Genomic DNA, 72,089 nt, shown 5'->3' with positions numbered 1-72,089 from the left:
ACTTGAACAACAGTGTGAATAGGTGGCTAATATGTTGTATGTAAGATTCAATACTACCACTGAAGATATTATAGGCTGGAATGAAAATTGAACAGAGATCATTTTAATAATGCTAAATATTAAAATCTGAGCTTGGGAATAAAATAGCATCCCTAATCTTCGAGATTATTGATCTAGCTTTGCACAAGACTCTGTCTATACCACATTGCATATTATTTGTAATTTCCTGCCCACATATAAGTTGGGGGAGGATATTCAAAAGGTAGCAGAAAATAACAATAGTATAAAAATTACCCTGAGCTGTGAACCTCTATAAAACCAGAATAATTACTGAGATACAGTTCCAAAAGGCCTTCAAGCATGACCTCGTGTCACCAGTGATGTGTTTTTATGTTGAAAAAGCTGATTCCTCAAGCAGTGCTGATCTCATGGTGAAGCCTGGCTTAGTCTCTCCATCAGCATTTTAATTCCTTCATCAGCATCTCAGTATTGAACTGTGTTCACAGTTTCCTGTAGTTTCCCAGCTCTACTTTGGGATTTCCTGACCAACTTAGGGCAAAATCCCTTCAGGCTGGATCAGGCATTTTTAGTGGTACCCCCAGTGGTGGTGAGCACACCAACTCTTCTCCCACTTTTTTACTAGTGCTCATGTACAGTGTACCCCTATCACTCAAGATAACTATCACTGAATTATATGTAATTCATGTGTAGTATGGTTATATTTCAACTAAATTTTTTTAAATGCAATTCTGTAACAGGGAAGAACAAACTGACTCCATGTTGGATCTGTTTCTTTTACTTTGACCTTTGCCTTCCATTGCTTTTGTTCTGTCTATAGATATAGGCATACATAATTGCCTGCCTTGGTGAACCCTACCCCTCTGCCTGAATGTTAAACCAAAGTGCCTTTGTTCAGCCCACAGGGACACACCCTGACCCTGCCCACTTGTGAATGGCTGCAGGAAAGAAGAAGTTAACACATCCGCTCCCTGAGGATGGCCAAAACCAGGAGATATTTTGCAAGACTTATGACCTTTTTACTTTACTTCCTCACCTCCTCCCCCTCTCTGTTCTCTAAAAGAAACTAGCATCCAGACCCCATAAGATGGTACTCTAGGATGCTAGTCCACCATCTTCTTGGATGCCTGGCTTTCTGAATAAAGTCATTAATCCTTGCCTCAGCACCTCATCTCCAATTTGTTGGCCTGTTGTGTGGTGAGCAGAACGATCTTGGACTTGGTAACAATTCCTATTTTAAAAAAATCTTGTGAGGTAAGTTTACATAATGGGGTTGACCTAAAAAACACACCCGCCACTATATTGTTGCCCTTCTTGAGTAGACAAGGCCACGAGCCAACCTGGAACAGTGTCAGCTGCTAAAGTTTTGGAGTCTGACCCACCTGAGTTTGCCCCCGGCTCTTCCATTTATGGCTCTATGACGTCAGGCAAGTTACCTAGCCTTTCTGAGTCTGTTTCCTTATCTTTAAGGTGAGGGTAAAATGCCTGTTTTAAAGGGCCTTTGAGAGTATTAAATAAGTTAATTCTGTCAGTTATCTGGCACATTGCCTCAAAGTTTAGTTATATGAAAACTCATAGATAGTAATTTATCATAAAATTATCAGAGTTTAGTTGTCAGCCTAATATTGACTGTCTTAATTGGGTGAACTTATGTACTTATATGTGTTTCCAGCAAGAGAAGATCTAAGAATGTAAATGTCTTTTTGAAGACTTTTCATTTTAGGGGATACTTCCCTGGAGACCTCATGAAGCATAATGCAGTGGGTGCAGTGTGATCTGGGTGCTGCCCAATCCCCTTCCTAAACTTTGGAAAATCATGGTAGGTTTTCACGTCACTTGGAGTACAGCCTTAGGGAAGCTGTGACTTGTGAGTAGAGTTCCTCCAAATAGTGCTTTTTTGCTTTTTGCTTTCCTCTGTATTTTCAGACCCTATGAATGAAGACCTTACTGGAAAAACATAACACAAGAGCCAGGAACATGGTAAGAAGAAAATAGTGTTAGGGGAATGGGGTGAAGGTGGGGAATGACTATGTTTCCAAATGGTTAAAAACCAAAACATTGCATTTTTCCTTTCCTCTTTTTGTCCTTGACTGACTTTAGGTGTCCTGTGTTATGTGCTCTATCTCCTCCAAATGAAAAGTGATCTGCTGTCTAAAGTCACATTCCCCATTGGCATGGGGAAGCTGTAGGTGGGCTAATTAGAAATGGAACATCCTGTATGATTGGATGGGGGTGCATATTTGGCTTTATCTGTTTGGTCTTAAGTGGGAGTCAGGGATAAAACTCAGGGAAGCTGTCAGTTATTAGCTGAGTCCTGGCCATTTGGATTGCTTGTTACGAAAGTAATTGTTTAGCTTCCTGGATTATTATTAGAGATAACAGTCTTAACTACAAATCTGACTTATAGCAGGCTGGCTTCCTGGGTGGTTTATTGTAGGTAAGGAGTTGGTTTCCTGGGCAGGTTTCTGCAGGTTGTGGATCAGAATACTGTTTTTATATATGATCTGGCCATTGTTTGTTTGTATGTTCAGTCCCTTAGGGCCAATCTACCAGTTTTCTTAAAGACTAGCCCTGGACATGGCACAGGTTTAACTCCACTTTGTTGGCCCAAGCAGTCACGGGACAGCCAGATTCAAGGGGAGTGGACATAGACTCCACCTCTTGATGCCAGGAGTGTCAACGAATTTGTAGCCGTTTAAAATCTGCCACAGGGAGTATGCAGTTTCCCTCTGCAAAGAGAGTTTATTTTCTTACTGTATTTGCCTTTCTCTTGAGAATTCTTCACAATGAATTTAATGTGAAAATTCGTTCACTTCCCATAGCTGACAGCTTATGAACTCTGTTCCAGCAAGATAGCTACCCAAGGGTACATGCAAGAGAAATGCACACTTCCCAAGGTTCAGCCCAAACCTCTATCTGCTCTATCACCCAGATCAACTTTGTGACCAAGGAGAACTTCATGAATTTCTTGTAGTCCTTTAATTTAAGACCTGGAAGAGTGGCTAGTAATAGTAGCTTCTTTTAGGTCCTTTCCTCCTAATCCCACTCTGATTCCCTCTTTGTACTAATACAACCAAGTATCTCAGAACAAAGGAACACATAAGAGATCTGGTAAGAGGAAGAGAATTTTAAGCCTCTTTACACCATCATTAAAAGGTCCACCCCTCCTTCCAATGACCCCCACGGTGTAATTGTTGTACCAGTTCACCCTTGACTGACTTCAAGTTCCCCTTGTGACTGTGGGATGAAATGGGGGTTGCTAGTGGTGAGGAGAGCTTCAGTGTGCTTTAGGCTTGGAGATGGGGTCACATATCTATATCCCTAATGGGATCAGGCAGGTAGATGACCTAGATAAATGAGGCAGCTTTCAGTGGAGGGGAGACAGTGGATATAATGGATCTGAATGAACAGGCTGGTATATGTCCAGCCAATAGGTGGCAGTCTTACTTCTTAAGTATTGCTGATTGTCTTCAGAAAAAGATGCTAATGAACCCATGCCTTGTCTTACAATTTTGAAAGAAGGCAGCTATGCATGCTTTTATGTGGAATCATCCAACTATATCAGATTCAGAATACTTGAGCTAAAATGGTGCAGGCCGAATAAAACACATCTGTAGGCTGGATTTGGCCTTTAGGTTACTAGTTTATAACCACTGGTTGGGATGTGATTCAACTTTAAAACTGTTAGAAAGTTCCCAGTAAAGTACATTCATCTATTAAGGTATTGTTTTTCACCTCTGATGTGCTCTATTTACTTAGAAATCCAAGCCAGAAATCTGGTAGATTATCTAAGACTTTCCTCTTGCACAATCACCACATTCAATCTATCCCCAAATCATATTCACTTTATCTCAGTCATGTCTGTGACATTCAGTTCTGCTTTGCTCTTACTGACTCCTAACATAATTTTGCCAAGATATTGCAATGGTCTCCTAGCTAGTCTTCTTGCCACTGACGTCATCCCTTCCATGTCTTCACACCAAATGATCATTTAAAATGCAAACGTAATCATGTTCTCTGTTTAAAACCTTTTGTTGGCTCCCATGTAGACCAAATCCTTTAGGATGGCTTACTAGGAGCTTTTCAATCTGGTTCCAAGGATTCCAGAATCACCTTATGCCATGTCCCAACATTCATCTTATATCTTAGCTATGCTGAGCTACTATCACTTCCTTTAGAGCACCTTTATTTGTTTATTTTTTCATCTTTGGGATTTTGCACAGGATGGTTAACCCCCCTGGAACACTCTCCTTCCCAAGTCAACCTGGCACATTTCCAGCCATTTTTAGAGATTTAGTGCACGTTTCTCCTAAATTCAAAAGGTTTATCTGAACCAGGTCTTTCTTTTTTTTTTAATATTTATTTTATTTTTGGCTGCATTGGGTCTTCATTGCTGCGCACGGGCTTTCTCTACTTGCGGTGAGCGGGGGCTACTCTTCGTTGTGGCGTACAGGCTTCTCATTGCGGTGGCTTCGCTTGTTGTGGAACACGGGCTCTAGGCGTGCGGGCTTCAGTTGTTGTGGCACACTGGCTTCAGTAGTTGTGGCTTGCGGGCTCTAGAGCCCAGGCTCAGTAGTTGTGGTGCATGGGCTTAGTTGCTCTGCGGCATGTGGGATCTTCCCAGACCCATGTCCCCTGCATTGACAGGCAGATTCGTAACCGCTGCACCACCAGGGAAGCCCTGAACCAGGTCTTTCTTACCACTAAATACAGTTAGGTAGCACGTTATAGTTTTCAACCACTGCTGCACATTAATAATATCTTTTTTTTCTTCTTTTTTTTTTTTTTTTTTTTTTGCGGTACACGGGCCTCTCACTGTTTGTGGCCTCTCCCGTTGTGGAGCACAGGCTCCGGACATGCAGGCTCAGCGATCATGGCCCACGGGCCCAGCCGCTCCACGGCACGTGGGATCTTCCCGGACTGGGGCACAAACCCGTGTCCCCTGCATCGACAGGTGAACTCTCAACCACTGCGCCACCAGGGAGGCCCTAATAATATCTTTTTAAATCTACTTATGCTATTATGTCTTTCCTCCATTGTTAGTGATCTCTTGAAGGAACAGATCTGTCTCATCTTTGTAACTCCAACATCTAGTATAGAGACTGACAACTAAATGATTAATATTTAACTTCCTTGAATCCTCCTGATGAAAGAATGAAGTAATATTCATCAAAAGCCAACCAACAACTGTATTATCTGGATTCTGATCAGTCCAATCCTTATTCTCAGCTTTCTATTTGAAGATGTGTGGAAATGTGTTTGTCTAGATCCCAGACATCCATTGATATGTATTGCCAATCCTTTCCTCACGTGACAGGTTGGGAGAGGTGCTGAGAAGAGTGGAACAAGTCCTTGGAAGGGAAGAGCAATGAAAACTGATGGCTGTACAGCCCCACAAAGAGCTAGGGACTATTTTGTTCATTTTCATATGAAGCTATATAGATAAATCATTTGTTAAATTAAAACCACAATCTTATTGCCAAAAGCTCAGTCACTTTGGTAATAGCATAGGACATGATTGTAATTTACTCATTTTCTTCTCATGTCCTCTACTTCCCTAAATGTTAACATCTTAGCAGTAAGTGGTCACCTTGGTGGTGTGATTTCTGAACAACACCACTTGTTTAGAACCTGAAATGACACCATAGGCAATGATTAATGTTTTTGTACATTTTAATAGTATATTTTTATAGAACCAAGAAGAGTCTCTGCTTGGATTATGATAAAGTTTCATTTTGAGAATTTTAGGTTCAACTTATCTTCTATTAAAGCCTACTGCCAAGGAAGGAAAGAGACCTTGCTGAGTTAATATGAAGATATGCCTTCTCTTTTTAGGCTTTAAAAATGGAACCCTAAGCTGCTTTTTAGAGGAAGTCAAGAAAGGAAACTGGTGTCTAATCTGGATCCATTGTGTGCCAGAAACTGTGCTAGTCAGTATGTCGTAGTAGAAGGGACTGGGCTTTGAGGCTTTGTCACTCAGTTCATGCCTTTAGATAAGTTATTGTTGATGTCTTTGTCATCAGTTTTATAATTTGTAAAGGGTAAATTATAATTTTTTTACCTTGCTGTATTGTGAGGAAGGTGATGTGCAGTGAGAAATCAATAAATTTCCATTCTCTTTTTTTTATGGTAGAAAAAATAACATAGTTATTAAGTGTTTTGAATAAGGTCAACTTATAGCAAGTTACTACCAGTAAAGTAGAACATTGCTAGCTGTGGATGAATTTTTTTTTTTAATTTAGGTATAATTGACATATAACATAATGTTAGTTTTGTAACCAAAAGTGGGATCTGGCTGCTTGCCGCTCAAAAGCCAATAAGGAGGCAAGTTTGGTGGAAAGGAAAGTTTGCTTTATTTTGGTTGCCGGCAACTGGCAGGGAGGGCAGACCCCTGTCCAAAGGCCGACTCCCTGCCTCCTGCAACCATTGGGCAAGAGCTTTTATAGGTTGAGGGAGGGGCTACATGCAGAAACAGTGCAGTCAGCTCTGACAGTCATCTTGAAATTGGTCATCAGTGGTCTGACCAGCATCATCTTGATTGTGTTAGGCACGGTTAATCTTCAGCTCCAGGGTGGGTTTGTTTCCGTTTCTTTGGGGCCAGTTCTCAGAATTGTGGCAGCTTATGTCATGGCTACAGCTTGGTCATCATGTAGTTAACTTCTTCCACCTGGTGAGGGTTTCAGTATCTATAAGAAAGCTCACAGGATATGGCTCAGAATATTATCTATAGCCCTTAAGGAGGAACTAAAGGTCCTTGACTATGCTTAATGACTAAACTATTATTATTTGGTTTCCTTTGACTGTTTTCCTCTGTTTCTGTATTTTCTCACTTCTCTGATTAAACTTATTCTTTGGCTAAAGTTTTTCCACAGACAAAAGGCAGGCTGAGGACATGGTGGGGGGCAAGGACCATAAGGTTCTGCTCTGTTTCAGTTTCAGGTGTACAACATAATGATTCAATATTTGTATACACTGCAAAATGATTACCATGATAAGTTCATCCATCCATCACCATATATATTTACACAATTTTTTTTCTTGTGATGAGAACTTTTAAGATATACTCTCCTAGCACTTTCAAATATGCAACACAGTATTATTAACTGTAGTTAACGTACTGTGCATTATATCCCCATGACTTACTTATTTTATAACTGAAAGTTTATAAGTTTTGTCACCCTATACCCATTTTGACCACCCTGCAACCTCCACCAACCACCAATCTGTTCTCTGTATCTATGAGCTTGTTTTCTCTTTTTATTGTTTGTTTCTTTTACGTTCCACATGTAAGTGAGATGATATGGTATTTTTCTTCCTCTGTCTGACTCATTAACCTTAGCATAATGCCCTCAAGGCCCATCCATGTTGACACAAATGGCAAGATTTCATTCCTTTTTATGGCTGAATAATATTCCATTGTATGTATACGTGTGTGTGCATATGTATGTGTGTGTATGTATGTATGTATGTATATATATATGCCACGTTTTCTTTATCCATTTATCTACTTATGGACACTTAAGGTTGTTTCCAGATCATGGTTATTGTAAGTAATGTTGCAATGAACATGGGGGTTCATATATCTTTTTGAGTTAGTGTTTTTGTTTTCTTTGGATAAATACCCAGAAGTTGAATTGATGGATTATATGGTAGTTCTAATTTTAATTTTTTGAGGAATCTCCATACCATTTTACATAGTGGCTGCACTGATTTACTTTCCCACCAGTAGTGCACAAGGGTTCTCTTTTCTCCACATTCTCACCAACACTTGTTATCTCTTATCTTTTTGATAATAGCCATTCTAACAGGTCTGAGGTGATAGCTCACTGTGATTTTGATTTGCATTTTCCTCATAACTAGTTGTGTTGAGGGTCTTTTCATATATCTGTTGGCCATCTGTATGTCTTCTTTGGAAAAATTCCTATTCAGATCTGCCTATTTTTTACAAATTGTTTTTTTTGTTTTTTTTTTTTTTGCTGTTGAGTTGTATGAGTTCTTCATATATTTTAGATATTAACCCCTTATCAGATATATGACTTGCAAATGTTTTCTCCCATTCGGTGTGTTGTCTTGGATGAATCTTAACTTTAAGCTGATGGTATTCAAGCTTGACTTCTGTCCTTGAGTCCCTTAGATTTCATGTTTGACCCCACACAGATTATCCAATTGTATTCCAAGTTTACACATATTCCATTACCTCCAGGAAGCTGGCCTCTCTTCTGTCTCTCATACTTATGTTCTAATTGAGGGATTCACTTACATTCACCTTTAAAATTTTTATCCTAGAAAAACTTGACATTGTAAGTGTAGTGGTTTTGAAACACATCCTCAAATTGTTTGGCATTTCTCTCTTTGAAAGGTGGCGGTCCTTCTGTTTGAATTTGGGTCAAACTTTGTGACTTGCTTGTAACCAGTAGAATAAAGAGGAAGTGATTCTGTGTCATTTCTGAGGCTAGTTCAGAAAAGACCACTCAGCTTCCACTTGGTTTTCTTGGCATGCCCTCTCTGGGGAAGGCTGGGTGTCTTGTAAGACATCAGACTTCTTTGGGATTGCCAGGCTGGAGAGGCCACATAGAGGTGCCCACAGTCAGTGGCCAAGCTCAGCTCCCAGCTGACAGCCAGTATCAGCTGCCAGTCATGTGGATGAACCATCTTGTACGTTTGATCTAGTTGAGCCTTCAGATGATTGAAACTCCAGATGACATCTGACTATTACTTAAAACTGCATGAGAGACCCGAAGTGAGAACTGTGCAGCCAAGCTCTTCCAAGCCCAAAGATCTGGGAGTCACCCTTGAATCTACACTCTCTCTTATACTCCAAAACCAATCCATCAGCAAGTTCTATTGATTCTGCTTTTAAAATATATACCAGGGCTTCCCTGGTGGCGCAGTGGTTGAGGGTCCGCCTGCCGATGCAGGGGACATGGGTTCGTGCCCCGGTCCGGGAGGATCCCACATGCCGCGGAGCGGCTGGGCCTGTGAGCCATGGCCGCTGAGCCTGCGCGTCCGGAGCCTGTGCTCTGCAACAGGAGAGGCCACAGCAGTGAGAGGCCCGCGTAACGCCAAAAAAAAAAAAAAATATATATATATATATATATATATATATATATATATATATATAGCAATTATAACCACTTCTTACTCCCTCTATTATCTCTGCCCTCATCCCAACTACTATAATATTTTGTATTGACTCCTGTTATTCTTTTTCCAGTCTTGCCTTTAATCCCAATGGAGATAGATCCTCCATCAGACAGTTAAAATGTTTTTAAAATTAAAAATCAGATTATTATCACTCCACTGCTCAAAATTCTTCAAAGACTTTCTATCAGATCAGAATAAAATCCAGCCTTCTGCACAGGCACCAAAACCAAAAATAGATAAATGGGACTACATCAAACTTAAAAAGTTTGTGCATCAAAAGGTAGAACAGAATGAAAAGGCAACCTATGTTATAGGAGAAAATATTTACAAATTACATACCTCATAAGGTGCTAGTATCCAAAATATATGAAGAAGTCCTATTACATATCAACAACAACAACAAAAACTAATAAAAAAAAAGGGCAAAGGACTTGAATTGATATTTACCCAAAGATGATGTAAAAGATCAGAGGTGCAATACCACAATTATTAGAGAAATGCAAATTAAAACCATAATGAGATACCACCTCATACTCATTCGGATAGCCACTATCAAAAAAACAAAAAATAACAGGTGTTGGTGAGGACCTGGAGAAATTGGAACACTTGTGCACTGTTGGTGGGAATGTAAAATGCTACAGCTCCTACGGAAAAAAAGTATGATAGTGCCTCAAAAAATTAAATATGAAATTATCATATGATCCAGCAATCCCATTTCAATCCAAAAGAATTGAAAGCAGGGTCTGAAAGATATATTTGCACAACCAGGTTCATAGAAGCATTATTCAAAATAGCCAAAAAGTGGAAGAAACCTAAATGTCCATCCAACAGACAAGTGGATAAACAAAATGTGGTATACATACAGTGGAATATTATTCAGCCTTAAAAAGGGGGAAATCTGACATGCTACAACATGGATGAGCCTTGAGAACATTATGCTAAGCGAAATAAGCCAGTCACAAAAAGACAACTACTTCATGATTCCACTTATATGAGGTATCTTTAGTAGTCAAATTAAGATAAACAGAAGGTAGAATGGTGGTTACCAGGGGCTGCAGGGAGGGGGGAAATAGGGAATTGTTTTTTAATGGGTACAGAGTTTCAGTTTTGCAGATGAAAAAGTTCTGGAGGTTGGTTGCAAAACGATGTGAATATACTTAATACTACTAAAATGTGTACTTAAAAATTGATAAAATTTTATGTTATGTTTTTTTTAAACTACAAATTAAAAAAGAAATCTAATCTCTTTCCTGTGGCTTCCAAGATATTACATGATATGATCCCTACTTAATTCTCAAAAATTATCTCCTGCAGACTGTTTTCCCAGCCTTCACCCCCAGAATCTCTCTATCCCAGGACACTTAGTGATGGGTAAAACCTAAGGGATTTGGTTGGAAATTAATTTTTGGCTTTTTCACAGGAGAAGTGTGGTTAGATATTTACTCTGAACTTCCTTTATTGTTTCCAGTTCTTTAAAAACCAACTCACTTGTAAGCTTTCCAACAGAGTTTACATCATCACCTCTCCACAGAAATAACTGTTTCCACGTTGCAAATGTCAAGTTACCAAAATCAATGAACGTATTTCATTCTTCATTTTACCTGAAATTTGAACTATTGAAACTTTGATAATGCTCTCTCCTTTTCAGTGAGAAGAACATATACTTGGAAGATAGAATTGGGTTTCAAATTTTGTTTCCACTGCCTACTTGTTATGTGACTTGGGCAGAACTTTTAATGGTGGGTTTTCTCAATATTCTTTCTTTGGTTCTCACTCTCCATCCCCTCATTCAATCATGCCTATAATTCCATCCTTAATGGCAAACATTTACTGGATGCTTATTGTGTTCTTGGCACTGTCTTGACTTTGCAGCTTTGTAGGGGTATTTGGGGATAGTACTTCAAGCAGGGAAGCAGGATTCCCATTGGGGGTGGTGCTCCCTTCATTTGGCTAATGGAGCACAAACATAGACATAATATTATTTGAGACTAATTAGAAAAATGAGCTTGCTTGTTGCTTTTCACTCAGTCCCTGTGTACATTGCAGATCTTTTTTTTTTTTTTCGGTACGCGGGCCTCTCACTGTTGTGGCCTCTCCCGTTGCGGAGCACAGGCTCCGGACACGCAGGCTCAGCGACCATGGTTCACAGGCCCAGCTGCTCCGTGACATGTGGGATCTTCCCGGGCCAGGGCATGAACCCGTGTCCCCTGCATTGGCAGGCGGACTCTCAACCACTGCGCCACCAGGGAAGCCCCATTGCAGATCATTTTAACTTTGACAGGTAATTTAGGTTTAGCTTAATTTATTTAACTAAAAGTCAAAGCAAAGCACCTTTTATAAGTGGTTTTATAAAACCACTAAACTCAGAGTTGGGGACTTGCGGTATTTGGTATGGATTATTTCTGTGATAGAATCATCTGCAAAATGCAAACATAGACTAGATATTGTCTAATATTCCTACTATTGTCTAATATCTCCTACTATTCCTAATATTCCAAACATAGACTAGATATTGTCTAATATTCCTACTGGTCTGCTATCATGGAGAAGGAAGACTTGGGGTATGATTCTCACAGAGAGATATTCCTTTTAATGGTAGAAGCTTGTTCACAGTTCTACTAAAATTATTAAATCTCCTGCCTAGTCATAAAATATATGAATATATGTTTTCTTTCCAGGACAGGAGACGATTTTCTTTATCGCTTTTCCTTTGTCAAGAAATTTCAGCACAGTTTTTCTGCTCTCATTAGTTTCCATTGGAAAATATCTCTTTGTATCTTTGTAAGAAGGACCTATGATCAGTATTTTGTTCCCTGATCTTGGTTTGACTTTGCTAATAGCCACTGGGTTGATGTTTTTTGTTTTTTTTTTTCTTTTTTTTTGCGGTACGCAGGCCTCTCACTGTTGTAGCCTCTCCCGTTGCGGAGCACAGGCTCCGGACGCACAGGCTCAGCGGCCATGGCTCACAGGCCCAGCTGCTCCGTGGCACCTGGGATCCTCCCGGACCGGGGCACGAACCCGTATCCCCTGCACCGGCAGGCGGACTCCCAACCACTGCACCACCAGGGAAGCCCCGAGTTGATGTTTTGTAATAATTATGATGCTATCTATGATTGAGCTAAGCCTTTTTTCATCCTGATGGTGACTACATGGAACAATGACTGTGTTGGAGAATGATATAGGATTTGATTAAATGTTTTCTTCTTTGGACTCCTTATTTCTTTTGCATGGTGAACATCTGCCATTTGGACATATAGTTTTCAGTGACAGAGGAAAATATGTCATTCTTACTATGGGGAGATAAGTCTTTTTGGGTCTATGAGAAGCATGGAAGAGACACAGTATGATATATGATCAATTTTTTATTTTCAATTTTCATGCAGTTCACTTTTTTTGGATTCTATGTGCCCAAGGTGATTAATGAATGAAGAATAATACAGAGTTCCAATAGAAGGATAATAGAGGCAGGTGTGATGACCCTTAATATTAATATAGCAGCTTTGGCTGACAGAACAGTGATTTTATACTATTGGTTCCTTTGATTTTTTTTTTTTTTTTTTACAAATATTAATGTACCTATCAGGAGAGGTTCTGAAACTTAACCTCTCAAAAGAAAAATCCTTACTTAACCCCAACCTCCCCAAATACTTATGGTTTTCCAAATTTAGCACTCCATGATATTGCTTTCTCCCATTAACCAGTTCCTAACTATAAAGTTCAAAGCTTCCTATAGAATGAAAAGAAACTATCACCAATGTAAAGAAATAGTGTAACTAATTTTTTAAAAAATGACAAGAAAAGATAACCTCACTGAAAGTATAATGAACATTTTCTTGACTCAAAGTTGTCTTGGTCATTCTCCAATTATTTGGGTTAATACTTTATTTAATAATTTCTCACTCATAATAATAGTGTCTATGTGACTGTCCAAACCCCAACCGTTTTGAAATATAATTTGAATGGCCATATGTTGCAGGGTGTCTGTTACTGCCTGTTATATTGGATCCCATAAATGCTCCTATATTCAAATCTGTCCCTGGCTCCCATATGGCTGGAATCATGACTGACACTTCCATCCTGAGAATGACCAAACCCTGACTGTCCATAGTCATAATCTGCACTGCCATAGCTGCCATGTCTCCAACCTTGATCTGAACCATGACTTTGGTTCCTTGAATAGAATGCAGACCATCCTTGGGTGGTCAAAGGCTGTCTACCTGAATCTCCTGAATGTCCTTCTGTGTTGCTAGCCTGACTGATATTTGATTCCTTGTGTCTGCCGCTACCAGAAATAGTTGAGGTATGTCCATGTCTAGTTCCAGAGTGTCTGGAGCTGTCTCTTTCCTGCTCGTGGTGGTGCCCCTGTCTCTGAGTAGTGCTGGACCCTGACTTGCTGTGGCCAGATTCACTCTTCTTGTGTGTGTCTGTCCTCCCTTGATGTGACTCTGAGTGCCTAGAGCTGTCTCCTGACCGGCCATGGGAAGACCCATGTTGGTTTCTTGAGCTGGACCCAGACCCTCCATGAGTAGTCACAGAATGTCTACCTGAATCACCTGACTGCCCTTCACTGTCGCTGGACCAACCAACACTGGATTCCCTGTGTCTATTGCTTCCAGATCCAGTTGAGGTGTGTCCATGTCCAGTTCCAGAGTATCTGGAGCTGTCTCTTTTCTGCTCATGGTGGTGCCCCTGTCTTTGAGTAGTGCTGGACCCTGACTTGCTGTGGCCAGATTCACTCTTCCTGTATGCTGATCTCCCTTGATGTGACTCTGAGTGCCTAGAGCTGTCTCCTGACCAGCCATGGGAAGACCCATGTTGGTTTCTTGACCTGGACCCAGACCTTCCATGAGTGGTCACAGAATGTCTACCTGAATCTTCTGACTGTCCTTCACTGTCGCTGGACCAACCAACACTGGATTCCCTCTGCTTACTTTTTCTGGATCCAGTTGAGGCGTGTCCATGTCCAATTCCAGAGTGTCTTGAGTTGTCTTTTTCCTGCTTATGGTGGTGCCCCTGTCTTTGCTTAGTGCTAGATCCTGACTCTCCATGGACAGATTCACTCTTCCTGTGTGTGTCTGTCCTCCCTTGATGCGACTCTGAGTGCCTAGAGCTGTCCCCTGACTGGCCATGGGAAGACCCATGTTGGTTTCTTGAGCTGGACCCAGACCTTCCATGAGTGGTCACAGAATGTCTATGTGAATCTTCTGACTGTCCTTCGCTGTCACTGGACTGACCAACACTGGATTCCCTGTGCCTACTGCTTCCGGATCCAGTTGAGGCGTGTCCATGTCCAGTTCCAGAGGGTCTGGAGCTGTCTTTTTCCTGCTCATGGTGGCGCCCCTGTCTTTGCGTAGTGCTGGATCCTGACTTTCCATGGACAGATTCACTCTTCCTGTGTGTGTCTGTCCTCCCTTGATGCGACTCTGAGTGCTTAGGGCTGTCTCCTGACTGGTCGTGGGAAGACCCATGTTGGTTCCTTGAGCTGGATGGCGACCTTCCATGAGTGATCACTGGTTGTCTACCTGAATCTTGTGAATGTTCTTTGCTGTCGCTGCCCTTACTGATACTGGAAACCTGCTGTGTACTGCAACCGGACTGAAAATCCATAGTCACAGTTTCTTCACAAACTTGATATGAGCCCTTAGGCTCTGATCCTATCCATTTTTCACATCCTCTATCTTTATTTTCGTAACCACGTTCTTCTTCTTTTCCTTCATATTCCCTGATGGGGCTAACACTTGACATGTGACTTCTTTCTTTTAGTTCAGTAGAACTCACTCTCCTTTTCTTTTCCCTACTTGATTCATGACGTTTCTTCCCAGATCTATTTCTGTGTCTTCCTTCCCTTCCAGAACTAGACCCATGTCTGCTTCTTCCTTCTTCCTCTTCCTCTGTTCTATCTTCTTTCTTTCCATCACTTCTTGAATGACTGGACTTTCTTTCTCTTTCTTCTTTACCCTCTTCTTCTGTATCATCTTCATAATGGTATCTATTCTTTTTCTGCTTTTTCCCTAATGTCTTGAAATTCGGTCTCTGGGTATAATAATATGCTTGAGCCAACTTGAATACCATCAGGAAAAACTCTGTAAAGTCTATTTTATGGTTGTGATCTACATCGAGGATATGCATGAAAACATCAGCAGTATCTGGGTCATCTGGATTCTGTATACAAGGAAGACAGAGAGGGAAAATCCATGAGACTGACTCAAATGGGTAATTAAATAATTAAAGTTAACTTAGGGAATGTGAATTCTTGGTACAGGAAAGTAGAACCTAATTTTTTCTTTAATAATATTTATCTTATCCTGACTCAGCAGGGAGCTGTTGGTACTGTCCTAAAAAAAATAAATCTTGGGCTTCCCTGGTGGCGCAGTGGTTGAGAGTCTACCTGCCGATGCAGGGGACGCGGGTTCGTGTCCCGGTCCGGGAAGATCCCACATGCCGCGGAGCGGCTCGGCCCGTGAGCCATGGCCGCTGAGCCTGCGTGTCCGGAGCCTGTGCTCCGCAATGGGAGAGGCCACAACAGTGAGAGGACTGCGTACCGCAAAAAAAATAAATAAATAAAAAATGAAAAATAAATCTTAAACACTAGTATGGTGACACAAAAAATTTGATGGGGCAAGTTCTTTTTACTTCTTCAAATGTCAGTATTTTATAAATTCCTTAACTGAATTGTCTTTTAGTTGTACCCTCTTTACATTCTTGAAATTAGGGGGAATATTACAATGAATTAACTAACTGTTTTTCACTTATTTGTCACTAAATATTTATATATATTTTTTCACAGTGTGTGTGTGTGTGTGTGTGTGTGTAGTATATATAGAGATATAAAGAATTTGAACAAATTATATCTGTTTTGAAATAAGATTACATTTGTTCCTCTTCCAAAAGAAACAACTCATAAAGATTTCACAGTAATATTTTGACAGATTGTTTGATGCAGAACAAAAATGATACACCCTTTAATGCTGGCAAATATCTTTTACCTTCAGGATTGGCTGAAACTCTGCTTCCAGAAGTTCCTTCAGCTCTTTTGCACTCAATGTGTCAGTCTCCTTATCCGTTTTTGAATATTCGTGAAATAGTTTGATGATGGCAGTGATGTTTTCCAGGAGAGTAGACATCTTTTGGAAGTATAGGTGAACCTAGAAAAAAATTAAAATGTACTTTTCTTATATTTATTTTATTTTGTAGGTCATATCAGTTATTGTGATGAATTTCCACATTTATAAACCTACATCTTTCCCTATGTAGTCCAGCTTTAAAAATGGAAGATGGCCACGAAAAACTTCTATCTATTATCTACATGGTGAATATTAACACAGAGTTTGACTGAACTACTTACTAAAAAATGCCAACATTTTGGCCTTGAACTCATTCACAGCAGGATTTAGACACTCTCACAGACCTTAGTGTGCTGTACATAAGACACCCTTTTCTGATCTGGCCATTGTCCATAACAGGATTTTAGAAAGGCTACTCGTCAGAAGCAGGAAAATTTACTCATACCAATTTGCTAAAAATCCGTTCTCCAAAAGCTAATTTGCTAAATGTATGTTGAGAGACTATTTTCTGCAAGCCAGTTTGTCAAATGGCTGAGACAGTCAATGAACAAACATCCTTTCAGTTTACTTTTTTTTTTTTTTTTGGTTTTGATTGGATAGAATGGCTTAATACCTTTTCAATATTATAAAAAAGGTTTGATTGGATCAAATGGCTTTAATAAATTTTCAGTATTATAAGAAATATTTTCATTGCAGAACTGTTTACAGTAGCCAGGACATGGAAGCAACCTAAATGTCCACCAACAGAGGCATAGATAAAGAAGATGTGGTGTATATACACAATGGAATATTACTCAGCAATAAAAAAGAACAAAATAATGGCATTTTCAGCAACATGGGTGGACCTAGAGATTGTCATACTGAGTCAAGTAAGTCAGACACAGAAAGACAAATATCATATGATATTGCTTATATGTGGAATATAAAAAAAAGGGTATAACTGAACTTATTTACAAAACAGAAGTAGAGGCATGGATGTAGAAAGCAAACTTGTGGCTACCAGGGGATAAGAGGGGGGAGGGGATAAATTGGGAGATCGGGACTGACATGTACACACTACTATATATAAAATAGATAACTAGTCAGAACCTGCTGTATAGCACACGGAACTCCACTCAATTCTCTGTAATGGCCTATATGGGAAAAAAAATCTAAAAAAAAAAAAAAAGAGTGGCTATACTTATATGTATAACTGATTGACTTTGATGTACACCTCAAACTAACACAACATTGTAATAAATCAACTATACTCCAATAAAAATAAAAAATAAAAAACAAAACAAAAAAAATATTTTGTTGACTAGCTTTCATTTTGCCATTTAAGGAATAGCATTTAAGGAATGTTCAGTTTATCTCATTGAACAAAGGAATTACTAAACATGTCAACAAATCTAAACAAGCATTTATTATATAAAAGCATTATAATGACTACTTTAGGACTTATAAAACCAGGCAGAAGATGTCCTTGATTTTATTTCACTGAGAATTTGGAAGCCATAGAAAATAACAGTATGAAAGGCATTACTGTAGTAGATCTATAGCATTTATGGACCTTAGATTGTTTGGTAAGAGGAAATAGGTACTGATTAATTTTTGACATGGTTAAATATGTATTTTGATAAGTTTATGGATAAGAACTAGAAGGATAGAATTTATAACTTCTAAACCATTAAGAGAAGAAAAAACGGGAATAAAAAAACCTTGATCAATTCAATAGAAGCCAGGGGAAAAGAAAATAAAAAGCATAGAAAAGGCAGGATAAACAGAAAATATAAAAGAGTAGAATTAAATATAATTTTATCATTAGTTACAGTAGATGTAAAATAGGTCAGACTTTCTGGTTAAAGGGCAGATTATAAAGGTTGAATTAAAAATATGGTTATAGGCTTTTTACAAAAACACACCTAAGATTTTAAGATTTTTTTCAGCTACTGTTATTTGTGGTGATATTCAGACCTGGACTTAATTGTAATGGCACTGTCTCCAAAATCTCACTCTCAAGGATTTACTCTCTGACTTCCTCTTGTACCCATACTTCAATAATTCTTTAACCTCATTTTTTACTGTTTTATGTACTCACTTCTCTTTTTACCTTGGTTAGACATTATAGTTAATCTCCATCATTACTCCTTGCATACACCCTCTGTTTCTTGTCCCACTCTTTCTTGTACTCATTGGCAAAGCCCCAACAGCTTCTTCCTTTCCTTTATCTCAGAAGAGGGCCTTGCTTTTTATTTCACTGAAAACTTGGGAGCCATTAGAAGATAATTTCATTTTCCCAATATCTATTCACCCAACCTATTGCATTTGTATCCACATACCTTAACCTTCACTACTGTTTTGGTGGATAAACTATGTGTCTCTCCTCTGTTTCAGCAACGGACCTCACTCTCTTGCCTATTCAAACAATTTGCTTTTGCAGTTGTCCACTTTTTCTCCTACATCATCAATTTCTTTTTCTCTGCTGGATCACTCCCTTCAGCATATATTTATGCTGAAGTGTCTCTTATTAACATCCTCTCTTCCCATCCTACATCTTCCTTTAGAAACCACCTGATTTATCTTTTCACTTTTATAGCAAAATCCCTCAAAAGATATGCCTATAGTTCTTCTTTACTTCCTATTTTCTTTCACTCAAATTATCTTTCTCTCTGAAAAAATCCACTAAATCTCTCATGAAGTTAAAAAAAAAGTCCTTTATCTTACTACATCCAACTATCCATTTTCATTTCACATATGCTTGACATATCAGCAGCATTTGATGCAGGTGGCTACATCCTCTTTCAGAGACCCTGTGCTCTCTTGTTTCTCTTCTAACCTCACTGCCTATTTGCTCTTAGTCTCCTCTTTCAGCCCCTAATGTCGATGTGCCTGAGACTGACTCCTTAGTTTCTTTTCTCTATTTATGTTCCCTTGAACGGGGTGGAGGGGGTCTCATCTAGCCCTATAATTTTAAATCCTATGTATAGGTTGACAACTCCCAAGTTTATATGTCCAGCTATAAAGTCTCCTCTAAGCTTGACACGTGTATATCTAAATACCTATCAAATATTTCTATTTGGGCCTAAGAGAGGTCTTAAACCTACCATGTTCAAGATAGAAGTCTTCATTTCCAACTACTTTACCCCACACCCTCTCCTCCCCAGTTATCCCTATCTCGCTGATTGCTCAAGCCACAAACCTGGGAATTAGTCTTGGTTCTCCTTTTTCTCACATCCTGTATTTAATTCATCAATGTTTTATTCAGTGTACTTTAAAAATATCCCTGAAACTGGTCACTTTTCCTACCTCCATACTATTGCCTTATCTAGTAATTAATTTTGACCCATAACAAAAACATGCTGGAGTTTGTATCATCTTGAAGACAAGTTTGTTCCCTTGAACAGTATTTCTCCCTCAACCAGGATGTTCCACCCCATCCAGCTCTCCTAATGAATTGTTTACTTTCTCACCAAAGAGTCTTCAAAGAGTTTTCTGTGCTTTCCCTCATTTTATGTTTACCATTCATTTTAACCCAGTTCTCTCAATTTTCTGTCTCCAAAACACTTGAAACTGATTTGTGTCAAATAACCTATGATCTCCAGATTTCTAAATACAGTGTTTGGTTCCATCTCATCATCATCTTACTCAACCTCTTGGTGGTGTAAAGTAGAGTTAACCTTTCCCTAACCATTCATGGAATTTTGTTTGTTTCTTGGATCTCAAGACTACATTCTCCTGATATACCTCTTATCTATTGGCTGCTCTTTCTCAGTATTCTTTGCTAACCTCTCATCTGCTTACTCTCCACATGTTGGAAATCCCCATGGCCCATGTCCATGTATCTATGCACTTCGAAATCTCATTGGATCCCTTGACTTCAGATACTATCTATCTGATGACTTCCAGATTGATACCTCCAAGCATGATGTTACCTTGATTTCTACACTCTTTCATTCACACCTTAATTTATTTAACAAATATTGAACACCTACCACAGGATTAAGTACTATTTTATGCTTTGGGGATATACTAATAAGATAAATGAGGTGCCCATTCTTATGAAGACAGTAAACAAACGAATGAAGTGATTAGATATTGAGGAGTGATATACATTACCATTAAAATAACAATGGTGCTATATAGAGTTATTATGGGGAATGTACTTTAGATTAATCAGAGAAGATTTTGCAGTAAAGAGGATATTTGAGCTTAAAATGGAAAAATAAGCAACTAACCTTGTTGACTAGTTGAAGAATTTTAAGTAAAAGGAACAGTGCAGTAATCCCAGCATGGGAATCAACTTGGAATGTTAGTGATACAGAAAAAATACAACTCCAGAACAAATCAGGAGTGATACAACTTAAATTCACATTTACAGAAAGGGATCAGAAAACGATGATCTTCCAAAGAGGGTAATATTTGTGCATTTTATTCTAAGTGATGGGAAGCCACTAAATGATTTTTTTTTTTTTGGTAACAGAGTAATCTAGTATAATTCAGTTTTTAAGGGATCACTTTGTGGAATGGCTTAGTAGGTTGTTTCAGAGTAAGATTACTTTAAGAATTGAAGGAGAAAAACCATATGATCATCTCAATAGATGCAGAGAAAGCTTTTGACAAAATTAAACACCCATTTATGAGAAAAACCTTGCAGAAAGTAGGCATAGAGGGAACTTTCCTCAACATAATAAAGGCCATATATGACAAACCCACAGACAACATCGTCCTCAGTGGTGAAAAACTGAAAGAATTTCCACTAAGATCAGGAACAAGACAAGGTTGCACACTCTCACCACTCTTATTCAACATAGTTTTGGAAGTTTCAGCCACAGCAATCAGAGAAGAGAAGGAAATAAAAGGAATCCAAATCGGAAAAGAAGAAGTAAAGCTGTCACTGTTTGCAGATGACATGATACTATACATAGAGAATCCTAAAGATGCTACCAGAAAACTACTAGAGCTAATCAATGAATTTGGTAAAGTAGCAGGATACAAAATTAATGCACAGAAATCTCTGGCATTCCTATACACTAATGATGAAAAATCTGAAAGTGAAATCAAGAAAACACTCCCACTTACCATTGCAACAAAAAGAATAAAATAGGAATAAACCTACCTAAGGAGACAAAAGACCTGTATGCAGAAAATTATAAGACACTGATGAAAGAAATTAAAGATGATACAAATAGATGGAGAGATATACCATGTTCTTGGATTGGAAGAATCAACATTGTGAAAATGACTCTACTACCCAAAGCAATCTACAGATTCAATGCAATCCCTATCAAACTACCACTGGCATTTTTCACAGAACTAGAACAAAAAATTTCACAATTTGTATGGAAACACAAAAGACCCCGAATAGCCAAAGCAATCTTGAGAACGAAAAACGGAGCTGGAGGAATCAGGCTCCCTGACTTCAGACTATACTACAAAGCTACAGTAATCAAGACAGTATGGTACTGGCACAAAAACAGAAAGATAGATCAATGGAACAGGATAGAAAGCCCAGAGGTAAACCCATGCACATATGAACACCTTATCTTTGATAAAGGAGGCAGGAATGTACAGTGGAGAAAGGAGAGCCTCTTCAATAAGTGGTGCTGGGAAAAATGGACAGGTACCTGTAAAAGTATGAGATTAGATCACTCCCTAACACCATACACAAAAATAAGCTCAAAATGGATTAAAGACCTAAATGCAAGGCCAGAAACTATCAAACTCTTAGAGGAAAACATAGGCAGCACACGCTATTACATAAGTCACAGCAAGATCCTTTTTGACCCACCTCCTAGAGAAATGGAAATAAAAACAAAAATAAATGGGACTTAATGAAACTTAAAAGCTTTTGCACAGCAAAGGAAACCATAAACAAGACCAAAAGACAACCCTCAGAATGGGAGAAAATATTTGCAAATGAAGCAACTGACAAAGGATTAATCTCCAAAATTTATAAGCAGTTCATACAGCTCAATAACAAAAAAACAAACAACCCAATCCAAAAATGGGCAGAAGACCTAAATAGACATTTCTCCAAAGAAGGTATACAGACTGCCAACAAACACATGAAAGACTGCTCAACATCATTAATCATTATAGAAATGCAAATCAAAACTACAATGAGATATCATCTCACACCAGTCAGAATGGCCATCATCAAAAAATCTAGAAAGAATAAATGCTGGAGAGGGTGTGGAGAAAAGGGAACACTCTTGCACTGCTGGTGGGAATGTGAATTGGTACAGCCACTATGGAGAACAGTATGGAGGTTCCTTAGAAAACTACAAATAGAACTTCCATATGACCCAGCAATCCCACTACTGGGCATATACCCTGAGAAAACCATAATTCAAAAAGAGTCATGTACCAAAATGTTCATTGCAGCTCTATTTACAATAGCCCGGAGATGGAAGCAATGTAAGTGTCCATCATCGGATGAATGGATAAAGAAGATGTGGCATATATACAATGGAATATTACTCAGCCATAAAAAGAAACGAAATTGAGCTATTTGTAATGAGGTGGATAGACCTAGAGTCTGTCATATAGACTGAAGTAAGTCAGAAAGAGAAAGACAAATACCATATGCTAACACATATATATGGAATTTAAGAAAAAAAAATGTCATGAAGAACCTTGGGGTAAGACAGGAATAAAGACACAGACCTACTAGAGAATGGACTTGAGGATATGGGGAGGGGGAAGGGTAAGCTGTGACAAAGCGCGAGAGAGGCATGGACATATATACAGTACCAAACGTAAGGTAGATAGCTAGTGGGAAGCAGCTGCATAGCACAGGCAGATTAGCTCGGTGCTTTGTGACAGCCTGGAGGGGTGGGATAGGGAGGGTGGGAGGGAGGGAGACGCAAGAGGGAAGAGATGGGAACATATGTATATGTATAACTGGTTCACTTCGTTATAAAGTAGAAACCAACACACCATTGTAAAGCAATTATACTCCAATAAAGATGTAAAAAAACAAAAAAACAGAAACAAAAAAGAACAACTAGAAAGCTGGTGTGTGTGTGTGTGTGTGTGTGTGTGTGAAGGTGTCATAATGCTACCAAAATTGTGACAATTTATTGAAGCCTACATTCAGACTGGAAGGGAAGTACAGTAATTTGGGGGGTTAAGTAACTGCAGTTTTAAAAAAACTGATGAAAGATATCAAGCCACAGAATCAAAAACTATTATCAACTCCAAGCAGGGTATATAAAAGAAAACCATGCCTAGACACATAGTAAAAACCTTCTGAACACTTAAGACAATGAGGAAATCTTAAAAGCAGCCAGAGAAAAAACACATTATCTTCAAAGGAGCAACTGTAAGACCGACAGCTGACTTTTCAAAAGAAATAATGGAAGCCAGGAGACAAATGTTTTCCTCATCTTTCTGTAGGAAAGTAAGTTCTGTACTAGAATTCTATACTCAGTGAAAGTATAAAAGAAGAAGAAAGCTTAACTAAGGATATTTTCAGGCAAACAAAAACAAAACCAATCACCAGCAGATCCGTAAAGGAAATAGTAAGGAATGATCCTAGTTGGAAGCACAGAGAGGCAGGAAAGAATGAAGAAATGTCAACAGAGTAAGTGTGTGGGGAAATCTAAATGGGTATTGATTGAAAACAACAACAATAATATATTTTTTAGGATTTATGGTCATGCATAACAATATCACATAAGGCTGGAGGGGGTAAATTGAGTTCAAGTACTATAGGATACTTGAATTGTTTGAGTAGTGTTAAAGTTTTTATAATATATTCTAATAAGTCAAGGATAGGTGTTGTAATCCCTAGGGTAAGCAGGAAAAGAATAGTAAAAGAATGTATAATTAATAAGCCAATATGACAAAAATTAACTGACAAATATGTAATTCATTCAAAAAAGTCAAGAAGAGAAAAAGAAATATAGAACCGGTGGGATAATAGAAACCAAGTAGTAATATGGTAGATTTAAACAGTAATAATAGTATGAGTGGACTAAATACTGTAATTTAAAAACAAAGATTGTCAGACTAGATTGAAAGAAAACAAGTACATGATGCCTACAAGAGACACACTTAAATATGATATATGATGGGAAAAGGATACATTATTCAAATACTGAAGGAAAGCTGTTGTTGCTATATTAATATCTGTAGAGTAGACTTTAAGACAAAAAGTATAACTAGAAGAATACTTCATAACAATAAATGATTAGTTCATGAGGAAGATATAAAAATCTAAATTGATATGTACTTAATAACATAGCTTCATAATACATACAAAAAATGACAGAATTATAAGGACAAATTGACAAATCTATAATTATAATGGGTAAAACACTTCTCTCAGCAACTGATAGAACAAGTAAATAAAAATATTGTAAGGATGTAGGAGAGCTCCACAAAATTATTCATAAAACTTTAACTAATATGTATTGAACATTGCATCTAACAAATCTAGCATACACATCCTACTGAAATGAATATGAGACTTTAAAAAATTTACTATATGCTGGTCATAATGCAAGTTTCAACAAATTTTAAAGGATTGAAATCATGCAGAATTTGTTTTGTACCACAGCGGAATGAAGCTAGATTTCAATGATAGAAAGAAACCTACAAAAATGTCCAATGTTTGGAAATTAAGCACTAACTTCTAAATAACAAATAGGTTATAGAATAAATTACAATGGAAATTAGAAAATATTTTGAACTAAATGAAAATGAGAAAAATATGAAATAGCAAAACTTGTGGGATACATTCATTCCATGCCTAAAGAAAAATTTATAGCTTAAATACATATATTAAAAAAGAAGAAAGGCTGAAAAATCAATAACCTAACCATACACCTCAAGAAGTTTGAAAAACAACAAATTCTGCCCAAAGAAAGTATACTAAAGGAAATAATAAAGGTAAGAACTGTTATTAATGAAATAGAAAACAAATTTAGGGAACCAAAAAGCCAAGATTTTTTTTTTTTTTTTTTTTAACGGTACGCGGGCCTCTCACTGTTGTGGTCTCTCCCGTTGCAGAGCACAGGCTCCGGACGCGCAGGCTCAGCGGCCACGGCTCGCGGGCCCAGCCGCTCCGCGGCATGTGGTATCTTCCCGGACCGGGGCACGAACCCACGTCCCCTGCATCAGCAGAAGGACTCTCAACAACTGCGCCACCAGGGAAGCCCAAAAGCCAAGATTTTTGAAAAATTAATAAAACTGAGAAACCCTGAAAAATTAAGAAAAGAGGAGAAAGGCATAAGTAACCAATATCAGGAAAATAAAAGGGGACATTGCTTTAGATTTTACAGATATTAGAAAGGTAAGTGCATATTATAAAAAACATTAACCAAAATTTTTGAAAATTTAAATGAAATAGACACATTTCTAGAAAAATGCTTATGCAAATGAAAACAAGAAATAGAAAACCTAAATATTCCTATATCTATTAAAGAAATTAAATCTTTTTAAAAAAAGAAATTAAATCTTAAATGAATACATATTCCATGTTGGGGGGAGGGGTGACTACAAATCAGATGGCTTTACTAGTGAATTTTATTTAATGTGTAAGAAATAAATAACCCTAACATCACACAGATTGAGGGAAATGGAAAAGAGGGAACACTCATTTTATGAATCCAGCATAACCTCAGTACCCATAACCTGACAAGAATATTACAAGAAACAATTTTCAAGACAATTTCCTTCATAAATATAGATGCAAAAATCTGAAAGAAGATAATAAACTGAATCCAGTGTTGTACAAAAAGAATATACATCATACTTAAGAAAATTTTAATCCAAAAATTCAAGTTTGGTTTAACATTTGAGAACTGATTAACTACTCTGATAGAATACTGAGGAAAAATTCTATGAACCTCTCAACAGATGCAAAAACACATTTGATAAAATCCAATATTAATTTTTCTTTATAAATAAAAGATATCAATTATATCTATGAAGATGCTATAGCAAACATCATACATAATGGTTAAATGCTGAAAACTTTTCTCTCTGAGTTTGGGGATGAGATCAGTACACCTGCTAATATCCTATTCAACATTGTATTGAAGGTCCTAGCCAGAGCAACAGTTAAGACAAAGGATGAAAAACAGAATAATTGGAAAGGAAGTAACAAAACTGTCATTACTGAGAATGATGTGTCTTCTGTATATAGAAAAATTTTCTACAGTGTCTAAAATTTATATTAAAATATGGGGGTCCAGGATTAGCCAGGACAACATTGAAGAAAACCAAGTTTGTGGACATACCGGATGTCAAAGTACATTATAAAAGAAGACAGCGTGACATCAGTGCAATGCCAAGCAAATGGATAAATGAAAGGTAAGAGTCCAAAATCAGACCTATATCATTATGCACATTTAATTTATGAAAAAGATTGTGGTGAGAGTTGTCAGGGAAAGGATGGTCTTTTGAATACATGATGCTGTGTTAATTGAATTCCCATATGGAAAAATGAATTTGTTCCCAGGTGGATTTTACGTATAAAAAGATAAAGGAGACAACATAGGAGACTATCTTCAAGAACTTGGGGTAGAGTAATACTTCTTAAATAGAACTCAAAAAATATTAATGATAAAAAGATGGATTAATTGGACTGCATTAAAAATAGGAATGTCTGTTTATTCAAAGACTCTATTAAAGGAGAGAAGGAAAGCCATTGAGTGGGAGGATATGTGCAACACATTTAACCAATAAAGGACTCTATCCTGAATATAAAAAATAAAGGACTCTATCCTGAACTCTATCCTGAATATAAAAATAACTCCTATAAATCAGTACAAAAAATACAGACAACCCAATAAAAAAATGGGTAGAGAGCAGAGGATATCGAAATGGCTAATAAACAAAAAAGTTAACCTTGTTAATCATCAGGGTAATACAAATTAAAATTACAGTGTGAGACAGTAGTACCCCCACCAAAATGACAAAATAGACAAAAGGGAAAAAGAATCCTAATTCCAAATATTGGTGAGAATATGGAGAAACCGGATCTTTCATACACAGCTAGACGGAACATAAACTGGCAGAAGTACTTTCAAAAATTGTTTGGTAATACCTAAAACCAGTAATTTACTCCTAGGAATGTTCCCAGTAGAAATATATACACATTTGTAACCAAAAATCATGTACAAAAATGTTCATAGCTCCATTATTTATAATACCTCCCCAAATGGAAACAACCCAAATATCTATCAATAAAAACAATAAATAAATTGTGGTATTTTCATATAATAGAGGTGGGAGTGAAGGATAGCCTCGACTAGGATGGTAGTGGTGGACAGGGAGAAAGATGGATTGGCACGTCTTATAGTCAGAGTTGGTTGGTCAGGGTGATGAATCAGTGTGGTGTAAAGGAAAGATTGGAATCCTGCATAACTTCTAGATTTTGGTTTGAGCAAAGAATTATTTCTCTAGGTCGGCACAAATCATCGAGCTGATCTCCGTGTGCTATGCAACAACTTCCCACTAGCCATCCATTTTACATTTGGTAGTGTATATATGTCAATGCCACTCTCTCACTTCGTCCCACCTTACCCTTACCCTCCATGTCCTCAAGTCCATTCTTTACGTCTGTGTCTTTATTCCTGCCCTGCCACTAGGTTCATCAGTACCGCTTTTTTAGATTCTGTATATATGCGTCAGCAGATGGTATTTGTTTTTCTCTTTCTGACTTACTGCATTCTTTTTTTTTTTTTTTTTTTTCGGTACGCGGGCCTCTCACTGTTGTGGCCTCTCCCGTTGCGGAGCACAGGCTCCGGATGCGCAGGCTCAGCGGCCATGGCTCACGGGCCCAGCTGCTCCGCGGCATGTGGGATCTTCCCGGACTGGGGCACGAACCCATGTCGCCTGCATCGGCAGGCAGACTCTCAACCACTGCGCCACCAGGGAAGCCCCCTAACTTACTGCATTCTTTATGACAGATTCTAGGTCCATCCACCTCACTACAAATAACTTAGGTTTGTTACTTTTTATGGCTGAGTAATATTCCATTAGGGAGGCACAAGAGGGAGGGGATATGGGGATATATGGATACATATAGCTGATTCACTTTGTTGTACAGCAGAAACTAACACAACATTGTAAAGCAATTATACTCCAGTAAAGACGTGGGGAAAAAAATTCTCACTATTTCTATTACGCTGTCATCTCTCATCTAAACTGCAGTCCATCTCCCTGCTCCCACCATTGCCTATTATCCTATTTTCCACATAGCAGCTCAGAATGATCTTTTTACTCCTCCTGCTTAATACTCTCCAGTGGCTTCTCATATACTTAAAATGATGTACAAACTCTACTGTGCCCCTGTTTACATGGTCTACCCCTGTCTAGCTCTGTGACATCACCATATACCACTGTTCCTCCTGTTAAACATGCTCTAGGCACACTAGCTTCTTTTTGTCCTTTAAAGCAAATTTACTCCTGCTTTAGAATCCTCTCATTTGCCTTGACTGGTTTCGTCTGTCATTAAGATCCCTGCTCAAAAGATAATTCCCCGAGGGGCATTTTCTAGCCCTTCAATCTAAAGTACTCTCCTCCTATTACTTTACTATATCACTCTCTTATTTTCTTCATTGTTCTTATCACTATTTGAAATTTTTATTCATTTATTGTTACTGAAAGTCTCCCCCTACTAAATGTAAGCTCCCAGGAGTAGGGAGTTTACGTTGTCCACTGCCACATAATCAGCCAAGAGCAGCACTGGGCAAATAGAAGGTAGTTAATATATATTTGTTCAGTGAATGGATAAATAGATAATCCAGCGGTATTAAGAGAGTAGCCTTGCAGAAAGCAAAGTTATGCCCTCATTTTCCTTCTATGTCAAAATAAACTTTTAGTAACGTTGCCACTAAAAATAAAGAACCCCAAACATCCAGAACTTGTGGCCTCAGACCACACATACATCCAGATCTCCACCTTGCTTAAGAGCAAGTAGACAAGGTTAGATGTATTTCCTCTTACTTACTTCCTTCCTTCACCAGAAGAGCAAGTAGAATGTAGCCTGAAGGAGCTTGCTGTGTGCTGAAGTCTGGGATAATGGCCTTTTTATAGCAGGTCCATCCAGGGAGGAGCCATCTTCTGTAGGTTGGTCTGATTCATTCCTAACCAAACCCAGATCCACCCATATCTCCACCTCTATTATTTCTCTAGCAATGTGTTTGCTTCCCAACTTCTTCATGTCCTCATCTGTACTTGTCTTGCCAAGTTCCAAATTTAGCTTTACATTATTCTCATATACTGGAGATTTTATGGAAGGTACACTTTGGCTAGCGTGGGTTCTTAGTGTGCAGGGTCCACACCTTCTAGGTTTTGTTGTGGTTGTTGTTACCCCTGCTTTGAATGGTGGGTGGTTGATAACTATTGATAAGTGTACTTCCTTATCCTTGTCTCTAGAGGAGTAGAATATACATTTCTGAAAAACTTAAATTCAATTTATATTTAAGCAAACATCACAAGCACCTACCTGCATGTCCCTTTATATCTATGAATTCCATCTCTGAATCCTGAGAGAACTTGCCATGATGAATGTTGATCTTCTACAGAGTATGCAATTCAGAGAAGGTAGGCAAATTTAATTTTGACTTTCCAAAAGAGAACAAGAAAGTGGGCTCTTGAGTTAGAAGCAGTGATCACTCTGAGCTGGCATGAACTTATTGGGCAAGAATCATTAATCTTATTTTCAAGTTTATTACATTGGGGTATCAGAGACATGCTCTATTTACTCTTCCTGTGGGTTAAACTGTGGGTTTTCTCATTAACCTCGTAAATATACAGGAGACACCTATCTTTGGCCTCTCTCTTAATTTCCAGACTGTATGTCGAACAGATTACGTTTCCATTTGGATGTCCCCTAATTAGTTCAGTCCATATTGTTCAAAACTGAACTCATTATCGTGCCTTATACCAAAATATACCATCCTCCAGAGGTCCACATATTGGTCAATGACATCTCCATCCACTGAGTGTCTAAAACCCCACAAAGCCATTTTCCATTTCTCCCTGTCTTTAGCCCTCATGCGAATGTCATGACATGTCACTTTTACCTAGACTAGTATTCTTAGTATGCAGGCTGTTCTCTATATCTAGTGCAGCAATTTTAGTTCTAGACCTCACCATCTTTGGATTGGACATTAATAAAAAGTGTCATAACTAGCCCCTCCATTATTAGCCTGCCTGATTCATCTTTTACTCTTATCATATCATTCCTTCTGGTGACTCCTGCTTGCCTGGAAAATTCCAAATTTCTTTACTTGACATATAAGCCCCTTCACAGTAGGAATGAATTTGTATCTTTTTAGCTGCTTCTCTTATCACCTGTATTTTATGGGAAAGTCCTCTAGCCTGAGCCACATTTCTCGCATGTTATTTTAATGGTCCACCACTGTTCAGATTCTCTACATGCTGTCCTTACTACCTGGGGGAGTCCCTCAACCTTAGCTTCTCTTTATCCTTTAAGATCCTCCAGAATCACCACGTCCTTCATAAAGCCTTACCTTACATCTCCAGATGGATCACTGTTTCCACACATACTCTGCATTCATCTCTCTTATAGCACTGGTGATATTTTAATTATTTACTTATGTGTCTGTAGTGGCCAGTGCCCCATTTTGTGTTTCTTCTCACCCTGGTATTGACTGGGTCTTGAATCATCTTTTGTGTTCTTGGGCCCTGTAATAGTTCCTGAGACATGATCAAATAAACGCAAGGGTGGGATGGTTGTGGGGGTGGGGGTGGGTGGAGAGGTGATCTTGTTTTAGAGTCAGTGAGGTATTCATATGCCTGAATTTTAAAAACTTTGTTTAATGCCCTCGTTTTTAACCTTAAGAGACCACCAGTTCTTTCTTTTCTTTTGTGGAACATTAGTTAACATCCACAGAACACAGGTCTTCATTTTCTCCTCTTTTCTTCCTGGGTTTAATTGTCTTTTTGTGCCAGGAGTTATTGTTATTGTCTCTCTCTTACCAGGCTATAATAATGGTAGTAATCTATATTGCATGCCCATCATGTGCCAAGAATGTGCTAAGATTTTGCACGTATTTCTTCTAACCCTCAGAACAACCCTGTGAGGGCATTATTATTACCCGTAATTTTGAGATGAGGAAACTGATAATGATGGGGTGCACAAGGTTACCTAGCGAGTAAGTTACAGACCAAAGATTCAGTCCCAGGTCATTCTCACTCCAACTCCCACATTACTCCCAGTACACCACATTGCTTTGGGTGTGAGCTTTTCTTCTTTTTTTCTTAGCTTTATTTATATTTTTGGTAATTTAAACTGGTTTCCCTCAAAGTGCCCTATGTCCTGGGTGACCTTAACTGTGGAAATCGTTTGCAGGGCCAGCAGTGTGAGTGAGCTGAGAAAAGTGGAGTCTAGAGAGTGGCAAGGATGGGGTAATCTGGGATCTGATGTTTCACGCCCAGAAGACACAAATCTTACAGATTCCTATCAATGTAGAGGGCAGTCCTAGTAGTCTGCTCCAGGATTGTTTTCTTGACCATGTTATGATCATTATATTCCAACCAATAACTTGCATGAAAATGTGGGCAGAGGGACTTCCCTAGTGGCCCAGTGGTTAAGACCCCATGGTTTCAATGCAGGAACCGTTCAGGTTCCTTCCCTTGTTGGGGAACTAAGATCCTGCACGGTGCAGCCAGAAAAAAAGAAAAAAGAAAAACAAAAGAAAATGTGGGCAGATGGCAAATATTTTTAGGATAGACTGAAGATCCAAGGAGATTTTAGCATGTCACACAAATAGCTCAAATTTAATAAAAGTGAATCTTACTGAAGTAAAAGTAAGATTCTGACTTTGGTTCTAAATTAAACTTCCCAAGGACAGGGTAGAAGCCATGAGTAAAAGAAGGGGTATTGTGGTAGTGGCAGTGTGATGTAGTAGCCCAAAAGGTAATGCTATTTCAGACTGCATTAAAAGCGCACATTAATTAGAACAAAATAAGTGATGGTGTTCTTCACTCAGCACTTGTCAGATTGTTTCTGTAGCTTTTTAATTCAGTTCTGACACCCACTTCTCAATAGGGATGTTGTCAAATTGTTATGTGTTCTGAGTGAAGTAAATAGGGTGATTGGCTAGATAGGTGGTAAAGGGAACCGAGTGAGAAGCAGATGGTGGGAGAAGAATATCTGTTTTCAATGATACGAGAAGCTCTTATTATGCTTGGGTTGTATAAAAACTCAGATAAATAGGTAGAAACTGTAGGGAAGCGTATTTTGGCTTAGTATAAGTAGGAACATTTTAATAGTCAGAATTGTCCAAACATGAAAAGAATTATCTTTGGAGATGTTTCTCTGTGACTGCGTAGAGAATGTGGAATTGGATGAGCTGCTGGCAGTCAGTTAGCCTAGGCTCCTCACATTGTGGGTGACGACCAGGAGGTCAAATGTTGCATGGCTGATTAATCAGCAATTCAAGACCTAGGCCTCCAACTCAGATTTTTCACTCCAAATGCACTTTGTGTTGCACCAGGTTACATCTATTACTGGGAGATGAGCATGAGACAGGGATATTTTGGAGGGTCATTAAGTAGAGGAGCACTGGGGGAATGTCTGATAAATCCCTCTTTCCACCTGAGAGCTGTGATTCTATGATTCAAGTAAATTTCTTTGCCTGACTTGATTAAACTCAGCTCATACGGCTATTTGATCAGTGCAGTTTACTAACTGCAAGGATAACAGGACTATCAATTCCACTTTATAGTGGAATTTCCACTGTACCCTATATATACATGGGGTAAGTTTTCATATTCCACTTCCTGCAAACAGACCTGATCCCTCTTGCATATTAGCTTTTACCTTTAAATACCAAAGGATTTCCCCCCTAAACCCTTAAAATTACTGACCATGGAATAGTAAACTCTGGGATGTGGGGCATCTTCTCTATCGTCAGAGAGAACTTATCCTTTGCCTTGCCGTTACCAGACAATGAAATGGTTTCAGAGGCATTTTAGGTGTCCACAGTTACATCTTGTAGCTACAAGGATTTGTTATGGGATGAAGAAAATGCCCCAAATGTCAGAGTTATTGACAAATCAGAAATTATAGGATTTCAATTGCAATTATTCATTAGTGGTTGTCCCTCCCTTTTCCTATCCAATGGGCTAGAAAGGCATTATGCTGCCATATGGCCTCTGGGCTCCTTATGTGGGTCAGGTTGTCACAATTCAAGGGAACAGCCCTTTGAGATGTGTGACTGAGGCTGTAGGAGTGAAGGGGAGTTGGAATTTGTGGTTAAATGATTTCCTACAGGAGTTGTAGTCATTTCCTGGGAGGTGCTGTTTTGGAGGTGGAGTCTTTCCAGGTTGAATATTCTCTTGAATTCCTTGGTGTAGTTGTAGCTGATGTTCCCGCTTAGCTATCCAGTGGTGGAGCAGTATCTCCACCTTTACTCATAGCTTGTATTTACCAAGACAATAGTAAAAGAAAGTAATGTTGAGCCCAAGGAAAAATTTCAAGTTCCCAATAGTGACCTCAGGTTCTTCTTACTTTAATCTTGTGTGTGTGTGTGTGTGTGTGTGTGTAACACATCATTCCAGCTAATGCAGATGCAAGAGTCACACACACACACACACACACACACAAACACACAAAAATGAGAATATGTGTGAGAGAGACGGTCACAGAGAAAACAATGATTAAAGACATGTCTTTTGAATAGTGGGGAAATGTTTCCCAGGAGCACTTACATCAATAAGATGTTACTTTTCAAAAAATCATGGTGATTTATTACACCCCTCAAGTACAATGCAGAGATGGCCAGAAGCTTTCTAGGGTGAGATGGGAGTAGCATCTATGCAGTACTGTGTTATATGAAAGTTTTCTCTAACAATTAGGAACAAAGTAAGAAGAGAAAAAAATAATAGAAGAGATGATACAAATGAAACTGATCATCTCGTTGTAGTTAAAGAAAAAGCCTTCATGACTTAATTTTTGAATGGTTATGAACAGAGAGGTTATGAGATCTTCAGAGTGGCCACATCGGCAAAGACTAGTATCAGCACTAAAGGATTGACTAGTCCCCTTTCCATGTTCCATAGAAACTGAGTTTTGATAACAGGGTGGTGCAGCATTAGGAAACTGGAAAAAAAGAATCCAGGAGCAAGCTAGGACAGAGACATTATAGCCATTATGACCAGACTTCACCAATATCACCTGTTCAGGTGGGGTCTAGCATACGCCAGTAATTACAGGAGAATGTGGAAGATCGGGAGAGGCTAGAACTTGGAATAAGCTCCTACTGCCCTTCTTACATGCTCCCTTTATATATAGGGATATTATAGACAGAAGATAGATTAGAGTGTATTCTGGAGGGACAATTTCTGCAGGTGTCAGAGGGAAGTTCAGATGAAGAACAGGTCACAGTATTCAGGGATCATTCAACAAACATCTGTTACCAGCTGACTACCTACCAGTCATCATACCTGTCATGGGGCCATCAGTGAAGAAGTCATGCTCCCTGTCCTCAAAGGGTTCATAATCTAATGAAGAAAACAGATATATATACAATGTGATATATGTTATGGTGAAGGTATTTATAAACCATAATGGAAAGACAAATGAGGAAGCAATTCATTTTCTTCCACTTTTTAACTTTTCCCCAAACCTTATTGAGGAATAATTGACAAATATAATTGTATATATTCAGGGTACAGTGTGTTGATCTGATATAAATATATACTGTGGAGTGAATACCAAGATCAAGATAATTAACACGTGTATCACCTCACATAGTTAACTCTTTTCTTTTTGTGGTGAGAACACCTAAGATCTACTCTCAGCAGGTTTCAATTGTACAATACCGTATTAACTATAGTCACCATGCTGCACATTAGATCCTCAGGACTTATTCTTCTCACATCTGAGAGTCTCTATGCTTTGACCTACATCTCCCCATTTTCCCTATTTCCCCTACTTTCCAGCTCCTGGCAGCCACCATTCTGTTCTCTGTTTCCATGAACTCAACTTTTTTTAGATTCCACATATAAGCGATACTTTACAGTATTTGTCTTTCTTATTTCACTTAGTGTGATGTCCTTTGCTTCATCTGTGTTATTACTAATGGCAGGATTTCCTTTTTTTATGGCTGAAAAATATTCCATTATATATATTATGTATAAATATATATATTTTATATCAAATTTTCTTTATCCATTCATATGTTGAAGAACATTTAAGTTGTTTTTATATCTTGGTATTGTGAATAATGCTGCAATGAATAGGAGAATATCTCTTCGAGATACTGATACTTCAGTTAAATATCCAAGAGTGGGATTGCTGGATTATATGGTAGTTCTATTTTTAGTTTTTTGAGGAACCTCCATAATGTTTTCCACGGTGGCTCTATCAATTTATATTCCTACCAACAGTGTATAAGTGTTGCCTTTTCTCCACATCCTCAAAACTTATCTCCTGTCTTTTTCATAATAGCCATCCTAACAGGTGTGAGGTGCTATCATGGTTTTGCTTTGCATTTCTTTGTTTATTAGTGATGCTGAGCACCTTTTCGTGTACCTATTGGCTATTTGTATGTCTTTTGGGGAAAAATATCTATTCAGATCCTTTGCCCACTTTTAAATTGGATTATTTGCTTTTTTGCTGTTGAGTTGTGTGAGTTCTTTATATATTTTTACATTAACCCATTATCAGATATATGATTTGTAAATATTTTCCCCCAACTTGTAGGTTGCCTTTTCAATGTATTATTTGAAGTTCTAGTTTGATGTAGTCCCTCTTGTTTATTTTAGCTCATTCTCCTTTAGAGAGTTGCAAAGGAGATGATATCTGAGCTGAGTTTTAAAGATTGCATTTATTGGATTTTGTGGGACAGAACATGGGAAGATTGACCTGAAAGGCCATATGGAAAGGTTTCAAAAGCCATGCTAAGTCATGTGATGTTATCTTATTTACATTGGAGAACAACTGAATTTTTTTAAGTAGAATTTTTAAGTAGAATTTTAAGTAGAAAAGTGACAGAATCAGATTTTTATTTAGTAAGAATAACTGTAGGAGTATGGATGGTGAATTGAATTTGATACAGGCAAGGGTGCAGCCAGTTTGAAAAAAGAGGGGAGATAATGAGGTACCAAACTAAGGTGTTGGCAGTGGGATTGAAGAGAAGAGACATTTCAGAATTAGAGCTTGACAATGCATTGGACACAGAGGTTGAGGGAGGGGTAAAAAACAAGAGGCAATAGGTTAGAGTTTTGGCAACAGCTGGTGTAGGCAGACAGGTTAGGGAGGGGCTGGCAATAGCTGGTGTAGGCAGACAGGTTAGGGAGGGGCAGCCTCAGTAAAGTAGGGTCTGACAGGTGGACAAAACTCAATGATTGAGAAGCCAGGAATAGGAGATTTAGATGGAGAGGTGATGGGGAGTTGGTATCAACAATATCAGTTCACGGGTAGCAGGATTTTAATTTTGGAAGTAGGGAAGGCAGAAAAATAAAGAAGAGCTCCTAACATGGGACACTCAAGGACCAGGAGCTAAGCAGAGACCTAGTTATCACTACTGAGAGGGATCAAAGCCAGAGTAGTAGAACAGGTGACCTGATGTTGATTCCTGAACTTTGGGGAACTTCCATTCTTAAATTCCTCCTGCTGAAGGTCAGTACTTGTTCTGGGTGATGAGGGATCTCACTGAACTTCCAGTACCTGAAGACCCCTCTAACTGCTCTGCACCCACTTTTTTATCAACTTGGACATTGGTTCCCCCTTGCAAATCTTCTGGTTACTCATAATTCACCACCTACACTCTGTAGATTAGGCACATGTTTGGCTAATAATCTCCGTGACTATTGGTGTAGCCCAGCTCCAGATACTGACTACATCACACCCCTATCACCCAGGTGTAGTTGGGGGAGGGCCCGGAATAATATATGCGGCTTAGCTATAGGGCCAGAAGTCTAATAGTTTGGGGACTGATGGGTTCAGAAGGTGAATATCAGAACCACTCTGGCATATTATTTATAATTTCTGCTTACAACAAAAGTTAAAAGCAGTCATTCAGACTCTAAATTACTGTATGTCCAGAATCACTGAGACCGAAGGCTCCAAAGTCCTTAAATGTGACTTCGTGAGATGAATAATGCTCTTTTAACCTCATAGATTTCCTCATCAATGGTGATCTTGCTGAAGTAGAGATGGACTCTTGGCCCACCAACATTTCTACTTGTTTTACCAGTGTTGCCTAAAGTATGACCAGATTTTCTCAATTTCTAAGAGCATTCATTTCAAGGGATTTATCTCATTTTAGGATATCTTAACAACTTGAGGCAAAGTCCTCCAGGGCTGTATCAGACATCTTTTCTTGGCATCCTACAGTGTGGATTATCAAACCAGTGTGTTAGTCTGGAACCTAGATCTTCTGTCTTTGGCTTTTTTCAGGATGACTTTTCTGCTCTGCTGTGGCAGTCCTTGAGAAATTGAAGTATTTTTTGTTCTCAATTTGTGTTTAACCATTTAAACCCATATTTCCCAGATTCTGCCTCTTGAACTCATTCTATCATTTTTCTAACCAGGCCATCAGTTACACTTGCAAAGTATACTCTGGTAGTATTTCATATATATCTGTGCTTAAAGCAGTTCATAGAAGACTATTTGCAGTTCTTTTTATAGTATGAATTTATTAATCCTCAACTAATCACTTCATTTTCTCCATGAAATTCCTAATTATAAGAACTTTTCAGATGAGGTACATGAAAGGATTGCATTGAAATAACACTGTGGTCACAATATTGGTGCCTAATTGGTGCCCAGATCCCAAAGTCCATGGTATAGTGCTGAGAGCCCAGTCTCACAAGTCCTACAGACTGCCTTTGACTATTGGCTCCTCGAAGTACCAGCTCTGTGATTTTGAGCAGATTTCTTAACCACCTTTTTTTTTTAATTAAAAATTTTTTTAAATTTATTCTTTACATATTTATTTTTGGCTGTGTTGGGTCTTCGTTGCTGCACGTGCCCCCCCACCCCCAAGCTGCGGCGAGCAGGGCCACTCTTTGCTGCCGTGTGCTGGCCTCTCACTATGGCGGCCTCTCCCACTGTGGAGCACGGGCTCCAGGTGCAGGGGCTTTAGTAGTTGTGGCGCACGGACTTAGTTGCTCCGCGGCATGTGGGATCCCCCTGGACCAGGGCTCGAACCCATGTCCCCTGCATTGGCAGGCGGATTCCCAACCACTGCACCACCAGGGAAGCCCTTCTTAACCTTCTTGACTCTGTTTCCTCATCTTTAAAGTAGGGATAATAATACATAATATGCATGGTTGTCAAGAATATTAAGTGAATTATATGTCAGTGGTCTGGCACTTTGCCTGACATTATAGCAGGTGTTTAATAAATGACAATTACTAATATTATGTTATTATGAAACCTTAACAGAATTGATAACTCAATGTGACGCATTCTTATTTTGATTTTTTACACGTTTTCATCAAGAGAGAAGAGCATGATATATACCTCTTTTCATTTTTCTTCAATATTTGATCCCCTTTCCATGAGAATGTGGAGGTTATTGAAAGGTGCAGGGTGGTCTGTTGGATTCCTTTACTAACTCTGGGAGATCAGGGAGAAGGTTTTCATCTGTTTTAGGAAAAGAGTAGCTTTAAGGGAACAGTGAATGATAAATGAAAATACTAAAAAAAAAACTTGGTGAAAATTACTCTAGGTACATTTATTATTTGTCTCCTTTCTGTACATTCCACCTTCTGCAACAGCCCCTGATTTTCACGTCAGAATTCACCCATTTCCCATTCTTATTCCATGTGGTTGGGTGTGGTGGAAGGTCTAGCTTTGACTCTGAGGTGAAGAATGTCTCTTGGATATAATTGGTAACAGTAGGTGGGCATGTAACCTGGGCTGATTCAGGCAGAGTGAATCTCAGGACTCTTGTGGCAACCACCAGTAAAGAGACATTCCATGCTCCCCCACCCGCTACACCTTGAGCTTTGAACCTGGAAGCATGTAGTCTGAACTACTGCAGCCATCTTGCAACTATATGTCAGCAGTCTGCCTGAAAATAGAGTCAGCAGAGAGGAAAGCAGAGCTAGAAATTAAGAGACTCCCTCAACCCTGATGATACCATTTGAGCCTTGGATTGAGTACTGTCTGCAAGACCCATGCAGAACTTTTTGATTACATGAACCAATAAATTCCCCTTTTCATTTAATAAAGTTTGAGTTGAATTTTTCTGTTACTTCAGATGGAAGTAGAACTAACTGCTATAATTGCTATTTGCTTTTTACTGTGTTCTGCACATATAATAAATATAAAAAGCATAGCAACTAGGGCATGTTAAGGAAAGAGTGATAATAGAGAAAGGGGAGGAGGAGGAAAAACAAGCCCTCCCTGCCAACTCTTTCATGGCTTCCTTTTCCCTCCAAACCAAAGACTGAACCAATATTCGTCACATTATACTTTTTTTTAAGGATATATTCTTTTGTGAGCAAGAGTAGGGGCCTGCCTGAGGATGTTAGAAGCCTGCTTCTGGAACCCCTGCAGAAAGAGGACTGTGTGTCTGTGGCTCCTGCCCTGTCCAACATTGGAAGCTACCTGGCAGTCTAAGCATGGTTCCTATTTAGAAGATGATTTAATTTTCCCTTGTCTAACTTTCCTTTTATCTTCTGAAGTCAGAGATCCAGAATCCATTTGTTCTTAGGTCTTTTATTCTTTCCTGTGCCTTCACTCTGCCCAAGGTGTTTTCCCCTTCTCATAGACAGTTTTGTGATCTTATAATATTACTTTTCATAGACTTTGACCCCAGACTTTTTGCTGACTTGAGACCATCAATGCCCAGGACACCAAAGACTTTTTTCTTCTTTTTTCTTAAATTCCAGTTGTAGAGATTTGAGTTAATCATGTTCCTCACTTCATGGCATATTATCCTTTTTTTTTTTTTTTAACAAGAAAAATGCTAAGCAGTGTGTTCATGGCCAAGTACAAAGTCAAATCCTCAACTTCAATTTACCACCATGTTATCAATTCTAGGATATGGTAAGGCTGTTATATTTGGCTAGAAAACCAGAATTCCAGTTCAATAACAAATTGTGTTGAATTTTATTGTAAGGATTAAAGATGTCTAACTCTAAAGGTCTAGTAACTGTCCTGTGAAACTAAGATAACTCTTTTAACTTAAAAATTTATATTATACATTGGATCAATTTATTTATCCATGCATTCATTCATTTAATTTATATTTGTAGACCAATATCCTTATTGGTCTATGCAGAGTTTTTTGGAACGGTTGATTGATTGATTAACTTATATCCCCATTCTTCAGTCACATTCCTCTGTCCCTCACCCACTAGACAATTGTTCTAATGAGTTTACTGTATATCTTTTAATTTTGTATATGTTCTTTAAAATATGCATTGTTATTTTTGTGTGCATGTAGTTTTCTTTTATGTAAGTGCTATTATGTGGTAGATCTCATTCTGTTTCTTACCTTTTTCACTTAGCATCCCTCCTGCTCTATGTATATCTACCCCATTGCTTGTAACTGTGCCACCGATGTGTACCTATCTGTATAGTTATGTGCTTCCCCAGTAATGGACACTCAGATGGCTTGCAATTCCCCAGTATGAAAAACAATGAATATCCTTTTATGTTCATTAGGGATGTTTGAGAAGTGTTTTCTGAGGCTCTAAACACAAAAGTAGAGTTGCCTGGTGGTAGGGTATGTGTATGCTTGATTTGACAAAATACTGAGACCGCTCTTTGGAACAGCTATACTACTTTACTTTTCTACCCAAAGTGTTTCCTAAACCCACATACACCCCAAGCGACACCTAGCTTATCTAGTCTATTTCACTGTTATTTCCATTTGTGTTTCCCTAATTAATAAGTTAGAGCATCTCTGTGTATGTTTCTAAAGTAATTTGATTATCTATTCCATAAATTGCCTGTTCAAATGTATTTCCCATTTTTCTGTTAATTTTTTTAGAAAGAGTTCCTTGTATATTCTTATATTAATCCATTGTTGGATGTAGACCCTGCAAGTAATTTCTCCCAATCTGTTACTTGTCTGTTAACTTTGTCATGATGCCTTTCACTGAACAGAAATCTTTAATTATGTTTTCATAAAAATAATCACTATTTTAAAAAATGTGTGTATATAAAGTTCTGTCGACAGTGTCCTTTCCTACCCAGAGATTACAAAGTTATTTTCCTCTATTTACTTTATAGTTTTATGTTTCTCATTTAGATCTTTATTGCATTTGCAGTCTACCTTTGATGTAGTTTTAGGTAAAGATCCAATTTTATTTTAATCTATAGCATGAGCTAGGTTTGCAACTCCATTTATTAAGTAATCTGTCCTTCTCCCACTGATATGTGGTACCTGTTTTATTGTATATTAAATTCCCATATAAGCAAGGTTATATTTCTAAGCTCTCCATTATGTTTCACTGATTTATTGGTTGCAATAATATCACACTTTTTTATTATTCTGACTGTGGTATTTCTCAATACCTCATAGGACATATTCTTCCTTTTTGCTCTTTTTTTGAAATGTTGACATACTTATTCATGGATCTTTATTCTTCCATAAAAATTTTAGATAAAGTTATCACCTTTCTCAAAAAACTTCAAAAATATTTGAGGTATTTATGATTGTATTAAAATTATAGATTAATATGGGATAAATGGATATATTTATAATATTGTCATCACAACCAAGAGATGGGATGTCTCTTAATTTATTCAGATGAACTTCTATGTTCTTTATTAGATTAAAAAATTTTCTCCCTGAAGGTATTATGTATTATCATTAATTTCTAGTTACATAGTATTTTTGTTGCTAGTCTGAATGATATCTTGTTTTTTAATACACTTTTTGATTGGTTACTTTTGGTGAGAAAGAAATGCTTTTAATTTTTGTAAGTTGACCTTACTCATAAACTTATTGAATTATTTTATTAATTGTAATAATTTGCTGATTGTATTTTTTTTCTAGCTAGAGGATCATATCATCTGCAAATAATGATGGTTTTCTCTCTCTCATTCTTTCCCCCAATCAATATACTTCTCCCTTCTTTTTCTTTATAGCATTGGGCAGGATACCTCATATTTTGTTAAATACTAACAGCAATATTGTCCCTGATTTTATTTCTGAAACGAATGCCTCTAAACTTCCTTCATTATTATGAGATATACTGTAAGTTTTTGATGTATAATCTTTGCCAAGTTGATAAACTTCCCATCTACTTCTAGTATGAGTTTTTAACTCTGATATGCGTTGAGATTTTTCAAATACATTTTCTACTTTATTGAGATAAACAGATTATTTTTCTCTTTTAGCATATTAATGTGGCAAGTTACAAAGGTAGATTATCTGATTTTGAATCACTTTTGCATTCTTGGTATAAACCTTGGTTGATCATGATATTATTTTAAAATGTGCTGTCAGATATGGTTACCTAATATTTTATTTATAATTTTTTGGATATACTTTTATAAATTATATGGGATTATAATTTTCTTTTATTGTAATACTCATATCTAGTTTTAGAATAAAGATTATACTATTTTATAAAATTAGCTGGGTAGCTTTTACTCTTTTTCTTTTCTGAAAGAATTTGTATAATATGAACTAAGTCTTTAAAATTCTGGTAAAACTCACTAAATATCTTGTTGTGAATTTATTTTAAGGTAGGAAGAAAAGACTTTCAATTATTATTTAAATTTTTTCAATACTTATTGGCCGACTGAATTTATTCTTGCATCAGTTTTGGCAATTTATATTTTTCATAGGAATATATCCTTTTAATCTCAATTTTCAAATGTGTTACCTTATGTTCAGTGGTCACGTCTTCTTTTATATATTTGCTATATTTGTATCTTATCTTTTTTAGTGTTATATCAGTGTTGGCAGAGCTCTGTCCATCTTATTAATCATTTCAAAGAAATAGCTTTTTTAAATTAATCCCCAATCCCTTTGTTCTTTAATTCATTGATTTTTGACTTTATTCTTTTGTTCCTTCTTGCTCTTTTCCCATGCCTTTATCTGAATGTTTAGCACATTTATTTTTACCTTTTTACCTTTTTTTTTCCTGATACGTATATTTAATGCCATGAATTTCCCTCTAAGAACTGTTTGATCTCTGTTCCACAAATTTTGATATGCAGTATTATCATCATAATTTAGTTCATAATTGTTTCTCCATTCTCTTCATAATTTTTTTTAACCCAAAAACTAGATGGATTTGCCTGATTGAGCTATCAGTTTCTGAGAGAGCATGTTAAAATTTGAAAATCATATTTATTTATTCATCTATTTTTCCCTGGAATTGTTTTAGTTGTCTGTTACATTTTAAGCCTGATTATTAGGTACCTACATATTTTGACAGTTATGTCTCCTTTGTTTTTTTATATTTTCCAAAATATCTTTTTCATATACTAAGAATTCTACTCCAATTTTATTTGGTCCATATTTGCTTGATTTATTTTTTATCATTTTATTTTCAACCATTCTGTGCCTTTGTCTTAAGCATGTCTTTTGTAGACACCATGTGTTGAATCTTTTTTGTGTTATCAAATCTGAAATCCTCTGTCATTTCATTGGTTAGTTTAGACCATTTACATTTTTGAAATTATGGTAATAGTAAGACATTTCTGCCATCCCATTTCATACTCTTCCTTTGTAGTTTTTTCCCATGATAAAATGAGTGGTTTTATATTATAACCTTTTATATTAATGGATATAAACGCTGGAGAAATAAATAACTGATATTTAGCCATATATTATTTACTAGAGATATACATAAAATAAAATTATAAATAAAGGATAAAAAGAGAGGGATGGAAATGATATGCCACATAAACATTAAAATTAGTATCAGATAAAATAGAATTAAAAGTGGAACATACTGGTACTTAGAGGTATAACATATTGGTGAAAGGAAAAATTCACAAAAATATCTGTGAAGAACTTTTAACACCTAATACTTTGTTTTGAGGTATATAAATTAAGAACTAATTAAAATAAAGAAAAAAATGGAGAAGTCTACAATTATAGTAGGTGGCCTTCATACTTTTGTTAGAAGTCAAAATCATCAAGTGAAAAAGATATAGAAGACTTGAATAATACAGCTAACAAGCTTTTATAGGTTAGGAGATATATATTAAACTCTGCTTTCAACAGAGAATACACGTTCTTTTCAATAGCACATGCAAAATTAATAAAAGTTGATCATATACCAAATTACACAGGGAGTGTCAACAAACTGCAAAAATTGGATATAAAAAATACCACATTAATTTACTACAATAAAAAAGTAGAAATCAACATTGAAGAATAGGTAAAACAAAATAAAAACCAAATATTCCATATATCTGGAAATGTAAAAATCGCATATATAGAAAACAACATATAGAATTCTAGGTACTTCATGAGACACACAGAAAATAAAAATGGAGATGAAAAAATATTTAGAATAGAATGACCACTAAAGCAGTATATTTAAAATCCATGAAATGCAGGTAAAGAACTCAAAGGAAAATTTACTGCCTTAAAGATATTTATTAACTGCAAAGAAAAGTGTAAGAACATAAACTAAACTTTCAAGTAGAAAAGGAATGGTGAAACAAGCCCAAAAGAAATAGAATGAGGAAAATAATAAAGATAAAAGCAGAAATTGATAGAGAAAAGTTATATTTCTCCCCCAAACCATGGGCATTCTTTTAAAAGAATAATAACATAAATAAAGAGAAAAATAACCATAAAAATGACTTTAAAGAATAGTAAAAAAGCTAAGGGGGGGGGTCTTCCCTGGTGGCACAGTGGTTAAGAATCCGCCTGCCAATGCAGGGGACATGGGCTCGAGCCCTTGTCCGGGAAGATCTCACATGCCGCGGAGCAACTAAGCCCGTGCACCACAGCTACTGAGCCTGCACTCTAGAGCCCGTGAGCCACAACTGCTGAGCCTGCGTGCCGCAACTACTGAAGCCCACGTGCCTAGAGCCCGTGCTCCGTAAGAAACCACTGCAATGAGAAGCCTGCACATTGCAACGAAGAGTATCCCCCACTTGCCACTGGAGAAAGCCCTCGCCAAGCAACGAAGACCCAACACAGCCAAAAAGAAAAAAAAAAAAAAGCTAGCAGGAATAGCTACAGGTAAAATAATGATTTTAAAATAAGGTGGTATGAGCAATTAAATACTAATAAAGTTGAAAATGACATGGATACTTTTCTAAGAAAATATAAACCACCAAAGTTAGCCCAAGAAACCTATTTCTGATTCTTTCTATTTTGACTATGAGAGACTGACTATTCCAAGCTCTCCGAAGGCAGGAGGCCCAGTACTTTTTTGAGCTAGATTTGCTAAACCTTCAAGAAATATTGTATATGAACTATTCCAGGGCACAGAGAAGAGTGAAAATTTCTCAACCAACTTTTTCAGGTTAGTATAACCTTGACATGAAAATTGTATAATAAAAGCCCTAGGAAAGAAAACTGTAGATCAATTTTACTTATGAACACAGAAGTGCAAATATCCTAATAAAATATTAGTGTATCAAATCTAGGAGAGTATCAAAAATATTTAATAAGGACCAAATGAAGTTTACCAAAAGATTGAAAGATCAGTTCAGTCTTTGAAAATCAATCATACAATTCATAAAATAAATTGAAAAGATAGGAGAATATCCATATAATCATCTCAATAGATTGAAAAAAAAGCATTTGATAAAATTCAAAACTTATTTATGGTAAAAATTTCAGCAAACTAGGAATAGAAGAGAACTTCTTTAATCTGATAGATGTTATTTAATAGAAACCTATGGCAAACATTATACTGAAACATACCATTGATAAGACAAGGATGCCTGCTATCAATACTAATACTTCATAGTCTTAACCAAAAGAAATGAGGTAGCAATTCCACTTCTGGATAGATACCTGAAAGAATTGAAAGCAGGTTCTCAAAGAGCTATTTGCATACTTAAGTTCATAGCAGCACTTTTCACTATAGCCAAAATGTAGAAACAACCCAAATGTCCATTGACAGATGAATGGATAAATAAAACACAGTCTCTACATACAATGGAATATTATTCAGCCTTAGAAAGGAATGAAATTCTGACAGAATACCAAAACATGGATGAATCTTAAAACAATATGCTGAGTGAAATAAGCCAGACACAAAAGGACACATATTGTATGATTTCACTTATATGGGGTACCTAGAGCAGTCACATCCATAGAGACAGAAATAGTCTGTCTCTGGAATAGTATGTTAGAGGTAGCATTTCAAATACATGGGGAGAGGACGTTATTGAAAATGGCATGATGCAATTTTCTACTGGTATGTTAAAACCAAATAGATACCTCTATAGAATGGTGGTTGTCAGGGGTTGAGGGGAGGGGGAATGGGAAGTTATTATTTAATGAGTATAGAGTTTCAGTTCTGGCAAATGGAAGTGTTCTGGAGATGGATGGTGGTGATAGTTACACAACAATGTGAATGTACTAATTCCACTGGACTGTACAATTAAACTCCGTTAAAATGGTAAATTTTATTTTATGTATATTTCACTACAATAAAAGTAAGAAATGAGGCATAAATATGGAAAAGGTAGATAATTCACTTATCAGTTTCAGACAAAATGTACCCAAGAAAATTAATTGACAAATATTCAAAGAAAACAATAAAGTACAGCACATTAACTAAATATACAATTAGCATAAACAAATTAGTAGCTTCCTAAAAATTACCAATTCAAAAATATAATAGAAAAATCCCATGTACATTAACAACAAAAATATAAAGTGTCCCCAAGTAAACCTAATGAAAAAGTGCAATATCTTTATAGGAAAAAAAATTTACAGAGGGATATAAAAGAAAACCTGAATAAATTGAGGAATGGTTAAATGGTCATTTGTCTCCAAATTAATTAAAAAATTAAACTCAATTCCTTTTAAAATCCTTGAAGGATTTTCAGTAGAATCTGACGAAATGATTCTATAATTCATATACAGTATAAATGTAAAGGAAAAGTCAATATATCTTTGGCATAGAAGAACAAAGTGTGGAGAAATTGACCCCTAGTGATCTAGACATTTTAAAGTTTTAATTGTTAAAGAATGGTGTGGAAGGGCAAATAAACAATGGGGTAGAGGAGAAAGCCAGAAACAGACCTACCTATAGGGATTTTGGAATAGTGTGTTAGAGGTAGCATTTCCAATACATGCGGAGAGGACATTATTGAAAATGGCAGGATGCAATTTTCTCCTGGTATGTTAAAACCAAATAGATACCTCTATAGAAAATCAGATCATGCCCCATACAAAAATAAATACCAGATGGATAAAGGACCTAAACCACAACCACAACCAAAACAAAGCTAAGCAAATAAAACTCTTAAATTATTTGAAGATGTAAAGGAATGAAAAATATCTTTTGTTTCTAGGAGAGAAGGTTTTCTTGAATATGTCCCCCAAAACTGAATTCATAAAGAAAAGGGTAGGGCTTCCCTGGTGGTGCAGTGGTTGAGAGTCTGCCTGCCGATGCAGGGGACACTGGTTCGTGCTCACCGGCTAGGCCCGTGAGCCATGTCCGCTGAGCCTGCACGTCCGGAGCCTGTGCTCCGCAACAGGAGAGGCCACAACAGTGAGAGACCCGTGTACCGCAAAAAAAAAAAAAGAAAAAAGAAAAAAAAAGAAAAGGGTAGATACATTTGGTTACATAAAAGTTCCAAATTTGTATTTGACAAAAGACACTCTAAGTTAAAAGAAAGCTTTGAATTGGAAGAAAATACCAGCAACATACTTAACAAGTAATGTGTTGGTATTCAAATTACATTGAGATAACCTAGATAAGATAACCTAATAGTAAAAGGATCAAGGATTAAAATAAGTATTTCATAGAAAAGAAAACTCTTTACATGTCTTTTTACCTTGTGTATCCCTTAGCTAATATTGTAATCATAGTTATTTTTACTACTTTTGTATTTTAACCTTTATACTAGCTTTATAGATGGTTAATCAACCACTTTTACTATATATTTACCTTTCCAGTGAGATTTATCCTTTTTTATGTTTTATTATTAGTAATTAGCACTGTTCTTTTCAACTTAAAGAAATCTCTTTAACATTTTTTTTGTAAGGCAGTTTAGTGGTAATGAACTCTTTTAATGTTTACTTGTCTGGAAAAATCTTTGTCTCTTATGTAGTTGTGAATGATAAGTTTGTAGAGTAGAGTATTCTTTGTTGGAAGTTTTTTCTTTCAGCACTTTGAAAATATAATGCCACTCCCTTCTGGCTTGCAAAGTTTCGGCTGAAAAAAAACTGCTAATAGTCTTATGGGAGTTCCCTTGTACATAACAAGTTGTTTTTCTCTTGATGCTGTTATGATTCTCTCCTCATCTTTAACTTTTGATATTTTAACTATAATGTGTTTTGGTGTGGGTCTTTTTGGATTCCTTTTAATGTGACTCTCTGGGATTCCTGGATCTGGATGTCTGTTTTCTTCCCCAGGTTAGGAAAATTTTCAGCCATTATTTCTTCAAATAAGATTTCTTCCCCTTTAAAGATGTAAAATGTGACATCAGAAACATAAAATGTAGGGGCAGGGAGATTAAAACTGTTGAGCTTTAAAATGGGATGAAACTTAAGTTGTTATAAAATTAAAAAGGGCTGTTAAAGATACACATTGTTGTATGTAAGCCTCATGGTAACCACAAAGCAAAAACCTATAGTAAATATATAAAAGATAAAGAGAAAGAAATATAAGCATATCACTAAAGAAAATCATCAAACCACAAAGGAAGAGAGCAAGAGAAGAAGAAAGGAACAGAGAAGATGTACAAAAACATCCAGAAAACAATTAACAAAATGGAAGTAAGTACATACTTAACAATAATTACTCTAAATGTAAATGCACCAATTTTTCCAATTAAAAGACATAGAGTGGCTTAATGGATAGAAACAGGACCCAGCTGTATGCTGCCTACAAGAGACTCACTTTCATTTTTTAAGTTTTATTTATTTACTTATTTATTTATTATTAGTTTTGCCACACAGTATGTGAGATCTTAGTTTCCTTACTGGGGATCGAACCCGTGCCCCCTGCAATGGAAGCTCAGAGTCTTAACCACTGGATCACCAGGGAAGCCCCAAGAGACTCACTTTAGATGTAAGGAAACACACACACTGAAAGTGTAGGGAAGGAAAAAGGTATTACGTACAAATGGAAATGAAAAGAAGGCTGGAGTAGCTATACTTATGTCAGACAAAATAGACTAAAGCAAAGACTGTAATAAGAGACAACAACACACACCCCCCCAAAAAAACAAGCTCACAGATTCAGAGAGCAGATTTGTGGTTCCCAGAGGTGGAGGCAGTGGGGAGGAGAGTGAGAGAAATGGGTGAAGGGGGTCAAACATTAAAAAAGTTTAAAAAAAATCTGTGTTCAAGCTCAATGAATAGTAACTGTTCAGGACTTCCCTATGTTTTGGATGACTTCCCTTATTTATACCCAAGAATTGATGGAAATGACAAAAAAAGCAAAGAAAAATAAAAGAAAACCCAACAAGGCAATACAATTTAGAGAAAACACTTAACCTGCTGGTATTCAGGAAGATACAAATTAAAATGATGATAGATGCTATTATTTACCCCTAAGATTATCAAAACCTCTAAAGCTGATAATATTAACTTTTGGCCCAGTATTGGGGAAAGGGAACTTTCATATACTTCTGATAGGAGGCTAATTTGATACCGTTACTTTGGAGGATAATTTGGCAATATCTATTAAATTCAAAATTACACACATCCTATCTGCCAATAATTCCATTCTAGGTTTCCACCCTAGAGAAACACTTACATGTGTGAACAGGGAGACAAGTGCAAGATACTAATTGCAGCATTGGCAATATCTATTAAATTCAAAATTACACACATCCTATCTGCCAATAATTCCATTCTAGGTTTCCACCCTAGAGAAACACTTACATGTGTGAACAGGGAGACAAATGCAAGATACTAATTGCAGCATTGTTTGCAATACTGAAAAACTGAAAACAACCTAAATGCCCACCAATAGATGGATGGCTAAATAAAATTCAGTGTATCTGTATCATAGAATTCTATAGCAATTAAAAAGAATAAACTAGATTTCTGTAACTCAACATCTCCAAATATTATTCAGTGAAAAATTTATAATGCATAAATATAAATGCAATATGACTTTTTTAATATAAAAATGCATAGTAAATTTAAAATATTTTCTCTGTGTACTGGTTTATGTGTGTAAAAAATAGCTTTAAGTTGTCTGGAAGGAATAAGCTCAACTTCCCAGTGATTATCTCTGGGGAAGGAGGAGAGGGATTGAATTTGGGATGAAGATCAGAAAGGACTGTAGTTTCAGCTATAAATATTCTACTTTTAAAAGGAAAATTTTATTCATGTATTATTTTATAATTAAAATTAATTTTAAAAACACTTTCTATTACTGTGGTATGTCTTTGTTGAAAGAATGCACTGTGTGAACTAATAATGATGTGCAGTCATTTTTATTCCTATGATTAATAGAGGCCAGGATAATTTTGATGTGAGTTTTGTTTATTTATAGCAGTAAATTAACTCACTATACTAGTAAGCTTGCATGTTTATGTAACATGCCAATAATAAAAAATAAGAAAAAACATTAAGACTACTTAAAAAGCTGGGCTCTCATGTTGAGTTCTCCTTAAACCTCAGTCTATACCGACATGAATCCATTTTCCTTTGGTTCTGTTTTCAAAAGACAAAAGAATATGGTAGAAAAAGAACTAGGCTGGGATATAGTCTGCAGCTTTTTCTCTGATTAAACAGTCAATATATATTAATTGTGTGCAATTGGGATTCACTTCCCACAAATAATAAATAAAAGGATTATCATGAGGTTCGTAATCTGTCAATATCTATGAGCAGACTTCAGTTGGTCTGCAAAGTCCTTGAAATTACAGGAAAAAGTTTGTGTGTAGGTAGGTATGTGCATTTTTTTAATGGGAGGGCATTTGGGAGAAAGATGCTTAAATGGTTATGGAACAACAAAAACAACAACAAAAGGTTTATAGTCATTGACCTAGATAATCTTCAGTGTCCTTTTCAGCTGTGAAATTCTGTTAAAGGTAAATACTGAGACTTTTTTATACTGTCCTTTCTTTTTCTCTTTTCTCTCATCAAACAAACACCAAGACAAAAACAGTTAACAAGTTTTATCAACCATAAAATGATAAAAATGCCTAATTTTCAAAATTAATATGATTATTAAATGGAATAATCCATGTAAAGCCCGAAGCTAGCTACAGTGCTGGGGAGACGTTCATGAACAGGCTTGCGCATGTCCAATCCAAAATGAGATCACAGCTGCTCAGATCTGGCTGATTATTGAGAGGAGGATGTTGACCCAGGCTGGATATTTGGCTTAAGAGAAATCAGAAATCCAGGGACTTTTTTTTTTTGGTGTCATCTCCCAGTTTCTAGACATTGTTAACTAATTCATATTTTAAATAGTGTGAACTAGTGGTGTGTTGGCTAAATGAAACATATCAGTAGACTATGTATAGCCTGTTGGTCGTTTTTGAACTTCTAGGTTTCTGTATATGACCAATGGCCTGAACCAAACAATACCATGTAAAGAAAATATCAACAAAGTTTACTCTCTCATCAAAGTCTCATTTTTTTTCCTTCCTACAAAGTTGGTCTATGACTCAAGCCAGAAATCTAGCAAGTCATGTTAGACACCTTCATCTCAGTCACTGTATACTATCTAACCACAAATCTCAGAAATATGTTCTGCATCCAGCCCCTTTTATGTACCCCATGTTGCCTCTGTCATCTTTTACCCAGATTATTATAGTAGCTGCTGGATTGGTCTTCACACCTCAAGTCTTGCCCCTCTGCCATAAAAAAACAAAAAAAACCAGGGCTTCCCTGGTGGCGCAGTGGTTGAGAGTCCGCCTGCCAATGCAGGGGACATGGGTTCGTGCCCCGGTCCGGGAAGATCCCACATGCCACGGAGCGGCTGGGCCCGTGAGCCATGGCCGCTGAGCCTGTGTGTCTGGAGCCTGTGCTCTGCAACGGGAAAGGCCACAGCAGTTAGAGGCCCGCGTACCACAAAAAAAAAAAAAAAAACCTTTCTGAAATGAACATATGATCATGTGATTTTACAAAAGCCCTTTGATGGTTCTTCATTGCTTATAGCTAAAGACTAAAGTTCTTAGCAAGTTTTATCAGATTCATTGTTATCCAACCTCTGCCTGTTGTTCTGACATCATTTCCTGCCATGCTGCCACATACAACCTGTGTCTTACCTGTGCTGAATTATTTTCGAGTTCCTTTAGCTCACCATCGTCTTTCTTACTTTAAGACTTTATGCACACTTAAAGATATATATTCCTGGGGTAGTCTCCCCAAGTAAACCTGGATAACTCCTGGCCACTTCTGGAGACTCATTGCAAAGTTCCCCTCTTAAGATTTCTTTGAATACTGTTTCTTCACTTTTAATCAGAGTTAAAATCAGTTGATCACTTCACCGCAAACACAGTCCCTTAATCATGTCTATTATAGCACTTGCCACAGTATTCATCTATTGCTTTCTCATATGTTGGTCTCCCTAATTAATATGTAAACTCCTAAAGGACAGGGACAATGTCTTTCTGATATTTGTAACTTCAGTGCCAAGTATAGCATCTGTCAACTAAGTAGTTACTAACTTGCCTCCAATGAATGAAATGAGTGAACAAATGATCCTTATGTTGCATTGACAACACCTACATTATCTGGATCATCTGGATTCTGTAGTTAAACTAATCAGAGAGGGATTGCTCATCAGCCTAGCCCACATTCTGAGATTGCTTGTTGGAGAGCTGTAGAAATGTGAGTATTTTGTCACACATAGGTGGAGCTCAACCATTTCTTCTTACAGGCTTGGCTAGCTGAGTCTGACAAAACTTGTCAGGAAATGTATTAGGAAGAGTGAGGCAAGGATTTGGAAGAAATAAAAACAATAGGAATTAGATAGTAATGTTGCTGGAAAATAAAGGGTGTTGGGTATTCCCCAACTCCCCCAAATATTCAAATCTAGGGCTTATGTGGTATGCTTTGGGAGCAACATAATACTTGTCCAGCCCCTGAAATTGCACCAATTGGAAATAATTTCTCTAATGCATTTTTTAATGCTAAAATTAGTGTAAATGAGATGTGATTTTGTTTGTGTTTTGGTTGATTGGGTTTTAAGACACCCAGCCAACCAAGCAATTCAACAAACAACATCAGAGCTGACAAAATTCATCTTGAGAATTTGAGGAAGAAGAAGGGTTGAATTTTTGTCTTATTAAAGCCCTCTTGACAAGGGAAAGATACTGCTGGGTGAGGTACGGCGAAGACTTTAACATTTAAAAAATTCAAAAATCTATCTATCATCTATCTATCTCTATATCTCTATATCTACCTATCTATCTATCTATCATCTATCTATCTATCTCTATCTAAAAGAAGAGATGTGAGCTGATTTTTAGAGGAAAGAAAGGGAAACCAACATTTGATGTGTGCTCTCTGGGTGTTAGGGTTCTGTGTTGGGTAGTGTGAGGGAGTGGAAGACACCTGGGCTTTTGCGTGAGTGGGGTCTGACTTTGCTGCTTAGCTGCATACAAGCTATGTGGATTTGAGTACGTTTTTTTAAACTTCTCTAAGCCTAATTTTGCCTGTAAAGTATGGATCATTTTTGATTTGCAAGGTAGGTGTAGGGAAAGTATCTGAAGCACAGTAAGTAGGCATTCAATATTTTAATTTTCTTTCTATTATCCGCAGTGGGATAAATAGCACAAATATTGCATGATTTGTATTAACTGAAGTAATAGAAGTAGACTGGAACTCAATTTTTTGACTCCCAGCACTAGAGGAATCTTGAAGTAATGACTCTAAGTTGGGTCATTAGAGGAAGGGGAGAATTTGCCTACACTGGAATCTAAGTTATTTAGTCCTTAAATCGTGTCCCTGCAACCCCCTCAGCAAATCACCGATTTGTAGATTTCAGATTCTCTCTATATTTCCTCTTCTCTAATAGCCTCACTATGGGAAACTGCTTCTCCTACACTTCATGACTATGTTCTAATGAAGGACTGATAACCAGTCAACCCTTAAAACTTTAATCCTAGGGAAAGTTGGTAAAGCCAGAAACACATCAAAGTATTTGGGAACAGAGAGTGATTCTCCATTTCATCCTTTTCCTAATTACTTTATTGTAGGCAGTAGGAGGTCACAAGATCTTCATCAGTGTTCATCATGGAGAAATGAAAAAAACAGGCAATATAAGAGACAATTTAATATATTTAAATAATCTTTAAAAATGGACACAATGCCTTGCAAATTCTATACTTCCTCGTGTTAGATGGCTTCATAATACAAAAAGAATACTTATAAACTTCTCCTACTGGTACCTCTGTGTACTTCATAAGTAGAATTCTCTCACTTTCACTTAACATACTCCCCAAATATGGTAAGATGTCACTTAAAATAGGTTTAAAAGTCTGGGTTAGTGGCCTTTTAATTGTGCCAAGTGGTTTATTATTAGGGAGGAAGCTGCCCTCTGTTTATTGGCTGGGTTCATTTCCAGTCGAATCCAGCATTACCTCAATCTTCATCCTTTTCTCTTCTTCTTCTTCCTCTTGCTCATTGCCCCCACAGCTTATATACTCACCTTTGATTGCAAGTAGTATTATTTTATTTTATTTTATTTTATTTTATTTTTATTTTTATTTATTTATTTTTTTGCGGTACGCGGGCCTCTCACTGCTGTGGCCTCTCCCGTTGCGGAGCACAGGCTCCGGACGCGCAGGCTCAGCGGCCACGGCTCACGGGCCCAGCTGCTCCACGGCATGTGGGATCTTCCCGGACCGGGGCACGAACCCGTGTCCCCTGCATCGGCAGGCGGACTCTCAACCACTGCGCCACCAGGGAAGCCCTATTTTATTTTTTTAACTTTTATTTTATATTGGAGTGTAGTTGATTTACAATGTTGTGTTAGTTTCAGGTGTACAGCAAAGTGATTCAGTTATACATATACATATATCTATTCTTTTTCAAATTCTTTTCCCATTTAGGTTATTGCAGAATATTGAGTGGAGTTCCCTGTGCTATACAGTAGGTCTTTGTTGGTTATCTATTTTAAATATAGTAGTGTGTATATGTCAATCCCAAACTCCCAATCTGTCCCTACCCCCCACTCTTCCCCCTCTGGTAACCATAAGTTTGTTTTCTAAGTCTGTGACTGTTTCTGTTTTGTAAACAATTTGTATCATTTTTTTTAGATTCTGCATATCAATGATATACAGTTTTTGTCTTTCTCTGTCTGATTTACTTCACTTAGTATGATAATCTCTAGGTCCATCCATGTTGCTGCAAATGGCATTATTTCATTCTTTTAAATGGCTGAGTAATATTCCATTATATATATATATATATATACCACATCTTCTTTATTCATCTGTCAATGGATATTTAGGTTGCTTCCATGTCTTGGCCATTGTAAACAGCACTGCAATGAACATTGGGGTACATGTATCCTTTCAAACCATAGTTTTCTCTGGACATATGCCCAGGAGTGAGATTGCTGGATCGTGTGGTGGCTCTATTACATTCCCACCATCAGTGTAGGATGGTTGCATTTTCTCCACACCTTCTCCAGCATTTATTGTTTGTAGATTTTTTGCTCATGCCCATTCTAACTGGTGTGAGGTGATATCTCATTGTAGTTTTGATTTGCATTTCTCTAATATTTAATGATGTTGAGCATCTCTTCATGTGCCTCTTGGCCATCTGTATGTCTTCTTTGGAGAAATGTCTATATAGGTCTTCTGCCCATTTTTTGATTGGATTGTTTGTTTTTTTGATATTGAGCTGCATGAGCTGTTTGTAAATTTTGGAGATTAATCCTTTGTTGGTTGCATCATTTGCAAATATTTTCTCCCATTCTGTGGGTTGTCTTTTAATTTTATTTATGGTTTCCTTTGCTGTGCAAAAGCTTTTGAGTTTAATTAGGTTTCATTTGTTTATTTTTGTTTTTATTTCCTTTCCTCTAGGAGAGGGATCAAAAAATATTGCTGCAATTTATGTCAAAGAGTGTTCTTGCTATGTTTTCTTCTATGAATTTTATAGTATCTGGTCTTACATTTAGGTCTTTAATCCATGTTCTTGGATTGGAAGAATCAATATTGTCAAAATGACTATACCACCCAAGGCAATCTACAGATTTAATACGGTCCCTATCAAATTACCAATGACATTTTTCACAGAACTAGAACAAAACATTTTTTAATTTGTATGGAGACACAAAAGACCCTGAATAGTCAAAGCAATCTTCAGAAAGAAAAACGGAGTTGGAGGAATCAGGCTTCTTGACTTCAGACTATACTACAAAGCTACAGTCCTCAAAACAGTATGGCATTGGCACAAAAACAGAAATATAGATCAATGGAACAGGATAGAAAGCCAAGAAATAAACCAATGCACCTATGGTCCATTACTCTATGACAAAGGAGGCAAGACTATATAATGGAGATAAATGGTGCTGGGAATACTGGACAGCTACATGTAAAAGAATGAAATTAGAACATTCTTTAACACCATACACAAAAATAAACTACATGTAGTATTATTTCGGAAGGGCTTTTCTGGTTATCATAAACTCTCATAACACAGAGGACTATGACTTACATTCCAGCAGAACAACCAGTGTATGTAGTGTGTCCAGTACAAACTGACCTTCAATTTCCCACATCCAAAGGTCATCTTTATCTAGAAAGTTTGGGGAAAGAAGAATTTTATCTTTGTTCCTCCTAATTTGGCCATTCAGAGTTTCTCCTCAGTGCCACATGCTCCTCCCTGACAGTACAGACATGCTTTGAAGAATGCTTTGACCTAACTTAGTGTTCCTTGGTACAGAGATGTTTTATCCATAGGATGCTGGCACACACGTGGTGGTAGAGGGAAAATCTCTAGTCATACATACCCTATGACTAATTTCCCAGCAGAATTGCATCTAAGAAATTCAACTGTTCATAGGGGTTCCATATGGGTGCAGTACATTTTCTGTTTTCCTTGTAGACCATACCTGCTGTCTTGCTTTTATCTTTCCTTTTATCTTAGAAGGGGAATATGTAATTCTTTTTGAACTATTTTAGAATACTTTTGGTGTAATTTATAAGGGACAGTTGCCTTCAATTTGACTAAAACAAAATTATTGATGGTTTTAGCAGTCTGGAATATAATTTTTTCATTATATTTAAACTCAAATGAGTGTGGTCAAGGGATTATGGGAATCACTGATAAATATTTGATCCTATGTATTTATATACACACAAATACAATAAAGGCAAATTAACATTGATTCAGGGAACTGGTGAAGTTTTTGATACTCTTAAATTTTATAATTGGAGATTAAAGAATGTGGAAGTTATAAATGAATGGAATGAGTGCAGAGCCCCTGGCAGAATGGAAAGAGCTTTGATTTAAGAATCAGAAACCTATACCCTAGTCGTAGCAAAACTTCTAATTATCTGCATGATATGGGCAAGTTAATCTCTTTGAGTCTCATTTACTTTACCTACAATAGAAATTGACTGGATGAGATTAAGCATAATATTTAAATTTCTAACTATTCTTTCATAATTAGCATTTATTCAATGAAAGTATGATGATGGATAGATTTGTATGAATTGGTTACCACTTAGGGTTAACTACCATATACTCAGTTATTTTTTTTGTGTGTCATTAATAGTAGAACAATAATTTTATTTTCTTTCATTAATAAACTAATATGACTAGTGTTCTATTTATCACATAGCATGATTTAAAGTTTGTATAGTTCTTAAAATGAAATATTAAAAACTAGATGGAATATGTTCTAAGTCTAATCAGAAGAATGAGACTATTTTTTGGTCTTTCATATAACTTCTGTCCCCAGTAGTGGCTGCGATCTTGAACACCCATTGATGAACTGTACTTTAGTTTGAATTTCAAATGAGAAGGTTGAAGAAAAGTAGCTTGAGTTTTTTGGGGGAGGAGAAGATGGTGGAGCATCAAATTCTGATTTAAGGAATTATCACTCTTTTTGGTTAGATTAAATATGCTTTGCTTTTTTTTCTTTTAATCTGTAAATTAAGGGGATGATCTTTAAAGTCTGTACTAGTTCTCACATTGTGGACTTTTCCTTTTGATTTTACAGCAGTAAACTTTCTACTGAAATTAGTATCTTTTGTACATATTTTTCTACTCCTTGTTATGTCTCTTTCTGTTTATAATAAATTCACATATTTTCTTCCTCCTAGGGAGGAGTATATTTTTAATTGTTTTTATTTGACTGGAAACTTCAGGACCCCATCAGCCTCCACTCCCATTAGCTTCCATTGCTAAGGGATATTTCCGTTAATATATTTGACAGAGAAAGTCTGTGACTCAACTCTTATTTTCAGAGCTTGTGTGGTCTCAGGAAATATCACTTAGGGTTATGTTTAATAATGATTGCTTTGATGATCATGATTAACCAAAGTATCTGAGGTCAACTCCTCAGCATAAAACATTTCTTCCTATAAATGCTTTGGACAGTGATTAGATTGAGGAAAAGATCAGACGTGATTGAGTTTTGCCTTCTTTGGACTCCCTATTAATAGTATTCAGGTATTTTCCTGCCATCTAGGTGTCCAGAGGTAGAAGAAAGAAATGTGCATCTGACCCCATGGGAGGAGACTATGTTTGTTTTTGTGAAGATAAAAGAGGAGACAAAATATACCTTGATGGAAAGTTTACTTCAATATTTACACAATACAATTTTCTGGATCCTATATCCAGGCAGTCATGACAATAAGTTCAAAAGTAGTAGTACAGAGTTCCATTGGTGGCACAAAAGATGCAAATATTCTGAATCTTCAAGTACTACAACATTCTTTGTTCAGGACATGGAATGTATTATAATGTTATTAGGGAAATTTTGGCTCCTAAACCATGTCTCTTAGCTTTCTGCTTAGGTTTGTTAACACTCAATTAAAACAATCTGGAATATCCAAAATTTAAGTCTCAGAAAATTTTTAAATGCTCACTTTATTCCAGAGCACCCAATCACTTTGTCATATCATTCTAAATGTAGTCCCAAGTTCAATTTACTTCTTCCATCCACTATTTTCTAACCAAAGAGCTCAATGATTATGGAGCCTTACAAAAAAGCTTTGCACCAAACAAAAGAAATAGAATACAGTGCTACAGTTAAAATAAAAGATCAGACATATACCTCCACTACCAAAAGAAAGGACCGTGTTAAATATCTTAATCCCATGTTGTGTGTCTCATTTCTCCTTTGGGTTAGTTCTTATCTTGAGTTAGTTTGTTTTCCTTTGGTTTCAAATTATTATTCAAAGTAATAGCACCTTTGTTCTTGGACATATTCACAGAGTGGGGTGTTGCTATCTAAGTAAAAGGAACCAGAGTCTGTTCTCTCTCTTCCATGGTAACCTCTGGCCTCAGAGTCTCTTGTCTGCTTATCATCGACATCCTGACTCTATCTTCTCATGGTCCCTGACTGACTCAATCCAGACTCTTGCTTTTGCCTTTCCCCACTCCATGTGTTTATACTGCTTGATAAATACCTATATCTATACTCTTCAGTTACCATAGGGTCTTGGCTATCAAGTGAGTGACTGCCACTTGACTGCTCATAGCTGTCACTTGATTGACCATGACTATATACTTGTCTATCATTGGTGCTGAATCCAGATTGACCCTGGATATCTCCTGATTGTCCATCACTTGATCCCTGTGTTGCTAAATTTGTGCTGGATCATAGCAACTCATGAGATGTATCTCCCAAGAGCTGCTGGCTGGATCCATGTATAGCTATTGTATTGAACTCTGATTGTCTATGCCTCAATCCTAATTGTTCATGAATCTTTTCCCCACAATCTTCTGAATGCCCTGTACTATCACTATGGGATCCTTGCCTCCTAGTTGAACTAGAATCTGAATGGCTGTGAGCTGCTAAGGATTTTCCATGGCCAGATACAGAGTGGTCACTTGGCTGACTGCTATGAGTGGATCCCTGCCTTCCAGATTGAACATGGATGTCTCTTGACTGTTTCTGAGTTGGTACTGAATGCCCATGGCTAGATCCCTGCCTTCTAGTTATACTGAATCCAGAATGATTACGGGAATCAGCTGACTGCCTTGTCTTTGACTGTCCATGACTTGAATCTTGTCTTCTTGCTCTGTTGCTTTTGATCCCGTATGGTCAAAACTAGAAACTGATTGTCCATGTCTAGACACTTGCTTGGTTGCAGCTCTATCTGTTGACCTCAAAGGACTAGAATTATGACTCCTTGTTCTGCTGGCCCCAGAAGGTCCATACCCAGACTGCCCATAGTCATATGCTGCACTTCCATAACTGCCATGTTTCCACCCTTGACCTGATCCATGTCTTTGTCTTCCACTAATCTGTGACTGAGAATGACATACCAGATTGAGTATGGCTGCTACTTGACTGTTTTTAGGCTATCCCTCGACTGCCTATGTGTATCATGTGACTGTGTATGGCTGGACCCATGTCTCTCTATTGTGCCAGATCCTAAATGTCCATGAGTAGATGTGGTCTGCCTATGAGCTGACTGTGAGTGTGTAGATTTGTCTCCTGTGTGTCCATGGAAAGATACCTCTTTCCCTGAACTTCTGGATCCTGATTGTTCATGAGTCGACATCTGCCCTCCATCTGATACTGAGCGCTTAGATGTATCTCCTGAATGTTCATGTGCTCTGCTTGTATTAGTGACTGAATGTTTGGGGGCAGACCCAGAATGTTCATGAGTGTATTCTGAGAGTCTCTGTGAGACTTCTGAATGCCTTTCACTGTCACTGGACTCACTGTGACTAGATCCCTGTCTTCCAGCTGTACTGGATCCTGACCGTGTGGATTGTCTATGACTAGAGTGGCCGTGTCTAGTGGTATCTCCTGACTGTTCATGAGCGGTTCCCTGTCTCCCTCTAACTGTGGATCCTGACTGCCCATGTTGAGGTCCAGCCTGCCCATGAACGGATCCTGAGTGTCTCTGAGACTTCTGAATGCCTTTCACTGTCGCTGGACACTGTGACTAGATCCCTGTCTTCCAACTGTATTGGACGCGGACTGTATGGACTGTGTGGTGTCTCCTGACTGTCCGTGAGCAGTTCCCAGTCTCCCTTTACCTGTGGATCCTGACTCTCCATGTTGAGATCCAGTTTGCCCATGAACAGTTCTCTGTCTCTCTCTAACTGTGGATCCTGACTGGCCATGTTGAGATCCAACCTGCCCATGAGTGGATCCTGAGTGTCTGTGTGAGACTCCTGAATGCCTTTCACTGTCACTGAACTCACTCTGACTAATCCTTTTCTTCCACTTCTGCTGGATTCTTCTTATGCAGAATATTCACGACTAGTCTCGTTATGTGTCATGGTATCCCTTGACTCACCATGAGTAGATTCTTGTCTTCTTGTGCTAGATTCTGATTGTTCATGGGTCATTGCTGTATCTCCATGACCTATACCAGAGTGTCTACTTCTGTCTCCTGATTGTCCATGGGTTGTATTTTTATTTCTACTTGTGTTAGATCTCGATTCTCTATGGTCGTTTCCAGAATGTCCATGGGTAAATGCTGAATATCTTTCCCAGTTATCTGACTTGTCTTCACTGTCATTTGACTGGCTATGTGTTGTTTCCTGCCTTCTGGACGGTCTCCTTTCCTGACCTGATCCTGGCCTTTTCTGGCTATGTCCATGAATGCTGTCATTATCATCAGTGTGACTTCCTGGTATACTGTGACCCCTGTTTCTTTCATTATCACTCTGAGTAGTTCTTTCCTGACTGCTTCCTCTTGTTTGACTGTGGGGTGAATTTGATGTTGGTTTTCTACATATTGGACACTTTTTGCTTGAACTAGGCCCATTGCTTCCTTGTCTACTTACCCTAGATTTATTTTTGTCATAGCCAGAGGATTGACCTGGGCTAGACCCATGTTGTCCAAAGCCAGAAGACCGACTTGAACCGACCATGTTGGCTAAAGCCAGATGATTGACTTGAGCTAGACCCTTGTTGGCCATAGCCAGATTGCCCTGATCTAGACACATGGTGTCCAAAGCTAGAGGACTGACCTGAGCCTGACCCGTATTGTCCAAAGCCAGAGGATTTACCTGAGCCAGATCCATGTTGTCCAAAGCCAGAGGACTGACCTGGTCCAAACCCATGTTGTCCAAAGCCAGGAGACTGACCTGAGCTGAATCTATGTTGACCACATTTAGAAAATTCATTTGAACCAGGCCCTTTTTGGTGAGAATTTGAAGAGTATCCACGGGAACCAGATCCATGTTGAACATAAATAGAAGACTGACGTACTCCAGCCTCATATTGTCCACAACAAGAGGACTGACTTGAACTTGTTCCCTGTTGTCCTCCACAGTTCTGTGGCTGACCACATGCTCTAGATCCATATCCTCTCTGACTAGAAGACTGGCTACAGGAGCTAGGCTCATGTTGACCATATCCAGAGGACTGACTTCCTGAGATATATCTGTGACCTTCTTTTCCACTACTTCCTGATTGATAACCTGATTGGGTATAGCTAGATTAGTTTCCTTGCCCTCCAAATCTACCTGCCTGACAAGAACTAGAAGCGTTTTGTAGCCTTCCACACCCACCTGAACTGCTGGAACCACATGCGTGGCTTTCCCTTCAACCATTTCCTGAACTTTTAGAGCTAGACCCAAGTTTTTGTCCTGCACTCCTTGACTAAGTAAAGTTTGATTCATGTTCACTATCATCTAATCCACGTGACGGACCACCATGACCTTTCCTTCCCCGACTCTTTGATCCAGATTCAGGTTCATATTCCTCCCCAGATTCCCTAGAGGGGCTAACATGTGACTTGTTTCTTTTTTCCTCCAGCTCTCCAGAGCTGGAACCATGTCTTTCTTTGCCACTACTCTATGAGTGACCAGAGCTGGACCCAAGGAGCCTTTTTTCAGATCCTTTTTGGCTCTCTGAGCTAGATAAACCACATTGCCTTCCCAGCCTCCTAGAGCTGGACCCACATCTATGTTTCACAGTTCCCCTCGAGCTCTCAGAACCATAACCATGCTCCTCTCCCTCACTGCAACTTGAATATCTGTAAACTGATTTTTGTCCGGATGTATCCTCTTCTTCCTCTTGTGCTTCATTTTCTTCCTCTTGGTGTCGGCGACCATGTCTGTGCTTCTTTGACCCTGAAGCTTTGCATTATTCTTTGCTGAGAACCTTGTTGCAAGCCATAGCCAGCTTGAATACCATCAGAAGAAACTCAGTAAAGCCCACTCTTTGGTCATGATTTCGATCTAGCATATGCATGATGACACCACTGTATCTGGATCATCTGGGTTCTGTATACAAGCAACACATCAAAGGAGACCTGGTCAGCCTAGTCCATATTCTCAGCTAAAATATTTGGGTAGAGCTATAGAATTGTGAATGTTTGATGTTAGGTATTTTAATCCAACCAAGAAATACTTTAGGCTAAGGCAGCCTAACAGCACCTAGCAGGTGTGAAGAGGTGATAGAAAGGAATAAAAGCTATTGGGATCCTCAGCAGGATACAGTTCAAGGACCTAAGCTAGAAGACTAGGTACTCAGGTATGGCATACAGGAAGGAGCTGAATAAACCAAGTTCAGTACCTGGTGTATTTTAGTTTTACATACATTTTAAGTCTTGCATACTAATATATTCTATGTTACGATCTATAATTTTTTTTTTTTTTGCAGTACGCGGGCCTCTCACTGTTGCAGCCTCTCCCGTTGTGGAGCACAGGCTCTGGACACCCAGGCTCAGTGGCCATGGCTCAGGGGCCCAGCTGCTCCGCGGCATGTGGGATCTTCCTGGACCGGGGCATGAACCCGTGTCCCCTGCATCGGCAGGCGGACTCTCAACCACTGCGCCACCAGGGAAGCCCATGATCTATAATTTTGAAGCTAATAGTTGATGGAAGTAGATGAAAAAAATGCTTGTATTTTGTTTTCAGATTTTAGTCACCTTGGCTACTTGATTGACTCCCCTTATAGATGTTTTCCCTCTCTTATACCTTTTCTTCCTCGTTTACTAGGGTAATTTATAAATTGATATCTTAGCACAAATTTATTTTCTGCTATTTTAGAAGGAAAAACCTGGGGGCATGAAAAAGTCTGAAGGTCAGCATTGTGGGAGTGTACAGGAAAGTGAGGAAGAAAACATTCACCGATAAAAGTAAACACTGCCTCAACAGACTTTCGGATGTCCTCAAAAAGTACTGCTCATAGAGTTAGCTCAAAGGCCATGGGGACTGTGCACTTTTTAGCTACTCTTTAGTCATATAACAGAGAATGTACAGGACCCTAGCAGCTTTCAGTCCTGGCACATGGTCCTCACCTTCAGAACTGGACGAAACTCTTTCTCCAGGAGTTCCTTTAGTTCATCCTTGCTCAGTGTGCCACACTCCCCATCCTTCTTGGTGTATTTGTAGAAAACATCAGTGACAGTGACAACACTTCTCAAGAGGTTGGTCATCTTTTTGCAGCTTTAAGTGAACCTGAAGGAAAAGAAAGGATCCTATCATTCATTTTATTTTCTTTTAAATTCTAAACAGTTCTGATTTTAATAATCATCATCATGATTTTTCAAATACCTTGTCTCTTTTAAACCTAAAATACATCAACAAGTAAGGATAGGTCACGGATGTTACAACACACTTTAACACAGTGAAAACTAATTTTGTTAACTTTGAGTTATGTTACTAAGATCAAGTCATGGTATGTTACTGACTGAACTGGGACTAGATCTCAGATCTCCATGTCCTGGATGAATATATTCTTAACACAGTATCTCTACACTTTGTGTACTTTGGTTTTCTGGGTGTTAGCCTGGAGCTTCCAAGTCTTCTAGAACTGCCGAGATTTATTTCCCCAGTCTCTCTGGCTAGTTTCAATGGTTTTCTTGAGTCAAAAATAACAGACCTTCTAACATGAATACCTACCTCCCCTCTGGGTACCAGAAGCTAAACTGGACTGTAAAGGCATTTAACAAATTAAAAATGGGCAAAGTGGGCCAACACTATCCTGGTGCTTCAGAAGCATGAGATAGCCCTCATCAACGCTCAGGAGGTATCCTAACCTACGCCTTGACCAAACACTGTTCTCTTTCAATAATCAGGGGGAAAGAATCAGCAATGTAGGCAGTAGTTTGACTAGCGGATGATTAGATCTTGGAGCTCTGGAAATTGACACTGACCAAGGATGGGACTCTACAACAGTGCTGGTCTTTTCCCTATTTGAGCTAGACAACCCAGAAAACATGGCATGAAAAATAATTAGGAAGAGAGTATTGGAATGGCCTAGAAGAAGGCAGATTTCTACTTACATTATTCTTCTCCACAACAAAGACAGATTTATTCTAAAAATACCCTGGAATAAACTAAACTGACCAAACAAATAAGCAAATGAAAAGAAGAAAAAAGAAAGAAACAAAAATGAAGGAAGGCAGGGCTTCCCTGGTGGTGCAGTGGTTGAGAGTCCACCTGCCCATGCAGGGGACACGGGTTCGTGTCCCGGTCCGGGAAGATCCCACATGCCGTGGAGCAGCTGGGCCCATGAGCCATGGCTGCTGAGCCTGCGCATCCGGAGCCTGTGCTCCGCAACGGGAGAGGCCGCAACAGTGAGAGGCCCGTGTACTTCAAAAAAAAAAAAAAGAAGAAGAAAGGCAGAAAGGCCAAATATATATTAACTCTGCCTTAGCTCATACCCCTGGATTTCTATCATGGGCAACAACCAACCAAATATCCATTGATATAGCTGGATGAATTTTCTCTCATCTGGTTCACCAAAGGAACAAGTAGGATAAAGCCTGATGCAGCTTGCAGGGTGACAACGGATTGAGCTAGTGGCCCTTATATAGCTAACATGTCGGTGCTACCCTCTGTGGGATGGGCTGATTCATTTCAACAAACCTAACTCCACCTCTGTGCATGTTTACTTTCCTATCTCTTCACATTCTCATCTCTGAGATGATTGCAGAAAGGCTGGTACCGGCCCACCTACCAGTATGAGGACACGTTGCACGACACTTTTCTCAGGGTCATACACTTGTGAAAAGCAGAGATTATGTTTTAGAGGACAAATGTAGTTCCATCCCTTTAGTACCCACCAAAAGTAGCAAAGTGTAAGATACTTGGCAGGTGTGCGATAGATGCTTATTTAATTGAAAATGAACCTGGGCCATTAGGATAGCCTAGTTCACGTCTTTTTGCAATAATAATAGCTATTATTTATTGAGAATTTACTATGTACTAGGTATTGTGTTGAATTCTTTTCACATATCATCTCATTTAATCTCCACAACAATTTCTATGAGGTTTGTACTGTATTCCATTTTACAGATGAAGAAACATGGTCAGAGATCATAAGAGTCCTCTCCAAGGTCACACAGCTCGAAAGTGGAGGAACCAGTGTTTGAACCTATATCTACCTTATCATAATGCCTTTTCTTTTTTTTTCTTTTTTTTTCTTTTTTGCAATACGCGGGCCTCTCACTGTTGTGGCCTCTCCCGTTGCGGAGCACAGGCTCCGGACGTGCAGGCTCAGCGGCCATGGCTCACGGGCCCAGCCGCTCCGCGGCATGTGGGATATTCTCGGACCGGGCCACGAACCCGCGTCCCCTGCATCGGCAGGCGGACTCTCAACCACTGCGCCACCAGGGAAGCCCAATGCCTTTTCTTTTAACCATTATACTAGCGTACCTCTGCGTATCTATTACATACACCTATTGCACAAAAAATTATGCACTGTTTTAGGAAATACGTGAAAGAGTAATAAAAGGAGTGCTATCAGCCAAGAAGAGAAGAAACATACTCTCTGTCCCTGTGAAGGCTTTTTTCTAGGCTATAAAATTATGTCGATGGGCTATACATAAAAGTAGTTTTTTCAGAAGTGTTCAGGGTGAATTTAGAGTAGGCTTTCTTCTAGCATCCTGCTATCCATTGGTAGTCTGGCGGCTTTGGGCCCAGACCCTTGGGAAAATGTCATTTATATACATAGAGTATATCAAATATAATGCCTGAGGGAATCGCCTGCCATGGCAGTTTTACATGCTTATATATTTATTCTTCACAATAATCCTGTGAGGTCTGTATTATTATCATTCTCATTTTACAGATAAGGAAATGAAAGCATAGAAAAATTGAATAATTTGTCCAAAATCACATCTAGTAAGTGGCAGCACTAGGATAGAAACCAATACTGTCCAATGCTAAAGCCTGTCACTTAACCACGTATATACCACATATTTTGGGTCGATCAGTTCCTATCTGGGTGCTCCTTCAGGGAAGCCATTAATCTTATTTACCTCACTGTCTAGACAATGCCTAGAACTTAGTTAACACTTAGAGAGAGTGTCTGCTCAAAAAATGTTAATGGATATACCACTGATGTATCCATTGCTCTCATAGCCAGGGAATCCCAGACCAAAACAATGACACAGAATGTTATGTTGTCTCTTGGATATTATGGTCATTTTCAATTGTATGCCTTTTTTGGAATTGTGCTTGTTTTTGTTGAGATGACTCTTGTGTCAGGAGGACTTTCAGACCCCCAGACTCCACACTGAGGTAGACTTTTAAAGCCATCCTTTCACTGCAACTTGATTCTAGTTTAGAACTTTGACTCTAGTTCCATAGTTTGCCTGCTCTCAGAACTCTGCCACTCATGCTTTTATTTTTTGTGCTCTGATCTCTCTTCCTCTTTTGACTTGCAGGTCATACTAAATAAAAGTATAGACTTAGGAGTCAGAAATATTTGAGTTCAGATTTCAGCTCTGTCTTTTACTGGTTGTGTTCCTTGGGCAATTATCTAATCCTCTGAGCCTCAGTTTTCCAATTTTTATAATAACACCTACCTCACTGGTGGAATTTACTTAAGATAACATGTGAAATTGTTTAGTACCTATCTGGCATATAATAAAGCTTAGTAAACGATATAATTATTGCAAGATACTTTAAAAATATTTTATAGCATCTATCACAGTGTTTTACACCTAGGAGGCACTCAATCATGTTTGATAAAAATAAATTAGGAGCTAACAGTTGGCTTTTAAAGGCAGAAATACTACTTATCTGTCAAAAGCATTGCCCCAGAAGATGTCATGATTTTTTTTAATAACGAGTTTATTGAGACATAATTAAGATACCATAAAATTCAGCCTTTTAAAGTATATAATTCAGTGGTATTTAGTATATTCACAGAGTTGTGCAACTAAGTCATGGTTAGTTAGTGTTCTTAAGTAAGTTTCCTCACTCCTCAATGCTTCTGTTTCCCCTCTGTAATAACTACAAGGTGTTATTAGTATCAGGGAATAAGTGGGCACATGTCAGATCATTTCAGCTGCAATTCTGGAGAACAGCTATGGTCCTACCAGAGGCCTAAGCACTATTTGGAAAGAAATCAAAGTGACGGTTTCTAAGGATCAATTTGATGACACCTGCAGAGAATTTTGCCTGCCTGGGTTCTGAAAGGTTGTTTAGTCCAATGAAGCAGAGGCCTGGAGTCAGGGGCTAGGGCACAATCTCAGCTATACCATTTCTCCAGGTCTGGACCTTCTTCTTGCCCTGTTCCACTCATCTCATCATCCTCTGCTCACTCAACATCCACACTGCTCTGGGTTCTCAGGACCTACCAGACTGTTCGACTTTAGGTCCATTTGGTGAAGCTTGTGCACTATTGGCAAATGGGCTGTCTTGAGGGCGAAGCAATACCTTAGAATATTAAAAACAAATTTAATTGTATCTGTGAAAGTCCCACCTTTTGGTTTTTCCTCTGAATATCAGCTGAATTTTGTTTCCAAATCTCATTCTATTCAAGGGGGTCCTTCTCCAAGTTAAAGTAGTCCACTTTAACTTCCTGTTACGTTCAAAGGGAATTCCTTAAAGGACTTGCTTTAGGGCCTAAATGGTCCTGTGCCTATCATTAAGAACCAAACATTTTCTCTGTGCTGGGACTCTTAGGAACCCGTATTTTGGGTTCGCAGTGAACTCAACTTAGAACTGATACCTGAGAGTTGCTACTGATACCTATCAAATTCCTCTTGGGGAGCTGTTCTTGGCTTATGATGCAGTAGGAAGAATATTGACTTTGCAGTAAGACTGATTGTTTTTGTTTGTTTGTTTGTTTGTTTGTTTTGCTGTACACGGGCCTCTCACTGTTGCGGCCTCTCCCGTTGCGGAGCACAGACTCCAGACACACAGGCTCAGCGTCCATGGCTCACGGGCCCAGCCGCTCCGCGGCATGTGGGATCTTCCCGGACCGGGGCACGAACCCGCGTTCCCTGCATCAGCAGGCGGACTCTCAACCACTGCACCACCAGGGAAGCCCAAGACAGATTGTTTTTATATTACAGCTCCAACATGTGCTACCTCTAACACCTTGGGCAAGTTTCTAAATCTGAGTCTCTTTCTATACCTGTGAAATGAGGATAATGCCAGACATGTGAGAATTAGATGAGATAATATTAGGATAATGTTGACCACATGATAAGAATTTAATATATTTTTTCTTTCCGTCTTATTTTCAAGTTTAATCTGATTGGTAGAGGGTTATCAATAAATTTGGGGGTGATGATTCTTGGAGATGGTTCTTAACTCTGTTACCTCCTGGTATTCTCTCTTCCTAGGTGAAATCAGAGGCCAAATGGGTTGACTGTTGGAACCTAACCTTCAAAGGAACTTAAATTTTCTGTTATGAAAAGTTCATGGGGAAGATGGAACCTTAGCCACACCAGCTGAGAATGCCCCCACCCCCAGATCCACTTGTTTTCTCACATCACTGTTGATATCAAGATTCATGAACTGGTGCAACAGAGTCTTACAAAGAGATGCCTACGGACACACGCAGGCTTTCAGTCTGTAATATGAGGCTTCAGTGACTCATTCTGTGCAGATCTAAGTGAGGTGTACAATCTGGGGCCTCCAGATGCTTGCTGAAATCTACTCAGGGCCACTTCTGAAGGCTGAGTCTCAGAAACTCAAATGGTTTTTACAGTCACAATATCTATCACCTGTAATGACAATATGAAGAAGAGGCTGCTCCCTGATGGATTTGGAAACTTACTGGCTAGATAAACCTGACCGAAGAGGAAGGGACTTGGATTAGTCTTGCAAATCTAGGATTCACTAGATGATCTATAATTTGTATTTTGACAATTTGCAAGGTACGATTATTAAGTAAAGCAGGGGATCTTTTCCCGTAAAACAGCCTAGAACCTGTACAATAAAAGTAATTTCCCTGAAAGGCTGTATACATATGTGCTCAAAATGTTAACAGGAGCTCTTCCTTCAAAGCATTCAGAGCCTTACATCCTTTTAAATATCATTTGGTAGATGAAAATATTAGCAGTTTAAGCATGAATTGGATTTTTGGAATCATTTATAAGCATTTGGAACCAAGTTTGTTAACAAAGAGAATAACTTATAAGGTTTTTAAAAAAGGGGGAGTCCATTGTTACATATGAATTTAAAGTAACCAAACTAATTTCTTCAGTCCAGTGGCTCTCAGCAATTCATGTGACTTCGGCAAGCATTTTTTCAGGACTTGCTATGCTCCCATGATCCTTTTCTTTGTGTGAATCTGCTTCCAATGGTGAGGCAGTCCAAGATTGTGTGAAATAGTATGATGAAGCTAGATCAGGATTGAAGCTTGGCCTGGAGTTTTGGCATCAGGAAAACTGTTAAAGATTTATGTATGCATCACACACACACACACACACACACACACACACACACACACACACACACACACACACACACACACACACACACACATTCCCACACACAGTTAATATAAATTACTGAAGAGCTATAATATGCAAAGCCCAGTGCTAAGGGTGGTGTCTTCAGTCAGGTTATATTGGTTTGGGATTATTTTTGAACCTGGAATTTTCTACCACTTCCTTTCAACAATCTTGACACACTCCTATTTGAAAGGGTATTGAGGATTTGCCATTGGGCTTTCTCAGATTACATTGTACGTACGTGCGTGCGTGTGCACACATTTACACAAATATATAGATGTATATGTACATTTTTCCATCCCCAAATCATTAAATTTTGACAAGGGACAGACTTGCTCTACAGTACCAAATAAGGCTGATTTTTCATGCCTTATGGATGAGGAGAAAATTAACAAAAAATATCTTGGGCTGCCTGGGATGACATCTTTGTTTTTTTTTTTTAATTTTTAAAATTTTTAAATTTTCTTTAATTTTTTAAAATTTATTTTGTATTTTTTACATATTTATTGGAGTATAATTGGTTTACAATGGTGTGTTAGTTTCTGCTTTATAACAAAGTGAATCAGTTATACATATACATATGTTCCTAAATCTCTTCCCTCTTGTATCTCCCTCCCTCCCACCCTCCCTAACCCACCCCTCTAGGTGGTCACAAAGCACCGAGTTGATCTCCCTGTGCTATGCGGCTTCTTCCCACTAGCTATTTATTTTACGTTTGGTAGTGTACATATGTTCATGCCACTCTCTCGCTTTGTCACAGCTCACCCTTCCCCCTCCCCATATCCTCAAGTCCATTCTCTAGTAGGTCTGTGTCTTTATTCCTGTCTTACCCTAGGTTCTTCATGACAAATTTTTTATTGAAGTGTAGTTGATTTTTAGTGTTGTGTTCATTTCTGCTGTACAGCAAAGTGGCTCAGTTATACATATATATATTCTTTTTCATATTCTTTTCCATTATGGTTTATTACAGGATATTGAATATAGTTCCCTGTGGTATACAGTAGGACCTTGTTGTTTATCCATCCTATATATAATAGTTTGCATCTACTAATGGG

General features: G+C 37.9%; 1 protein-coding gene across 1 annotated transcript; it reads right to left on the bottom strand.

Moving 5' to 3' along the window:
• Nucleotides 1-14,719: 14,719 nt before the first annotated feature.
• Nucleotides 14,720-63,007, bottom strand: TCHHL1 (trichohyalin like 1). Its single transcript, XM_060141873.1, is given in 9 exon segments — nt 14,720-14,757; nt 15,120-15,324; nt 16,149-16,307; nt 60,383-60,673; nt 60,883-61,285; nt 61,287-61,310; nt 61,312-61,594; nt 61,597-61,617; nt 62,203-63,007. Coding segments are annotated over 9 exon segments (2,229 nt in total).
• Between the last annotated feature and the right edge of the window lie 9,082 nt (nt 63,008-72,089).

The sequence above is a fragment of the Lagenorhynchus albirostris genome, chromosome 2 (genome assembly GCF_949774975.1).
Source record: "Lagenorhynchus albirostris chromosome 2, mLagAlb1.1, whole genome shotgun sequence".
NCBI lineage: Eukaryota > Metazoa > Chordata > Mammalia > Artiodactyla > Delphinidae > Lagenorhynchus > Lagenorhynchus albirostris.
Note: the sequence above shows the minus strand (reverse complement) of the source record. Positions and strands in the feature narration are given on the sequence as shown.